The 72,089-nt window shown below is 38.3% G+C and overlaps 1 long non-coding RNA gene across 1 annotated transcript; it reads left to right on the top strand.

Moving 5' to 3' along the window:
• The first annotated feature begins 25,426 nt into the window (after positions 1-25,426).
• On the top strand, positions 25,427-39,479 carry LOC126644556 (uncharacterized). The gene is made up of 3 exons (XR_007629951.1): positions 25,427-25,486; positions 38,545-38,675; positions 39,418-39,479. It is a non-coding gene; the product is annotated as an uncharacterized LOC126644556 (long non-coding RNA).
• Positions 39,480-72,089: the final 32,610 nt, after the last annotated feature.

Here is a 72,089-nt window from a genome sequence, read left to right as displayed (position 1 = left end):
AACAACAATAATAAAATTATCATTTTCAAAGCTGCATAGAGGGTACAAGTTGTTAAATTCCACTTCCTGAATAAAAATTTCAGGTCTCCAGTAAAAGACAGTAAACTGGAAAAAATAAGAATGCTTGACATTTTGGAATAGGTGACATCCTCTGACTTTCCCTTCTCAGCCTGTTGCCTTTGTCTTGTATTACACTTTGCCAATATTTATGGTTTATCTGTGTAGACATCTATCAGATACCTAATTGAAGATATGTATGAAGTATGAAACATCGTCCTATCCATTGGTTTAATTTACAGAAGACTCACATTTTGGTTAATATTGTTAATATCTGACAGTCTAGAATAACATTATTAGTTTGGAATAAAATATCGAGAAAATGTTGGTATTATTTAATTGGTTATACCATCGATAAATTCATACCATAAATTATACCATGGATAAATTTATTATACATATGCAATTGCTTGACCTAAACAATAAACAACTGGAAGGAAGGAGTTTTAAATTGTCCAGGCTCTGAAAAAATATATAGGCATTTTACTGTAATTGACTGTGCTATTGAGATTAGGATTGTTGAAATCATAATTTAAGCCTTCATTTATCAGACAAAAAGCTAGTGAGATGGAAAGGAACCAAGTAATTACCTCAACAACTCATCTGTCAATCCTTTCACTATTCTTCAACAAAGGTTTACTGAATGGAGACTCCAATGCCCAACAAGGAGTAATTGCAATATGAAAAAGTGATGCTCATTTTGGTGGACCTGCATTTAACAGGACTGTGTTTTTTTAACTGTCATTCCATATTAAGGTTTTTCCTTTATCCTGTATTGTCCTAAAACATCTAATCAAAACAGACTTAGATATTGCATGAACTAAAAGTCACTTTAAACCCAGAGAGATTATCACTAGCAATCAACTGCTGAAATATAATGACAGTTTAGCAAATTTCTGACCTGTGTTTATTTTAAGCAATTTGAAACTCTAATTGGGAAGCAAAAATCAAAGGAAACTGGGGTAAAAGAACGTCTTAGAGACAATTCTTCAAATGAATCTGAAATTTAACTAAGTTTTTTAAAAAATTTTTAGTATTTGTTTAGATGTAATCAGAATTTATGTTAATCACAAAGTTTCCTCTGAATTAGAAAGACTAGTTGAGCAGAAGATGTTGAAAAATTCATTTTACAGAATACAGACTAAAGATTTAGTGAAGAACTTGGTCCTTCAGATGAGAAGTCAGATCATATCAAAACACCAAAGTCCCAAATTGATATTTATAAATCCAGTCATTGTTACTAAACTTCACTGGGCCTCCCTCAATCCCCAAGACCTGAGTTCTTATCAGTATTACTGGAACATGCTTGTTAAACACTTAGAGATAAGGCTTGATGTAAAGCAAACATTTAGTTCCATTCCTTTAAAAATATCTCTAAACCCTTCTAAGCAAGATGGTAATGTCTCCTACTTCAAAACACTAGAGATAGAAATTCCCTTTGAACTAAGGATAGTGACCCCTTCTTCAGAAAAAGGATGCTCAAAGTCCACATGTGGACACAGATCATTAGATGCCAGAAGAAAGACAGTTGTAGTCATTTCCCTGGTGCTTTGTGTCTTCTAATACCAAGATCCTAGATATATGTGGTCTTTTGGGTTGGGTAACAAAGCTCCTTCTTGTCTGTGTCCCCACTGGAGGGAACATATCTCAGGTTTCTGCTCCATGTGGTAGAATTTAAACAGTAGGCACTTAAACTTCAAATGTGTTAGTTTTGAAGTTGTTTGCTGGATTAAGCTACAAGCAGGTAAGCATTAATGTAGAACTATTTAAATATTGCCATAAAACTATTATAGTTATAGGAAGTGAGCTGATGTACTGTATCAATTGGCCTTTTGAACCTAGCATCATCTTATGAACTGCTATAAAAAAATTCTTCTGGGTGATACCCTAATCTATAGTAACAATTACATGTGAAGTTACAATGCATGAGTGCTTTGTTATTCTCCTGAACTAATATCAGGTAGGTCAAAGCATTTGCTGGCAATTAAATTCAAATATTAGTGGCTTTGAAACTAAAAATTTTGACAGTGACTCAGGGATGTCCAAAACAATGCAGTGCATCAGAGAAAGAAGGCACAAATTTGGCCAGAACTGATTTTTACCAATCAGCTATTTAAGTGTAGCTCACTGTCAAAGTACTGGATACTCCCTATGTCTCGTTACTATACAATGCCTCAGCACTTGGTCATTACTTACTATCAACTGACTTTTCAACTATGGAAAATAAAACTGATTTTTAATATCCATCTTTACAAGGATACCTGAAAAATTCAGGACTCTGAAATATTTTTTTCCTTTTCTTTCTTTCTTTCTTTCTTTCTTTTTTTTTTTTAATATAATGCAATGAAAGTGATAGATGTAAGGCTCCCAGCAAATTACCTGGATCATGACTATACTACCAAAGATCAGAATATTTCTGTGCTCAGGAACTGACAATCCTTCTGGCAGGTCTTTTGGAGGAGACAAAAAATCATTGAGAAAAGCATTTACATAGTATACTTCATATAAAGTACTTCTATCAAGAGGGTTTTCTTTGAAAGTAAAGTAGACCCTGAGATTAACTCAGTTGGTTAGGGCCTGCTGCTAATAATTCCAAGGTTGTGGATTCAATTCCTGTATGGACCATTTACTTGAGAGTTGCATTTGAAGATCCTTGTAGGTCCCTTCTGACTCATAATATTCTGTGATTCTGTAATATCAAGATTAATCCTCAAGGAAATGTAATTCTATTATGGAGAAAACATTTTATTTAGTTCTTAATTTTTGAAATAATTATAGTAGTAATTAGGGTAACAATTCCATGCAATTTATTTTCAAGTAATATTATGATGTTTACTCTCCCAGCTAATTTTTCTTTTGAGAGAGAAATGGTGTTGAGTGTTTCTTCCTACAGAACATCAGGTTAATATGAGTTGGATCTAATAGAAGACCTGGGCACATGGAGTTTTCAACATCTAAAAGGTTGCAGAGATAATTATTTCCTCTAAAGAATGCAACAAATCCTGATGCTGCTGAATCATTTAGAGCCCTATCTCACATATTCTCTGCAGTGGGATTCACAGACAATGTATTTCCCAGTAGACTTACCCACAGGCCCCACTACATGATTTGTTTTCCCAGAATTCAAAGTGTAAATACAGGGGAAGGACAAAGGATCTTCTGGTCATGACAGCAACCATTATGAAAGTTACTGCAACAATCAGCCTATAGGAAACATACATTTACCCTTTTCATATAAAAATTCATCTATTTTTTTTCAGAATATTGAGGAGCAAGAAGAAATTTCAGAAAATGTAATTTGTGACAAATTGTTCCTTTTTCTGAAGACCTAGAGTAAACAATATGTAATTGAAACTGATGGAGGTACTGAAGTTAAAGTTTAACCATGGTGTAATTAATGGCAAAACATGGGTCATCACAATTAAGAAAGGTCCACCTTTTTATCTGAGATATCTGCAGAAAACACTGACATCAGTTCTCTGCAGACTGAACTGAAATGTGATAAATTACTATTATAGCTTAGCCTATTTCACTATTTTCTTCTCTTGGGCTTAGTTTTCTCCATATTATGGGTTATTCCTTGAACATATCTGTAATATCAATGATGTGGATACCTCTATATACCAAATATCTACCATATAGCTAATTTCTTGTATGCATGCACAGATAGTAATTTATACAATGCTACATTTAATTAATAGGAACTAGTGAAACCTAAAGTATATATATAGCATATATATTTAGAAATATTATTTTTATTTTAAAATAAGTACTGCTGGATAGTTATTGCTGAGGAACAATTAGTCAGCCACAGATAGTTACTCTCTACAATTTGTGCCTACCTATACCAAACAAACACATTTAGAAACGAATGCAATTTTTTTTTAGAGGTTAGAACTCCTTTCATGTTTCTTATGTTGAAATTCAGCTCTTTTCCTACTAACTTTGACTTTCAGACATGTCCTTTCTCACAACATTTTAAGAATCTTTTATCTGCAGAGCCCAAAGATTTGAATGGAGAACAATATTTCCCCAACTGGACCAAATCTTTGGAGAAATGCTAGGTGAATAAAACTCTGCAGGCAATGACAGGAGAGGACAATTCCAACAAGAGGCAAGGCATGTCTCAGACACATAAGGAAAGGGAATTTCACAATCTGTATCATACCTCTGTTGTGATGTACAAACTCCATCTTCAGGGAACTGATCAAACTTACTCTGCTTGCATCAGATAAATTACCAAATAATTGATCTTGCTATAGTTTAGAGTATTAACAGAACATGAGTTGTAGCGACCTAGAAGATATTGTTGAGCTGAAGCCCCACAAGTTGCAGAGTAGCTATTTGTTTACAATTAACTAATCAAAGAAGATGCTTATATTGAAGATCATTTTTATACAGCATGTTAAATCAGGGACCCCAGAATGAACTAGCATAGTATGGTAGCATTGGATGAATCTACTGTATCCTCACTGTCTCCTTCTGTGTAGCCAAGCTGTGTGGATGGAAGGGAGTCCACTGTGGAGATGGGAGTGGGCTGCAACTGGGAGTAACAGGAGCAGGGATGGGCTTCAGCAGGGCAAGCAGCACCAAACTCAGGGGAAAATGGCATAATCCTCCCTCACTGGGTGCTTCTATCAGCCCCTTTTTTACTTTCTGCAAGGAGACCTTTAAAGCAGAATATAGCCAATTTAAGAGTACACTGCAATTATTTTTTGGCTAATACACATGATATATATCTAGGATTAATGAGTTACTGCACTAGGTATTAATATTCTCACCAACCTTAATGAGACATTCAATGCATCTTCACTGGCCCAGCAGTCATCAGTCATGTCACACAGAGCTGGTCTCTGTCCTTCAGATGGGCTGATCATAAAGGTAGCTGAGTTTTTGACTATTTTCTACTTTATTCTTGGGATTTTATACGATTTAAGGAAGTGTTTTCCCCATTTAATCCCTTCCTGCCAACTACAGCAGTATCAAAAACTTTAGTTCTATGTGTTTCTTTTCTTATCTTGCAAAGTTTTAGATCACACCTTCAAGACAATTTTCTCAGTGAAACCAAGTCAAGGTTACAGAGCTCTGCTGTGTTAAGCTAGGCCTTGAAACACAGACAGCTGAAACACTCCACTGTCAAACTATCCTATTTCCAAGTCGTCCCTGCACTTTGCCCATACATTTTGACTAGTTAATGTTCCTACTGGGCTAGTGAACTTTGTTTCTCATCCTATATTCAATCCCTGTTGACTCAAAGGCAAAATTATCTGTGTCTGAGGAAGGGGAGAAGGGTGTCTTTGAAAGGTCACTGTTGACAAGATTTCTTCTTATTTTGCACATAGGTTGTGAAGTCGGCATCTCAGGGCCCAGGTAATGAATCTGATTCCCTACAAATGACTGGTTTCAGCATATTCTGAAGTAGGTCAGGAAGAAAAATTGGTTGGTCAAGTGACCTGGACAGCTTTGTCCTACTTCAATATGAGGACAGCTGCTTCTAATCCAGAGTGGTTAGGTTCTTGGTTTTGCCCAATTAAAGGAGGTTCTGCCTCCCTCACAGGGCTTGTAAACCCTTTTAGAAGTGACCTGGGGTAGCCAACTCCTGCCAGGGAAACCCAACACTCTCTCAGAGAAAGACAACAGTATCTGGAACAGAAAGCTGTGCAGAATAAAAGGGGATAAAACAAGTAGAAGGTCATCTTTCATATTCAGTCACTAGATACTGTTCTCCCATGCCTCTATCTGGCTAGAGGCAGGGCCCATCTAACACTGATATTGGTTGGGGCCATCACAGCTCTTTCCCCGTGAATACATTTGGGAGGTACCTTCTAGTGGGTCAGATCCTTGCCTATGGGATACCAGTACTGCACTTACTCTCATGGACTTCCCTTTTTCTCTCTCCTTCAACTCTTGTACTAGGGCTGCTAGGGCACGGGTAGGTTTCCTGTCCCACCCTCTCATGTCTTCTCCAGGATCGGCTAGGAAATACCACAGCTCGGTTCATGGGGTCTGTCTGCTCTCTCTAACTGGGGAACATCTGGCTCTGACTTCAGAGGCTCTGGTTCACACTGGTGCCACAAGGAAGCTGTTTTCCTTCATCTTCTCTCTGAGTTTCTTCTGTTCATCTTTTACTTCTGTAATCAGTGCCTTGAGGCCCTCAACCAATGTTTATATAGCGGAGATATGGGCCCGTAACAGGGTGTGGACCATGCTGTCGTACATCCTGAGTTTATTTCTTACAGAGCCCACTGTCTCTCTGTTTCCTTTAACATGCAGTGATGTCAAGAAATTGGTGTATATGGATGGCCCTTGCTGTGAAAGACTCCACCACATCTGTGATGTACACCTGACACTGTCAGGGTTGTTGCTGGGTTGCCCATCCTTGTCAAAAAGTATCTCTAACAGTACCATTTCTCTCAGGCATTGGATACCTTCCTCCATGGTCTTCCAGGTTGTATCATAATAGTGCTGCTGCAGGAAGTCTCTGTAAACAAACTTCTCTCAGACACCTGTTAGAAGTTGCTCCCAGAGAGAAAGGGGCTTTAACTCCCTCATGAATGCTTGCTCAATACCCACATCCTGGGCCAGGGATCCCAAATACCTTGCTTTGTAATTATCAAGTGGCAAGCCTTCACCCATAAGGTTCCACACTCACATCAGCCAGGTCAAAATGGACTCGTCTTCACGTCGAGTAACATCGTTCCACATATTGTGGAGCTGGTCATATGACAGGGATTAGGTAATGATCTCAGGCTCTGGGTCCTCCACTGGTTGTGAAGGCCCTGGTTCCCTGTCCTCATTAACTGGACGTATTGACTTGGCTTTATACTTCTTCCTCTGCACTGGAGCTACTTCTGCTGGTTGTGACTTCCCTTCTGGTGTGACTTGGAGACTGAGCACTTGTGATGTCTATTCGTTTCTCTGCTCCACTATCTTTCCCTTCTGACTGTAGGTGGTGTTGCACAGTCCATACCATGGTGCGGTAAGCATGAGCTAAGGTCCAGCACATTGCTGTAAACTGTCCATCTCTGGAATTTATGGATCCATGTTCTTTCAGGCACTCAGCAACCTTACAGGGGGTCTGTGTTTGGTAAGGGAAGAGCTTCCAAACAATTGGGGAGAGTATTCCTTCAGCACCTGGCCTATCTCCTCCCATGTTCCCATCCAGTCAGAGTGATTTATGCCTATGTAGGCTGTTGGACAGTGCTAGGTGGTTGGACGATGGCAGGCTGTTGCATGGTGGCAGGCTGTTCCCAGGGTGGTCCCTAGTGTCTGGGGTAGGTCTTGGGGCAGTTACCAAAGACAACCTCACCCTGTCTCTAAATGCTGGGTAGGCTTCGCTGTACAAACACAGCAAAAACATCATCATGAATAGAATATCTTTAATGTCCAGGGGAAATTCAAACCTTTACAAGCTACTGAAGGACCAGATAAGAAGTGAGTGAAGGGTTGGGAAAAAGCATTTGCCTGCGTTTCTTCCCCAAAATAGGTACTATTATCAGTAAAACCCCAAGAATAAGACCCTGGGTGGTGATAGTATTGCAGCCATGTATATATATTTCAAAAAGGAACTACGGGTCCAGATTTTTCAGACACTGGTACCAATTTACAAACTTAATAGCAGCCACAGCTATTGCAGCCATGGTGTCCATCTTTAAGTAGTGATCTATAAATGGAAAAACCATATACATGGCCAAATACCAAAAGAAGTTGAATCACATGATGCCTAATGTGTCTCTATATACAGTACACAGGTAATTAGACAAGAGGCTTTATTCCTTTTTCACCTTTCCTCGAGTCAAGTCTCACGTTGGGTGCCAATGATAATGTCTAAGTTTAACAAGATTACAACTTTGAAATTAGGAGGCTTCCAAGCAAAAACTGAGGAAAAGAAAAAAAATCTCACACCAGTTCTTTATTAACAAACTTTTCAAAAGAAACAAAACAAAGTCCCAATTACCCAGGTGGGGGGAGAAACCCATGGTAACCAGGGCGCAGAGGGCAAATGGTCCTCAGCAGCTCAACAGCTACTTGCAGCCATGCGAACGACCAGCGATGGGTCCCCCTTCTCATAGGCACAGTCTGAGGTCAGGCAGCTCTGCTATTGCAGTCTCATGCCCCAAAGGGCAGACTACATCGCTCTGAGATGGGTTGGTTTCTCTCTCGCTTTCTCAGTCTCTCTTCAGGTGGTATGTGGCAGGGAAAAGAAAAAGACTTCCCCTCAGGAAAAAAAAAGCGGAGGTGGCTGAAAAGAATCCTGTGGCTGAAAAGAATCCCGAAAGCAGCTTCATCTCTGTCCAATCCTCTGGACAAAGGGCTTCTGAGGCGTGGCCCTGGCCTGTTCTTTAGAGGGAATCCCCCTCCTCCCCTCCCCTGGTCCCGTGCTGTACAGTGGGTGGCTCTGCTCTGTCTCCCCATCCTGACTTCCCCCACTGGGGGGAGGGGGGGGGCACAAGGATGCTGGGGAAAAAAATTACAGTATTTGTTTTCAAACCTATGACAAAACCAAAAGCTACTATATACTCTGTCAATTTTATATTGTTATGTTTCTTTCTTTCATACACAGTAGGCATTTTTGTGTTTTGCTTTTGATACAATCTCAGCCTTCTTTTTCAGGCTGACAAGTTTTTGATGACAGAAAGGAAGAGTGGGAAGTATTTTATAAGGTCACTCTTGTACCTATTTCACTCTTTATTCACAAAGAAAAACAAATATTGAAAACTGAATTTTGCTTCTAGTGCAGTTTTAACATTGATAATTTCAAAGAAACAAAAATTCAGTTCCCAAAAATCTTATCTAGAACCTTTTGTTTTGAAGGACCTGCAGCATTTTCTTGTAAAGAAGTAATCTTCTGTTTTAAATTAATGTGTAGTTTTTCTTGAGATCTTTAAGTTGTTTTTCTTTGAGCTATATATATATGGATGGGGAAAATTAAAAAAAATGTGGCAGCTTCAATGTTTAAAACATGTATTTTCTAATAATTTTTTCATAGATTATTAAAGAAATACAGCCTTTATCACCACCAATTTTTTAATGATTTCTGCTATGATAGTTTCTGCAATATAAAGTGGGAATAATTTCAGTTATTCTCTTCAAATACTATTCCCAAACATGTACCTTCCAATAAGGTACAGAAATCAGATTATGTTTAACCTTAAAGAGATGTTATAATAATTCAGAATCTGTCAGTCTTTGTTCTGTGAGTGCTAGACTGAGTTCTAGTGTTGTTCCCTTAAGTCATATAATGGATCAGATAAAACAGAGCTACAGATTTTTGTAGCAAAAGGCCCCCTCTAATTGAGGAACAATAGAAATCTGGGTAGTTTCAAAGTACGTCTATTCCAAAATGCCCTACAGCAGCTGGAGATGTTACTTAGGTGAAACATTGAAAGAGAGTAGCCATGTGATGGTGATGCTTTCGTAGAATATTTTCACAGATTGAATAATCTTTGGTTTGGGGACTTTCTAGAGAAATAAGCAAAGTGATGGAACAGTTTGAGGGCAAGAAAAGGAAAGAGAAATGGAGAAAGACACAGGAGAGATTGTATATATACATGAACTTTTGTAAAAGGGACAGGTCTCTGGAGAAGGTTCAGGCAAGAAGAGCGGCATGTTGTGAGAACAAGTTTGACCTTTTGCTGTTCCTGAGCAAGGACCCAGTCATGCATCTGTAGAGTGTTTTGGCCTGTGTATTAAGTTTACATGGCAGAGTTTTGGTGCCCTGCAGGCACTCAGGTCAGTGAAGAAGCAACGAGGGAGGTGCTCCAGGTGCAAGAGCCGATGTTGTGCTGCAGCCTGTGGAGAAGACCATGTTGAAGTTGGTTGTCTCTCTGCATCCCACAGAGAAACATGATGAAGCAGATATCCAGAACTGCATGCTGGAGCAGGAGGGCATGCCCTGAAGGAAGCTGCAGCCTGTGGATAGGAGCTGGAGCATTGTCCTTGCAGGAGTTGGAGTCCAAGGGTGACCTGCTGGAGCAGGTTGATCCTGAAGTATCCTGCGTAGAAGACCTGTACTGGAGCAGTTCTTGAAGTGTGGCCTGTGGGAAGGATCTATGCTGAAGAAATTTTTCAAGGACTTTATCCCATTGGTGAGACCCCAGACTGGAGCAAGAGAATTGTGTGAAGAGTAAGGAGCAGAAGAGCTAAAGTGTTATGAACTAACAACAATGTTTTTTCCTGTGCCACTCAGGGGTGAGAAAGTAGAAGATTTGGGAAGGAAGTTGAATTTCGGAATAAGAGGATGAGGGGGAAGTATTTTTAGTCTTTTTTTGTTTGTTTCTCTTTTTCAATATCCTAGTCTGTTACTAATTGGCAATATATTAAATTAATGTTCCCCAGGCTGAGACGTTTTTGGCCATGGTGGCAATTGGTGAGTGACCTCCCTGTCCTTATCTTGACCCACGAGCTACCTTATTTGTCTCATTTTCTTCCCCAGCTTGCTGAGGAGGAGTGAGAGTGGCTGTGTGGATGTCTGGCAGCCGGACAAGATTAACCCAGCACAACAATTAATTTTCCAAACCAGAAATTCATCACCTCAGAAGCAATGGTACGCAACCAATCTGATTTCATGGCATTAGGGTTCTTACTGGAAAGGCCCAAACATTGTTTGTCACAAAAGCAGATGAAATACAAGCAGACTGGATTGGACGGCCTTTGAATGGGCTCCTGTAGTCATGAGCATCCTGCAGGTGACATTGCAGAGGGTGGGCCACTGAACAAACGGGGCATCATATAGTACCAGAGATCAACATAGACAACTCCATAGACAACTTCTGAGAATCTAACAACAGATAAGAAATAGGTACATACAAGATTATGTCACAGAATAGGCAGCCTCCTACCCTCTGCTGTCACCTTTGGTGTTCTGTCAGAAAATCTGATTTTCAGTTTCTTTGCATGTCTGCAGATCCATATCTACAAAGAAACAACTCTTACTCACTCGTTCACAGAGACATTTGAAGGCACAGTAAGGTGCTGTTAGCTCTACCTCTTGACACTGTTTCACAGTGCATGAAAACAAACCAGGCTTCCAATCTTCAAACATCAGGTGTTTTGTCCAGTCCTTAGAATATGAAACATAAGAGTTTCAAATGTCCTAAGTCATCAGGCAATTCTATTTTCCATTTCCAACCTAATGAATACAGAATCCTTTCCTGCCTGACAGCAAGATCTCATATGGAAGAGAGGAAATTACCTTCTCCCTCAACAAAACACAGAAAAAGCTGGCAGCGGATGCACACCCCAGAGCACTGTGAGTCCAATATCTTCAGCGAGGGTGGAAGTTGCACAAACATATCTGATTGGAGCTGATGTTGTTTGTGGAAACGAAAGACTCCTCCAAGTCTAGCCGTGTGATAAAAAAGCCTTCTGCTGCTCTGTTTCCCAATTTGGTAAAGTTCCGGTGGGAACTGCACAACACATCCAAAGGGACACAGTAAAACCCCTAACTGTTCCAAGACAGTGCAAACCTGGCACCGCATTGCTGTATGTTGGAGAAACTAACCTGAAACCTCTTATCAGTCCTGGCTTTATTGGTGGAAAGAAACCAGGAGCTGCAGTAGTGTCCACAGAATTACAGTGTAGTAGCACCTCAGGACCACTAAAATGGTACCCCTGTAGTGGTACCACACACCACTGCTCCTTGCAACAAAGCAAAGTTGCTAGTCTAGAAACAACTGTGTTAGATAAATAATGTAAGGTAAACAAATTAATTGGATAAATTTCTGGAAAATCTGAGATGTTTTTGAATTTTTATCTTAAATTTATGTCTGCACTAATGACATCCTGTATTTATGACACAGGCAAGCATAGCATATATTCCCATATAGCTATTCTAGTGTTTGTTCTCAATTTAATATTGATAGTATAGTATGAAACACATGATTACATGCACATGTGGAAATTTCCTCTCACATTCTGACACCTAGGTAATATATTTCACTATTTCTGAAGTCATATAGAACAAAACATAACCTAAAACTATGCAAATTAAATTGATAGTATTTTCATTAAACTTTGTGGCTTCCCATTTTACTAATACCAAACTTTTTCTGTAACTTAATTTTTATCACAAGAATCAACACCTAACTTTCCTATGAACCACCATTACACCACATTTTTTAAGACATATCCATTTGCAAGCATAATGGCAGTTGCTGAATGGTTTGAATTCCAGATGATGCTTGATATAGCAGCTTTGCATGTGTAAGTGCAGTCACTAAATCTACTTTACAGTTAGAGCAGTAGAGAAAGATGATAGCTGAGAGAAGAATTAAGTGCTCTACCATAGGCATGTCCTCAATACATGTTCACAATATTTGACCCACGGCAGCCTAAACTGTTGATAACTGTTGAAACTTCCAAAATTTTATTCTGAAAAACACCACACCAAAATATGATCTTAATAGTTACGATGATACCTTGCAATGGCTAAGCTGATCCATATTTCACACACAGGTTTGTGCTATTCCATAACATGCCAGTGTAGGGCAAGTCCTATGTGGAGCAAAGAAAACTGACTTTTGGGAAAGATCACAGTAAATCCACTGGAAAAAAGATAGGGAGGTCCTGAACTGTCACGTTTACCACCTAGGAATCACCTTATATGCTTATTTTCTATCATTCTGTAATATTATACCTGCTATATAACTTGAATTACTGATTTTTGTATTTGTCTGGCAAATTATGAAATTATATGTGAGCTTCCAAATGCCATGCACCAAGATCCTTATTGACTTATTAACAATTGTCCACTGTTTTTCCATTGAGGGGCATCTGGATGAGGAGAGAGATATTTTGTATAGTCTCTGTGCATAGATAGTAGGATTGTGTCATGGTGGCTAGACTTTTAATGCAGTGATTTAGTATTATTTAGCAGGTTGCCATTCCTTGGTGAATGCTGTAATAAACCCAGACTGACAAAGGGTAGAAAGAGAAGTTAATTTTCACAAAATTATTTCTTTTAATGCTTATATTTGTTGCCACTGGAAGCCTTAGCATCCTGTTGCTGGTCCAATCCCTATGAGGTCAGTAATTTGAGCTCTTGGGATAATTTTTTGTGATGCCAGGCTTATATTTGCTCCAGAGGTGATTTCATCAGCAATGTCATGATGCAAAACATTTAAGACTGCTGCAATTAATTAAATATGTCATAGGTGGATGCTCTGAGATAAACCTGGAGGCTGACCCAAAGCACCAGAGCTCACACACACATTTTCTACAGATATCTGTTAGGTTTCTAATATCCAGGCAGGAAGAGAGAAAGTCCCGTTATTTATTAAATCAAAAGGCTAATATAATTTTCACTAAATGTCAGATATACCTCAGGAAACAATCCTCTTATGCAGTCTGTCCTTTTTGGGGGAATGTTTATACACCTCTCCATTTACTAATGTGATTCGATTTTCATTAGATCTTCTCAATCTAACCTTGTTGATTGATATTAGAGCTGATTCAAGAAATTTAAAAATGAGAGTAAACATAAAAAATTTAAAACTATCAACTGCATCACTTTTCTTGGTTAGTTAATTTAGAAACAATATTTTGATTCTATCAAGTTTTATTGATCCAGAATAATTCTTTGTAGCATAACACAAAATGATCAACACAAACATTTGATAAAACTATTAATCACAACATAAGGCTTCCACATAGTAACAAAAAAATCTCATTTACTTGTTCCTTGTTGTTTCTACCGAGACTAAATTCTATATCCAGGTAAACTGAAACTAGCCACTGGAGAGGGATTTTATTTTTCTAGCAGAAACAATTACCATTCATATTTCTAGACAGGAAAATGGAATTCATCGGATTTTGGTTAATATGCAATTACAGTGCCACAGAATAAGAAGATAAAGGAAGATGGATCGATCTCACGTGGTACATTGCTCTTTTCATCCTGTTGAACCCAAAGTTTCTCTCCATGTACATTTCATACTTTCTCTATCTCCAACTGAAAAATCTGCTGGGTGGCTTAAGCAGCTGGTAACTTTTCATACCTGTTGGCAGCTCCACAGTGACATTTAAAAATAAGTAGTGACACTGAAAGCCCCAGAACTTGCCTTTACTTGAAATGCATCTGACTTTGTCTGCTATCTGAAATCAGTTTCTGAGAGCATCCTGAAGCACTTAAAGATGAAGTCTCTTGCTATTCACTAATGAACACTGTAAGTTTTTTTAAAATCCAGCTTAAGACCAATTATTTTGACAATTATTCATTTCTTTAGCATGAAAACTAAATAATATTTGAAATAGAGCTGGGTGTTATATTTTTAATCATGTCTAATTTTAAAATATTTTTTTCTAGCTGTCTTTACTGACATGTCATGTTACCAATTTTTTCCTCTCACAAATGTCACTGTAGCAAATGAATTGTCAGCTTGTCACAGTGAATTAGAAAGTTCCTTCCTGTGTCCCTCACCTCGGACATAGTATCATGATAGCAACATGCATACTTCAAATATTTTGTAGTCCTTTGTAGAAGGGGGAATCCCACCACCATGGCCCAAGCCAAGGGTTATGTCATGCTAAAGAACTTGCTCTTCACTCTTTTGGGTGCTTCAATTCGTTCATTTTGTTCCTGCTCATTTGCAGAAATATTACTCTTCACCTAATGTCTGACCCTTCCCACACTCCTTCTCCTGCCTCAGGGAAAGCCCCATCAATACCTAACTGATGGCACCGGACAACTCTGGCTCCTTCTGTGGTCGGATTTCATGTCAGCTGCAGCTGTCTGCTCCTACTTCTGGACGTGGTCCCTGCTGAGCCTGGTCCCGGCTGTCATTCCCAACGCCCTCCTGCGTGACAGGGCGGCGAGGCTCCGGGTGTTGGCTGTGCATGACAGGCGCCTCTGCAGGGCCGTGAGTGGGTGGGTGGGTAAAGGCTGCCAGGAGCCTTTGACAGCAGAGGCCTCGAGGACTGAGATCAAAGGTTAAACGGCTTTTTGCTGCCATCTCTTGATAAACCAGAGGAAAAGGTAGCAGAAGCTGATACAGTGTCTGAGCAACACCCACCGGGCTGGGGCAGCATTTAGCGCTGGCTGATGAGGATGGATTTACCTTCTGGGTGGACAGAGCGCTAAAGACTTGTCACGGGTGATGATGGATGAGCATCAGAGCTGCCCGGAGAGAGAGGTTCATTATAAATACACTTCATCCTCACTATCCTGACTTGGGGCCGAGGGAGGTTGTGAGGGAAAAGTGGTTTCTGCCTTTGAGGGAATGAGTAATCTCTAATGGCACAGTCTCTGTATACTATACAGGTTTTTGTTGTTGTTTGTTTGTTTTTATAGTTGAAAGAGAGCTTTCAACTGTAAAAACAGGCTTGAAATTCAGGCTCTACCTGTCATTATAAGAGATGCTAGGTGTGGACCCTGGTGTGGTTGCAGAGCTCACAACGACATGAGTCCCTCACAAATTTCAATGATGGGGATATTCTGTGGCTAGATTATTCACCTAGCTCTCCAAAATCTCCCATAGTTGATACCTACACAACTCCCATTTTGTTGGCTAGCTAAAACTTGTTTGAAGTACAGATCATCCACCGCTGCAGATCAAGCAAATTACAGATCAGCAATGACATCTAAATAAGAACACTTTCCTTTTTGGACTTGGTTGTGAGAAAAAAATAAAAATGAAGATTTAAAAAATAAAAAATGTGCTAATTCTCCATTAAATTCTCAGTCTTTCAAGTAGGTCCTCTTGGCCTACAAATACTCTTTTTATGAGCTCCAAGGCTGCTATCATTTCTGCTTAGCCAATGTTAAGACCATGCTTGCCTAGGGTATAGAAAAATGAAAGCAGAATAAATTCAAATCAGCAGAGAATTTACTGAGTAATTCCTTTAAACAGGCATTGCATAAAATGCATCTGTGGTCCCTGAATAGAACACAGGATCCCTGCAGAAAGCTCAGTCCCCTGAGAGACAAAGTCACATTCCTCCTTGCTTCCTATACCACCAAGTTAACTGGTGTGGCCTCACCTTGAATACTTTGTTTGTTTTGGGCACCACAGTATAGGAAAAATATTAAGCTATTAGAGAGTGTCCAAAAGAGGGCAGCAAAGATGGTGAAGGGCCTTGAGGGGAAGACATATCAGGAGCAGCTGAGGTCACTGTTCAGCCTGGAGGAGACTGAGGGGAGACCTTATTGCAGTCTACAGCTTCCTCATGAGGGGAAGAGGAGGGCCAGGCACTGATCTCTTCTCTGTGATGAGAAGTAGCCACAGCACCAAGCATGCCAGAGTTCAAGTACTTGTACAATACTCCCAGGCACATGGTGCAACTCTTGAGGATGGTCCTGTGCAGGGCTGAGAGTTGGATTCGATCCTTGTCCGTTCCAACTCAGCATTTTCTGTGATTCTGTGAAATGGAGAAGCAATGCAACACTATTGTGTCTATTCCAAATCCATTAATAAAAGAAACACAGTCACAGTTTTAAAAATGAGAACCAAAACATTAAAATACTTGTGACATCTCTGGTGGTGGTCTAGGTATATTTCTGACTGTTAACTGAACAAGATTTACAACTAAACATGGAAATTACCTTGTTAAGCCTATGAATGTCTATGAGGTATGAGGATCTCTTTTTTAATGAAACTCTGTACCCTATCCAGGGTAATAATAATGTTTATTTTAATTGATAAGAGAAACTTTGTCTCCTTCTTTCCAAAAATGATAATGCAAATACAGTAAAGAGTAGTGCACAGTTACTAAAAAAAAAAGGTTGGAAAAGCCAAGAGGTTCCCCTCTCTTCCCTTAGTCATGCGTTTTACATGAAGTAGAGTCAGTTTTAATTGTGTTAGAAAATGATCTCTCTTTCTCAGTTTTACGTTTTAAATGTCAGGTCTATAATATCTCAATGTTGTAGCCTCAACCATAGTGACTCTGAGTCGTCCTCGACCACCTAATAACAATCCTAGTTCCACAGGGCGTTAGACCAAAGGCTTTTTGGTATGGATGGCATAATCCCTGCAAGATGTTTGGAGAAAAGAATCCTTTCAAACAGGGACATGTTTCCTGTACGTGTATTTGGAGCCATACTCCAATACATTCCTGTATCCTCTAGGAAATTCTAATTATGTTTAGCTGTCATCTTAAGTTCTTATGTGATTTAATGATACGGGATAAGAAGATTATTCTGATAGGATACTAAGGGGAAATATAAATTTGATTTAATCCCATGTTTCTGCATCAGCATCCTCAAATGACCTGTGCTGCTGAGAAACTGTAATTTCTAATGAGAACTAAGCTTTCTGTTGTCATGGTTCCTGTAAAACTTCCAACTGGAAACACCAGTTCAAGAGCTGTATTTCAACTTAACTGTGGCCTGAGACAGGCAGGAAGATAAATGTACAAATATAAGAACAAATATTAAGAATAAAACAAAAATCACACTAAGAGATTAAAGATAAAATTATTTTTGATAGTGTGCTTCCAACTGCCCAACTTCATGACCAACAAGTAATCACAACTGAAGTTCTCATACCGATAATCAGAAAACATGCTTTCCTAGGTATGAATTATGTTGCCTCCCTATCACTGCATACATTGGAAAATGATACTAAATTACTATATAGCTGTTCCCCATTTTCTTCAAGAGCCATCTAGAAAATGAGAGTCCCTTTGAATCTTGTTAAGTTGTACACTGTTAAAAGGAAGTCTAGTATCATAGAATCATAGAATCATAGAATAGATTGGGTTGGAAAAGACCTCCAAGATCATCAAGTCCAACCCCTGATCCAACTCTAATTACTATATCATGGCACTAAGGGCCATGTCCAATCTCTTTTTAAAAACTTCCAGGGATGGTGAATCCACCACCTCTCTGGGCAGGCCGTTCCAATGCCTGATCACCCTCTCTGTAAAGAATTTCTTCCTAACATCTAACCTAAACTTCCCCTGGCAGAGCTTGAGCCCATGTCCCCTTGTCCTGTTGTTGGTTGCCTGGGAGAAGAGACCAACCCCCACCTGGCTATAACTTCCCTTCAGGTAGTTGAAGAGAGTGATGAGGCCACCTCTAAGCCTTCTCTTCTCTAGACTAAACAATCCCAGCTCTCTCAGCCTCTCCTCATAGGACTTGTGCTCAAGTCCCTTCACCAGCCTGGTTGCTCTTCTCTGGACCCGCTCCAGCACCTCAATGTCCTTCCTGAACTGAGGGGCCCAGAGCTGAACACAATACTCAAGGTGCGGCCTCACCAACGCAGAGTACAGGGGAAGGATCACTTCCCTGCTCCTGCTGGCCACACTGTTCTTGATGCAGGCCAGGATGCCATTGGCCTTCTTGGCCACCTGGGCACACTGCTGGCTCATGTTCAGCTTCCTGTCAATCAGCACCCCCAGGTCCCTCTCCACCTGGCTGCTCTCCAACCACTCTGTCCCCAGCCTGTAGCGCTGCAGGGGGTTGTTGTGGCCAAAGTGCAGGACCCGGCACTTGGCCTTGTTGAACTTCATCCCATTGGAGTCAGTCCATCTCTCCAGTCTATCCAGATCCCTCTGCAGAACCCTCCTGCCTTCTGGTAGGTTGACACTCCCTACCAACTTGGTGTCATCAGCAAATTTGCTGATGATGGACTCAATCCCCTCATCTAGGTCATCGATAAAGATGTTAAACAGGACTGGGCCCAGCACTGATCCCTGGGGGACACCACTGGTGACCGGCCGCCAGCTGGATGCAGCCCCGTTCACCAGCACTCTCTGGGCCCGGCCCTCCAGCCAGTTCCTAACCCAGCACAGAGTGCCCCTGTCCAAGCCATGAGCTGCCAGCTTTTCCAGGAGTATATTATGGGAGACAGTGTCAAAGGCTTTGCTGAAGTCCAGATAGACCACATCCACAGCCTTCCCCTTGTCCACCAGGTGAGTGACCTGATCGTAAAAGGAGATCAGGTTGGTCAAGCAGGATCTGCCTCTCCTAAACCCGTGCTGGCTGGGTCTGATTCCTTGTCCATCTTGTAGGTGCTGTGTGATTGCACACAGGATGATCTGTTCCATAACTCTGCCAGGCACCGAGGTAATCGAAGAACAAACTAGAACTCCTACCTCCTGCTCCTGATTGTCTAGATGACCTCAGTCAAATTACTTTATTATAGGCCAAAATAATCTGTGTGTCAAAAACGAAAACTCTCATTTTCTTTAGTCACATCATGCTATTAGATAATACAGTATAATTTCATAGGTTTATAAACATAGGCTTACTAGATCAGATTAAAGCACAGGCCAGGGCTCTGATTCTGACAGTAGTTTGTCCTCCTCATGTGCCTTCCCAAAGAACAGCTTTGGTATAGGATAGACTGTAAAAAGAACTGATAATTTCCTTCATAGTACATATAGTTTCCTACAAATCTACAGATTAAGGTATTACTTTCCTAACATTTAAAGTGACAATTAGCTGTGAATATAAAAATATCTTATCAGGTTCCATCAATTAAGATCAATATGTGAAGTGGTTGGTGGTTTAGATGCAAATTTGTACACACTGTTGACCATTTTTGCTCTTACGTGCTAGATTATGCCAATGCTGTCAAGTTGAATGATAGCATATTGCAGTGCAAAACGGACATAAATTTTGTCAGGAGCCCTGTAAAAAGGTTGATGAGAGAGAGGAAAGGTGGACTTTTATTCCAGGGTGCATCCAACATAGACTGGGTTTTCTGCAGCAGTTATAGCCAGACCAGGTAGATCCTTTTTGAGGACTTTTTCATCACAATGCTGATATTCTCATATTTAAAGATGTATTAGAGAATGCTAATATGGACATTACTTTACTGTAATATAGGATTTTAAAAGATAAGCTATTTTTAAAGAGGTTTTCCTCTGTTGAGTCTGATACTTTACCAGCTAGTAGACTGTATGATCAGAGTGGGAACTAGAAGTCACTGAGACACAAAGCCTCTGCTGAATATGTGTCCATCAGGAGCTTATGGAACTCACTTGGGATACAGGCTAACTTTTCCTATATAAAAATATACATTAAAAAAAAGTATATAGCCTTCAGGACTGTAACTCTGTGGATTAAAAGAAGCATTCCTTTAAAAAAATCAAACTTTTCAGTAAATGGAACAAATTAATGTCCAATATCTCATGAAATTTTAAATCTTTGGGATAAAAATAAATCAAAAAGCCATCAAACATTTTGTCATCAAACCAAATAGACCAAAAAACCATCAAACGTGTTTTGGAAGAAGGGACAATTACATAATGATGAATAATTCATTAACACTTAAAAGATAAATTCTGTAAATACAGGTCTGACTGCAATTATTCTACTACCCTAAATAATTCCAACATAGAGAATTGTGGAATTCTTTAGTCAGAAAGCAATTCTTCCTTTCTAATTTTGCTGATTTTAAGAACTTTTCACCAATTCCTTATTTATTATATGACTATAAATGTATCCCATTAAAGATTAGCCTGATGTACAAACCATCCTAACCTTAATATTGCCAACTTATGGTACATGTTGAACTTCTTCACTGTCCTATAGTTTCTCTCTTTCTTATCCAGACCTTTTATTTTGTGTATGTGTAGTCCTCTGGTAAACCTCTATTAATTCCAGTGAAACATTTCCACTCCATCCCAGAACAGATCCCAGTATAACATAATAGCCAAAGCAAAGAAACCTGTTATGGATGCCCATGCCTAATTCATTACAAACAACACAAGGTCTGCTACTAAGATTTGATTCATTGCAATGTTAAACTGGAATCCAAATTGTGTTTCCACAGAAAATTCAGAAAATTTCATTCTTTAAATTTAAAAAAAAAGTATCAGAAATTTGTAAGTTAGTGCCTACAGATGCAAGATAATGCACAATTAAGTAATGTGTTGCAGCATATGTCCTACATACTTAGGTACAGTGGGGGGCAGCCATAGTATTAGAGCACCAATCTATGTATTGCAGACCATATGGCACATTTGTAGACCACTTGGAAGCTGCAGCTGGTGCAAAATGAAGTTCCTATTTGCTTAGCAGATCTGGCAGGAGGAAAATACCTTATGCCAGTGTTATTTTTACTATGTGTTCCCACAGTACAAATTCACACTGTTGACGCTGATGGCTAAACCTGTGTATGCTTTTGATGTTTGTTACCAGAAAAGCTCCTTTTCTTCATGGCAACTCTCTTTTGATTTACCATGAAGCAAATCAGTATTTACTAAGTAATTGTCTTTGGTTTTCTTTATATCTTACCTCTCTTAATTTTAGGACAATTATGCTGCTAAAATCTTTCTTCACCTTGTTGCTATTCACTTTCATTCTTCATAGTAATTTTTCAAATTTCTTTTCTCATCCCACCAAATATTTAATTAGGAAAAAACACTACATTTTTCTAGGAAATGTTTCTCCAAGACCTGCCTTCTAGAATGCCATTAATTATTGGAAGATTAGGAAATACTGATGATTCATGTTTCTCAGTTACAAAGAGCTAGGTCTGAAAAAGTGTCACACCTTACTTAAACAAATTGCTACATCCTACATCCCTCTCTAAAGCCAAAAAAAAAAGTCTTATTTTAGATCTTGATCCTCTCTATAATCCAATTTTTTTTTTCTGTGGAGGTATTTTTTTCATTTTTCACTAGACGATGTGAGACAAAAGCTTCCCCAACACACCACCAAACACAGTATGCCAAAACTTCCTAATATACCCAGGTCAGTAATTAATTTCTTCTTCCTGTCTCCATAAGAGTATGCCTTATGATCAATCAATCTTATTATGATACAGTATCACAGCTATACAGGTTTGATTAATTACTCAGTTTTTCAGGGGTATCATTTGCTACTAGAGAAAAAAAAATGTTTTCTCCCCCAGCAAATCCCTCTAGCATACACAAAGTATTTAATTATTTCAATTTTACAGGAAGAATGATGAGCTGGGGTGGTGCCTGTGGTACAACTGACAGTACTGGTCTATTTTCCTGAAGCTCCATTTTTAGCCTGTGTAAGTCCACTGAATGTATCTATCTGTTGACCCACATCAAATGAATGTCTGGTTCATTATCTAGTCGTCCTCCCCTAATTCTGATGCATGTATTTTAAAACAGAGAATTCTTTTTCTGTTTTCAGAAAAATGATATTATCCTGAACACCTGTCAGAACTGCATCTAACAAAAATTTTTCACAGAAAATTCATTTAAGAAAACTGCCAGTTTTTCATCCTGCTTCTATAATAACCAACTTAATCACATAAGGATCAACACTAAAGCATATTAAAGGCATATTACTTGTCGTTCTGAGATGAAGTAAGGAATCTCAGGTTCTCCTGGTTTTGTTCTTTCTCACATTCAATACCATCCCATTAACATTTTGAATACAGGGAAGAAAACTTCTCTTTTACTTGTGGCATTACTGTCATACCTCCATAAAGAAACATACAGGATGTGCATTTATGCAAGCAATGTTCAGTGTTCCTATCACATTGGTGTGTTAAGTACTGAATTTGGTAATGCTCTGCTCAGGACCAAAACACTCTTGTTCAGATGGAGGTGCAAGCCCAGGGCCGACATTTCTGTGCATCCCTGGTCTCAAATGCAGCAAAGCCCATACAGATATATTTAACTTTAAACATTTACTTAAGCCCCTCTTGTTTCTGGAAAGCATTTTGCTTTAACATTTTGCTGAATCAGACTGCTGGTTAGGTGCCAGCTTTTGGCTGAGATGTCAGTTTTAAACCCCTTCTACTCAGCTCCTTTGACGAGCAGCTGGGAAAGAAGAACAGTCCATGTAATTAAAAAAAACAAGAGGGGAAAAAAAAAAGAGAAATAATAATAAGATTTGAGAGGCATGTGCTTGCTATGGAGACCTTTTTTCATTGGTGTTGTAGTTTTCCAGGTAATAGTTCTGACATGGAATTATATGAAGTGATCTTCGTTGAGTGTATCTAGTTACTGTGGGTGTCGTTGCAGGAAGTAATCAGTTGTGGAGGTTTATAGAAGGTTAAAATAAAACAAACAAACACACATTTAACATTACATGGTGTTCTATCACATCATTTTATAAGTGCATCACCCCTTGTTTAACATGCGTAACTTCCGGGAAAAACACTCCCGATGCTAACACCCCAGTTCTATGTCTGCCCTTTTACCTCGAGAGGGATGCAGCTGTGTGCGGGATGACTTTCGCCACCCATTTAACACATTCTTACACTTTTTTTTTTTTTTTTTTAAGTATAGAAAACAGGGAAGCCTCATATTAGTCCTCGCTGGAATTTTACTCAAGGTGTTCACGGCTGCCGCTACACCCATCCCGATGGGCTGCACCAGCGTGTTCGGTGTCGCACAGCAATCGCGTAACCGACAGGTGCGAGCATCCGCGGCCCCGGGCGGCCGGGAGAGGGAGCCGCCGGGGGATGGAGATGCTTGGGGCGAGGGAGCTGCCTGGGGATACGGGAGGAGCCGCCGGGGGTGGGAAGGAGCCGCCCAGGATTAGAGGAAGCCGCCGGGGATAGGAGGGATCCGCCGGGGTGGGAGGGATCCGCCGGGATGGGAGGGATCCGCCGGGATGGGAGGGATCCGCCGGGATGGGAGGGATCCGCCGGGATGGGAGGGATCCGCCGGGATGGGAGGGATCCGCCGGGATGGGAGGGCGCCGCTGCCGGCGCGGCTGAGCCGGTGTTGCGGCGCCCTCTGGTGGGGGCGCGGCGGGGCCGCAGCCGCCGCTGCGGGCGGTGTTGGCAGGCGGGGTCCGCGGGGTGAGACCGCCAGGAACTGCCGGCGCTTGGGAACTCCGCGCTCCTTCCCAGCGACACGTGGTGTTATGGGAAAGGCTCTACCTCTCTGCTTTCTTACAAATAATCAAGCGCGACTCTTACATAAAGCACAACAGCTTCAAAAGGAACAGGTCATGTGCAGAGCGTGACTCTATGGACGTGGATGTCACTCAGCTTAGTATTGCAAAACTGTTTTGTTGCCCTGTTTGTACTAATGACATGCAATATACCATTATTATGATATTACTGCGACTCTGAGAGTGACAGTGACAATCTTGAAATTAAAGGTGCCAATAGCACCACCATGTCTGCAACACTGCTGCATATATTTATCCTACAATTTCATTTTATTTCATGAAATGAATTTTCATTAAATGAAATCGAATCAGATTTCTTGAAATGAAATTAAATTTAACAAAATGAAATGAAAATTCCACACTTTATTTTATTCTATGTAATGAAAATTCATTTCATTTTATTACATGAAATAATGAAATGGAAATTTGGCGTTTCATTTTTTGTTGAATTTCACTTTATTTCAAAAAAAATGGTTTTATTCCATTTCATGAAATTTCATGAAATTTTATTTCAAGAAATCTGATTTTATGCCACTTTATTTCATGAAATTTAATTTCATTTTACAAAAAGAATTTTCATTTAATGAAATGAAATGTCAAATTTTCATTTAATTGTCTAAATTTAATTTTAAGAAATTTTATTTTATTTCATTTTATTTAATTTCATTTTATTTCAAGAAGTCTCATTTTATTTAATTTAATGAAATTTCGTTTAATTTTACTTCATGAGGCTTCTGTAGCCCTCTTCACCTAGCCCTTTCATGCTCTGTATTTTTTACTCCCTATTTCATTCTTTTAGACTGAGGTGGTGATATTTAGAGGGTATCTCTAATAATGGAAAAAGGTAGAGAGGAAGGAAGATAAGGTTTCATCTCTGGTAAAACTTTTCTGTAATAGGTGCTGGATCAGGTATGGGGTAAAGGGGCATCATGGAGTTCCAAAGGGAAAAGAATGAGGCAGGTAGGTATGAATCTCCATGGGGACATTGTCAGTAAGAGGAGAGATCCCCACATTAGCCCCCTTGAAATCCCTTTGGCCTGTGGTTAGACCCAGGAGTCAATCAAGGCAATGTCAGTGAAGCTTTTTCCTCTGACTTCTTCATCAGTAGATCTGCTTAACTGCTTTATCTGAGTTAGTGAAAGCCTACAATCATAACTATCACTCCTCTCAAGCTAGAATAGAGAAATGTTAACCCAGAGTGCAGTACATAAGGCAGACCTGTTTATCACAGATGAAAGACTGAATTCAGACAATTCTGCTTTTGTGAGCACTAGAGACACAGTTTTCCAATAGACAGCAGGCTGCTTCTTGCTTAGAACATTCATCACATAGATGTACAAAACAAAAGCACAGTTGGTTGTGAAGCTTTGCCTTAGAGAAGTATTAGATTGTTCAACATCCACCATTTGTCAGGCCAGTTGTGTTTATTGAATGCATTTGAATTGCTCTGGTTTGCTCTGGCACATCCACTTTGTAGAGCTTGAACAGGCAGGAGAGAAGGCTTTGGGGGAGGGAGGGAGGGAGGGAGGGAGAAACTAAAGACAGCAAGGCAGCAACCTGACCTTCCTGTATGCTTGTTTCTTCTGCTTTCCTGCACTCCACTGACAGCCAGTCCCACATGATGCATGGTGATTGCTGAAACCTGCTACCTGCTGTGTGAGTCTGATACTTTCCAAAGGCTGATTGTAGCTGAGAAATGGATGACCCTTGCTCTCACACATCCACACACAATACAAATAATATTTCTTGGGCAGGAACAAGATGGGGCTTTTTTTCCCCCTCTTCTTCTTCACTCTACATGGGAAAGGCACTGCCTGTTATTGACTAATGTCACTTAGGGACTCAGGGCTAGTTTTTCTACAGCATATAACATTTTGTAGTCTGTCATATCTGGTTTTATGCTGCTTGATTTTTCCTTGATGTGATTGCCTGATGTGGAAATGCCTGCAAACACAATGAATTAAACAGTTCTTTAGTCATAGTAGCATCCCAAGTGGTACTTTCATTGGCTTCGCATTTACCTCCCGTAATATGATTTATTTTGTTGGCAGCTGGAATGGTTCCTGCCGTGAAGCTCATGTGCCCTTTTCCGGGGCTCATGTTCCCTTTCTGTTATATGCCCTCAACAGATGTGAGAAAGAATAAGGAGACATATGATGAAAATATCTCACAGAGGCCATGAACTCAACATGTTTCACAGGCTGCTCGGGTAAAATATGACCTGTCATTAGGTGTTACTAATCATGCTGTGGGACAAGAGATTTAATAAGTTATGAAAGATAAACTTTTATGAACTGCAAACTGGGACTAATGAATGAGAGCTCACTTTCAGCAGCAGATGTTATTTAAGAGTTTCCCCCTCACCTTGGAGGTGCTCATTCCTCGTCTATTGCAAGAGATCACTGGTCTTTGGTTGTACCCTTTGATGGCATGACTGCACCATCTATTAGATCTTTGCATGGAGCTTTCTCAAGAAATAACAAGAGGCTATATTCTTTTAAAAACATAATTTCCCAGATAACATAAATTGTGCAATTGCCACAAAGAAGTGGTGTGTGTGATAGTCTCTTGGAGAAGAACCAAAAATACTTATCAGTTAGTGGTAAATTGGTAAAGATACATCTTAAATTGGATATGCTGCAACCGGAGTAATAATATGGAAACATGTCCTTATATGGTGGTAATACCCAAAACATGTTGTGTGCTAAGAAAGCATAACCCTGTAAGAGACATGCAAAATCCCATCCAGAACACACCATCTAAGGAGAACAAAAGAAGATGAGAAAAGATATTCTGTTTGCAGTTAATCAAGCCATTGATGAAATCTTGTCCTTTATTACATGAAAAATGACTTTACTGCTGTCTTAATTATATTTAAAGGACACATTACATATAATCTTCTCACCTACCCTCTTTTCTTCAGCACCATTCACAGAAATTCTTAAACACTATTCAAAAAATTGCAAAGATTTACAGTTTTCCTTTAAATCTAAAAGTATCTAAGTTTAAGGGAATTTTGTAACATTATCAACACAGAGTTGGGAAAATAAAGAAATTATGCAATTGCACCATGTTCCTCAGTTTCTAATAATATTTGATTACATAGTTGAGTGGAGAAGAAATCTATCAAAAAGTTATAAAAGCTTAAACTCTGGTGGTCTTATTTACCATTTTGAGGCAAGTCAAATGTGGGTTTTATAAATTTATGATCATGTCAACAAGAAATTATATATTTGTTTAAAGGAAATAATATATTAATTAAAAGTTCATAAAATACTACTTGTAGTGTTTCCAAACACACAAGGAGCAAAGCACAGCTCTCTGATCTTGGCATTAGTCCTGATGTTTTCACAAATTGAAAGTTAAGAGTTATTTTTACCTTGCTGTAAAGAGAAGGAGCCATCTAATTCAGGCCACAGGAGGCCCCCACAGAGCAGGCGAAACAGCAAACTTTCACAGCCTCCCTGGATTTCATATTCATAGATGTGCAGAATGTCTGCTCTATGGTCTTAGCATGCAGAGGAGACTCACAGCTGACAAGATGAATAGAGCATTAGCAGTTCTGTCAAGGAGTAGACACAGAGTCTATACTTTCGACACTGGTGGACAACAAAGCTCAGTGAAATAGAGGCACTTTGGATTAATTATTAGAACACCAAGTATAGTACCTTTCACAATTCAAAATAATTTCTATAGTAATAAAAGTCACTGTGACAATATAGTACTGTTGCTGCAAATTTTGTCTATTCCCTTCTTGTTTATAAGCTCCTCATAATAATACTTTATCCATCAGAATTCATTGAAATGCATTTCATTATCCCAATCAGCCCCCTGAGTCACTACTTTATTGTATTGCATTTCCTTCCTACTGTATTTGAAATTTCTTCTAATACTAAAGCTGATTCCAAGCCCATTACAACCAGTTGTGAATTAGCTTTTATTCTGCTCTGACTTCTAAATGCATTTTAATAAATTCATGCTAAAAAATTTATAACATAATATTAATGCACTTTATCTTTTAATTATTCTATCCCAAATTCATGTAGTTATTTCTGATTCATTTCATGCTTTTTCTTGGTCCCAGGATGACCTAGCATCTTACCCATGAGCATGAGCAATTGTAGTACTATATTTCTCTTGATTTTAGGATTAGAAATTAGCATCACACCAATGCTTTATAAAGGGATAGGAATACACCATATTTATGTATTTATGTGCATGTTTTCTTCTGAACACACTTTTGGAGTAACCTGAAAAAGCTCTGCAAGTGTAATGTACATACACAAGTAAAAAACATAGTCATAAACAACTTGTTGAGAGCAAGAAGGAAGTTCTCACTCCCTGATTAGCACCAGCTAATGTGATAGATGCATTTGTGGAATTTAACTCTCTAGTTCGTCTTCTTCATTGTTCAGCTCTTCTCTTATGCAGTGAATACCAGCATACAGACACTCACTGAATCTCCACAGCTCAGGATTATGTTTTCAGTGTCTATATACATTTCACAGATTTGAGGCAAACTCATGAAAGAACTATGCCTTTAAACCAGTGTGTGGCAGAACTGCTTTAGCTGTTAGAATATTAGTATAATTCAAGTTTTACACTTTTCAGTAACACTTTTTTTCTTCCAGAAAAATTTATCCAGACGGATATTATTTGTTGGTTAAAACCCTGTCTTGGATCAGAAGGCTATGAAATGTAGTGCTAGGTTGTTCTGCAAGTGTTTGTTTGATGGTAGTGTATGAAGACATATAGGTATGACTTCATCTAGTCAGAGATCCATTAAGAGAGAAACAAGAGAAGGGGAGTCAGCAACTCCTGTCTTTCAGCTGACTGACACTTCCCACCATGAGATATTTTGGGGAATATTTTCTTTGGAAAGTTCCCACACCTCTGATGCTGTCAGCAATGATGAGGCTTGCTTGACAGGATTATACTGTTAGACTGAGGAGTACACATTCTTTTTCTCACAAAATTCTCAATATATTTGATGAGATGGAAGTTGATAGTCATTGCTTTTTCCTGTCTTTAACTGAATTTTCCAGGTCAACTTCTACACCATGTTAAAAGTAGTGAAACTGACCTAGCTACTGAAGTTGCAGCAGCCACACATATAATGAATACACATGGGTGTTTAAAGTGGGAACAACCAGGGCCCACATTTGGTTTCTCAACCCCTTTTCTTTTCTTTTCTTTTCTTTTCTTTTCTTTTCTTTTCTTTTCTTTTCTTTTCTTTTCTTTTCTTTTCTTTCCTTTCCTTTCCTTTCCTTTCCTTTCCTTTCCTTTCCTTTCCTTTCCTTTCCTTTCCTTTCCTTTCCTTTCCTTTCCTTTCTTTTCTTTTCTTTTCTTTTCTTTTCTTTTCTTTTCTTTTCTTTTCTTTTCTTTTCTTTTCTTTTCTTTTTCTTTTCCTTGTCTTTTTTTTTTCTTTTCTCTGAATCATTGAAAAGTCTTGAGATTGTTAAATAGAAGGGGGGAAAATGTGTATTGTTTATGGGGCTAGTTTCACTACATTCCAAAAATATATTCCCCATGCCAATGGCTTATATCTAAGACTCAAGCATGCAAGGGCATAGAGAATGTGTTGAACTTTGACATACTAGTATCTTGCCCAAAATTTCATTTGCTGGGGATCTTAGTTCACTCTGTTTTAAGCAGCAACAAATTTTTCTTGCCTGGTTTCAGAACAAAAGCTTTAGCTGCAGGTAAAACTTTCCTCCAAGCACATGATGGTAAGTGCAATGCTGCCATGCCTAGCTCCATGGCAGGGACTTCACTGGACTTACTAATATCCCATGTGTTTCTAATACAGTATGAACTGCTGCTATGACTTAAGTGTTAAGAGAAAGTTAGTTCATAAAAGTATCTGTGAAGATGATTTCTGTAGAATTTATTTTGTAGGTGATGCAGTTAAACAAGTTCTGCAGTCAAGATCTTAATATAAAGTATAAGAAAATGAGACTAGAACAGGGAGAATGGATTGGCAAAACCAGCTGTAACTCCAGGAGAGAGGAAAGATTCTGAATAAAGATGGAAGTTGTTGCAGATGTATTCTACAATAAGATAAAGAAAGAAAATAGATCTCTAGAGCAGATTAATTGGAAAGAGACAACAAAATGAAAGGGAAAAAAAAGAAAAACATGAAACCTAATTTTTTTAAATCGTGAAATAATTGTTAGCATAATTGGCTATATCTACATTTCACTGCTTTCTTCTATGTTTGCATTTCCCAGAGCAGGGAAGTTGACGTTGATTCTAGGAACTACTTTTACCACTTCCTTCAAATTCTGAGTTCCACGTGCACTTTTCTATTTTTATCTTTTATCTTTGCATTCCCATCCTTCTCCAGATTACCTTCGTGAAATCAAGACTGATCACTAGAGATAGTAAAATAAGTTCTTCTGTCCCTCAGATAATACTGATTTCTGTGCAGTTAATGATTCAGAAGTATTTATTTATACTGGAAATAATTTTCACACTAATCCCAAATTTCAAATATTATCCTTCTCTACCTGCCTATCATATATCTGCACTTGATCATGTGTTGTTCTTCAGAATAAAAGACTCCCTTTTTCCTTAGGTTTTTTATTATTATTATTTTATTTAATTTTATTGTATTTTCCACTGTAAACCCTTGTAGTTCAGGTTGACAGTATTTTTAAGGTTGACCTTTTTCACTAGATGGCACATTGGGCCATATGAGTGGCAGAAGAGACAGATTGCTAGACTGTGATGTAAAAATGCATGTAATGCTTAAAAAAAATATTCAATTTAAGACCAACAAATTTCTTAACTACTGCTACCTGGAGGAGTTCAATTGCCTTCACTGGGATATGCTGGTCTATAATAGCCAGAACTTAATGTGTACTGCAAATAAATTTTTTTCTAAATTGTGTTATTACCCATCTTGGAAGTGGAGAATTTCTACATTTATTATAAAAAATGTCCCATATATTATATCCTAATATCTCATTGGTATGAAGATTTGAGCATCCAATGGAGTCGTACCTGGTTACCATATCAAAATGTTACTAAAGGAGTGTACAGGCACAGTACTATGGATAGAAAAATGCAGATGTTTTCAGTGAAAAGGACTAAAAATGAAACACTTCATTAATTCTTCAAAGATCTGATATCTCTTTAAGATTTGCCTGAATTATGATCTTTGCTTTTAGTTCCTACAACATCTTCAGTGATAATTTCTGATGTCTATACTTTACCTAAGAACTTCTGAGTCAGAATTTGTGTATCCCTCTTTGCTGCCAGAGAACTGGTTGCCCAACAGCCCTTGAGTTCCCATCTGCTGTCGGAAGAGACAGTTATTCAATCCTATTTGTCAGATCAATTTAAAAAATCTTAGCAGACTTGGAAGGGCATAACCTTGGAGGTAAAAATTTTGGGTAGATCCTAAGCCCTTTGTATGTCTAGGAGCTACAGAAATTGCAGCTGTAAAGATGCCCTTGTTGCTCTAATGGCTCAGATCAAATTTGGCTTATACCAAATATAGCAGCTTCTATCTTTCGTTTCTTGTCTCAGGGCACAGTGGAATTGCTGATATCTGGGAATTCATCCAGGCCACCAAATGAAATCCATGACTACATTCCACAGGGTCCATGACACTTAACCAGGTCCTCCCAGCTGACATTTTCCCTGCATGGAAGGTCTTTAAAGAGATTTACACTTAAAAGCTTTTATGCAACTGGTGCAATCACATAACATTTGTCACTGTAGAATGATCTCCAACTCTTTTTTGTCCTGAGGTGAACTCTAAGCAGTCTCTAAAAATAGGTTTTCAATTTTTTTTTTTTTTTTTTTTTTTTTGGTATCACACTGACTGTTGCACTGTTTATGACTTTTGCATTTATCAAGACTGTAGAATAACCACTATCAAAAACTGGCACAAACCAAATCACTCTAGTGCTATCTTTCTTTCTTTGGCTGTTTTCCCAGGCTAACTCCAAGGAAAACCTAGAGTAGGTGTCACTTTTATCTAAGCTACAAGTCTGAGCTACAGAGGAGATGGCAATTCCCATGGCAAGGACTTTCCATGAGAAATGTTCAGTTATTTCTTCCCCAAAAGAAAAGACCTGACAGAAATGGTCAATAAGGTATTCAATTTCAAATACTATGCAGAAACAAAGATGTGTGGCTCAGAGACGGAGTGATCATGCCAACCATTCCCACATAAAAAGCAAGAGCTGTTTTAGATAAGTTGGATCTTTTCAGTGGTCTCTAGAATTCACCTAGAGGACAGACCAGCAACTGCTCACCTTTGTGACATGAAGGCAAATCAGCAGTTCTGCCCTAGGAACACAACACGAAACACATGAACATGGTATAGTCATCTCCTGAACACAGTGCATATAGAATCTCTTCAGTAATCTCCACCATGCCACCAGTGCCTTCTGTGCCTCATCTGACTTTCAGTCTTATGTCCCTTAAGTTGGCCACACCAACCATATCTTAACTTGTCTTCCCTATGGACTCTAGATGGACATCTGGGACTGAACATTGGCAATACTCTTCTTCATTATGAAGAAGCCTGGAAAGTGCCTGAACAAAAGTGAAAATATTTGCTGGTTAGAAGAGGTGAAACACGCTGAGCTGTACATGTCTTATGAACCACCATCCATTTTTGTGTTCACAATAGTGTGACATGGGTTTACCTGTTCTGAAAAAAATTTTGAGCTATGAGACATTATGTAAGCCAAAGCTGTGAATATATGTGAAAGATAAGAGAGAATGGGAGTAATCAGACTCAGAGGCTCAGTGTTCTCTAGCGCACGTCACTACAGGAGTGACGAATGCTGAGTGGATAGGGAGAGGGAACCCCGGAGCAGGAAGCCTTTCCTTTTACCCCTTGCTCCGAGGGGGAGCGTGCCCTCCCCCTGGTCCCCCCACCCCGTGGCACCTCATGGCCCCCCAGAGAGACCACCGGGCCAGCAGCCAGGCAGGAGAGAAATGCAAGCAGAGAGAGAGCATTTATTGATCTGGCAACAGCTTAAAGAGCTTTCGGAGGGATCGCAATGTGACCATTGGGAGTTCAGGAGGTGTTACAAACCAACCAATTCCAAGAAAGGGTTAACAGCCAATAGGTGAGTTTCCAGGTATCTCTTAGACATTCCAAGGTACAGTGAGGGATTTTGGGAACAAGAAGGGTTACACAAAGGCTTACAATCACCATCTTGGAAGCGTGGTCACTTTAACCACATTACAATTTCTACATCCTTTTAATTATAGCAGAGTTACCCCAACACAGGAGCACCTCAAACCCACTTTCCATAGCTCTGGGTGTTAACTACTGCTCCACTGGCTTAGTCAGAGCTTGAAGTTAAAATTGCCATTTGCCTAGAGAGAAACATATCTCTTCATCATTGCTAACATGGACACCCAAAACCTAGTCATGGCTACACATAGTGATCACCAATTCACAATGCTCATGAATTTTACCTGCAAACCAAATATGTTGAGAAAGAGACAAAAGCAAAAAGTCACCCTAAAGGACTGCCAGAACATCCTTGGACTGTGCGAGCCATGGTGTACCACTGTTTGCTGTCCCTCCAGCAGGAGTAAAATAAGCCCCTAAAAATCAATTCCTAACACTGCTGCTAGACCCTGCAAATGAATTGGCTGCAGTTTATACTTGTCTATGTAAACAACTGCCAAAAAAGCTAATGAAATGGGCATGAGCACCTGATCACAGCCCAGCAGTAAAGTAAATCAACAAAACAAGCACACTTAGTCCCTACATTAGGTATGGTAGAACAGCTTGTTAAAAATGATCCTGGGAATCATATAAAATTAAATATTATTGGAACTGGACCACCTCTTCCTGTTTCCTAGAGGTTAAAAGGAACAAAAAGCTTGATAGGCACAAAGCAGTGATAACTTAGGACTATTAACCTAGACCTAAAAAACTACAACTTCTGACATTCATTTAATAGTCATATTGATTATCAATGGAGTAGTTCATAAAAAAATAACAGGAAAGAGTCACTTTAATTGATCAAACACTGCTTAGTCAGCATATCCTGAATCTTTATTTGTGAGCATGAATGAAATGTAAACCAGGGTTTTATTCTTATCCCTGACTGCTCAGTCACTCTTTCAGTGGAGTCCAGTTAACTGATATGCCATAGGTCTTAAGGGAGCTATTTAGAACTTTGAGAATTTTCTTCTTCCTGGAAAATTGTTTTTAAATAAAAAAAAAATATTTATGTATATTTGGCAACTTTTCTATCTAAAACTGCCTTGTTTCCTAGAGGTTTGTTTTGGAGCTCACTAAGCACCAGAGAAAGCTAGTGAGCCTTTGGCCTAAGGAGACAAAAGATTGCAACAGCTACAGAGATAGCAACAACATTCCTGCTTGTCCAAGGAACCTCATTTACCACCTCTACAACTGGACCCCAGCACTTCTCAAGTCCTTACTGTACAGCAAAAGCCAAAAAACCCAGGGAGACAGACAAGCAGCTCAAATGCTCAGAAATTGCAGGCATCTCTTTCAACACCGTCTTCTTTCTCTGTTTTTTTCACAGTTTACGTATCCTGACAGATCTGTAACTTGTGGCAGCCAGCTGCTGTATTTTCTTCAAGTGAGGGAAAAATCAGTGTCATCAAAGACACATGGTTTGGGTTTTTTTTTTTTTTGGGGTAGTTCCAGTAGGTCAGGCTTTGCAAGAAAGCTTTCAAAATTTCCTTCAAAACAGCCATGCAAAATTCCATCTGGAAGAATTCAGAATTCTGAAAGATTTTTTAATTTCCTTTAAAGCAGATGGCAAATGTGATAAAAAGGGTCATTTGTTACATTTTTAATTGGTTTCAAATATACCTTATTTGACTCATAACCCTGTTAAAACTGCAACAGTGTTGTTCTATGCTTGAAATTCCTTTGTTACGCTATAAGTATACTATAAATGTTGAAAGTGTGTTACGATTCTTTGTAAAGGTCATTTACATAACTGTGAAATCCTAAATATTCCTGGGCTAAGGAAGTTCTCATTTATTAATCTTTTTGTTGCTATTCACCTACCAGTGAATGTTTGCCTCTAATTTTCTCTCAGTTCAAGGAGCAGTGATGAGTCCTGAGAGGTTCCCCTGGAAATAATGTCCTCAGATACTTGGAGTGAGAACTCTCCCTTCAGTTGCATAGCAGTTGCTGCCTACCATACATGGAGGTGCAAATTTATGTTACTTCTCTGCTCCAATAGTCTCATATTAGTAAGAACAGCAAACTAAAACCACAGGATATGTGGACAGCAGTAGGGTAAATGCAAAGCCATATTCTTCTATTTGACTTCCCTGAAATATGAGGACATTTTTACTTGCTTGCTTGTTAGGTTTCCCACGTGCTTTTTCATGTTTTTGACCTTGAAAGTTTGCAAGGACTTTACTTGACACATTTCCTCAGTATTAGCTTGATTTCCATTACTATCTTTCCCTCTCCCTCTCCATATGTCTTTTATTCAGTGAATGGTGTGTAAATTGTAAAAATAGAATGACAATGGTGGATATGATTTTTATGCATTTTGGTAGAAATTTCATCTCAAAGTATACAGCAAATGAGCATGAATTTTATAATTATTTATACTGGTGTATCAGAGAGAACCAATTAAGCTATCTCCCTGAGTTCCCAGCAGAGTTACTGGAAAGAAATTGAAAGCAGAAGCCTACTTTAACTGCTCTCCATTTCCCCTGAAGGAAACTATTTCTCTCCACTGCATGGGACCTAAAGATAGGCCTCTTCCTTAGCCTATTTGTTGCAGTTTCACTGTGCTGGAACTGGTTCAGCCCAGTGGGCAACCCCTGGGCTCCTCCAAATATCGCCCACTTCCAAGCAGAAGAGCAAAGAACAGAGCAACCCTTCCACTTGTTACAGCATATGGACAGTATAGCAGGGATTCCCAACTGGCCAAATCTGACCATTTCTAAGCTTCTTAGTACAAGCCGACCAATCTGGTGGCCTCAGAGTATACTAGAAATGGAGAGTTATTCCTTTACTCTTTCTTTCATTTTCCATGGTTCCTGGAATTCCACAACCCAGGATCTATGATACCTAATCGTGGTTTTCAGGTTTACTTATTTCTGAGGATAAGTAATGTTATGATAAACAGGGTTTGTGATGTTATAAATTGTTCATGTATTTTCACATATATTTCCTTATGTATTTCCTTATGTTATAAAACATATTGCTACCTCAGAAAAGAATGTTCAGTGGCCCTGAAGAACAGCTGATCATATGGGTTTCGTAACCTAACTTGAAAATAGTACATTTGAAGGTCCGTTTTCAGTTTGTTTAATAAAGCGTTGTGTATAGTATTAGAAAACTTCCCCTGCAGCAGCAGATGATGTCAGGAAACAGTTGGATAGCTTGATCCAAAGGAGCAGTAGTAGCTGTATGGCAATGGCAATACATATGGTAATAGTAATATGCCATAATATCACTCTGTGGACATTCTACTTGCTTATCTGCAATACCGCTGTCAGCAAACTTACAGCACCAAAGAGCACAGACTCCAGTGATATGCAGGCAAGGCAGTTTTTCTCACATGGTCAGCAACAAAGTGCCTAAAGAAAAAATTCCCACCTAAGAGAAGATATGCCACTGCCAGAGCTGGAGATCTGATAACTGTGAGATGTGATGAATTATATTCACATCCTCAGTAAGAGGGCCGTAATTGTCTCTACTCTCTAATAACTTATCTAAATACTTACAAACTGCAAGTGGACAACTTAACTTGCAAATAACTTCACAATCCTGTCTGTATTTATTAATAACATCCTATCTGTATTTATATATATATATGTAATATATATACATATAATCATCTAGAATTTAGAGTGAATTCTTCTCAGGAATAAGGAAAAGGACCTAATGAGTCACCATTTTGAGTCACATCTTCTATGAGATAATGCCATCCTGCAGAAAAGTCAGGGCAGCTCTCAAATCTAGGGTAAAATTCTTGATAAGACATCAATTTTAGATTCAAAACTGGGCAATTACCTTGGGCCCCACAGGCACTCTGTGGGTTTACACACTGGCTTATAGGGATGAATCAGATCACTGTGTATCTTCCGTGCCACTGGCAGAGTACAAGTCCTAACCCCTAATTTCAACCTACAACCTCCAAAAGCCTAAAACTTCAGACTTCTTGCTTAACTTTGTCAGAAAGATACTGTCACTTCCTTTGTCATATAAATCTAACTGAGGTCGTCGATGTTTACATACTGCTAGGCAAGCAAAGAAATCTGAACATACATCTTCAAACAATCTGATAATATGAAATCTGATGGATTATGGAAAATAGTATTTGTGAAAGATACAGGAAGATAAGGAAGATTTCTTTAGAAAAAAAAAAGGAAGACAAGAACAGTGAATTATATCTTTGTCAACAGTTACTGGGTACATAAAAGTCAAGTGAGTCTGCTTGCAGTTTAAGATCAACCCTGAGAATTTAAATGAGTTTTGCTCAGAAAACATGAACCTGTCTGAAAAGGTTTTCAATTTTTAAATTTGCAGATCAAAAATTTGCACTGCACAAAGTGTTTGCCCACTCTGGAGTTACAGGCATTTGGGTGTCTGTAACATGCTATGGCTTCCAAGGTCTGGGATATGGTTACACCTATCTTAGAACAGCAAAAAGGGCAGAGGGTTTATAACCTTCCTCTGTGCGTCTTTTCAAATGTACCTGCTGCATATTGAACTGTAATCCAATCAACCCTCTCTTGAATCTCAGAGCTGAAGGATTCAACAAGTTCAAGGGGAATTCAAGGAGAGAGGAGAAAAAAAGCTGGGCTGAGTGTGATGTCAAACTGCAAAAGTTCTGCCTTCAGCTGCATATGAGGGGGTGGTGGTGACAGAGGTAACTGGCTCCCGCTGGCTCAGTGTGGGTCCCACTGCCCTCTGCTGCACCCCTGCTTTCCTTGCACACACATCCTGGACTGAAGCCCAACTGTGGGATGCCACCACCCCAAGCCAATGCTAAGTGGATGGTTGAGCAGGTTTATTTAGTTCATTAAAACTGAAAAAAAAAAAAATCTTGCAAAAAACCACATGAAAGATAGCAATTTTTTTACAAGGTTAGCAGATTGACACAGTTTTTTGTGTGATCAGATGAGTGTCAGAGTGACGCAAAGGAGGAAAAGATCAAGCAGCTGGGAAGCAGACTCAGGAGAGGAAGGAACGGAGCACGCAGGAAAGAGACTGACATCTCCTGCTTTTACTGGAAGCAAGCCCTTAGTTTAGTTTAGTTGTAATATGAAACCATACCTTGGGTGTACATATACACTCAATAAGTGCACTGCTATGTGAGGAAGATGCTCAAGGCACCTCTTGTAAAGAATGAACAATCTGCTTCTCATAGGACCAATTGGGCATCACTGCACCAAATTCTGCTTGTAGGTGATTTATAAAGCCATGTTTTTGAAGTCATACCCAGCACAGTGAGAACTGAAAAGGGCTACCAAAAAGGAGGGTACAGAAGGAGAAGATCACTGTCATTCTTTGCATACCTAGACAGGAGTCATGACCCTGTGTTGGAAAAACACCGTTCTAGAAAAAATATGTGTATTTAGGAATAATGTTTTGCTGATAGATATACTGTGGGGAGGCCCCTGTTGCATGCCCTATTGGAGTTCAAGAGAAATTGGCAAAATCTGAGCACTGTGCCTAAGGATAATGATGTCAGATCATGACGACCCTTTTTGTTTTTCCCTTTCAGATCAGTAGATGAAGTAAAGGCTGTAGCCTGCAAACAGTGAAGTCAACATGAGGTCTATCCCTGCCAGGTTTGCAGGAACAGCCCATACGTCTCACAGGAAGGAAAATGGTAACATCGTGCCTATGCCACAGGTGAGAAATCTGAAGTGTAAATCTAGTGGCTTTTGACACAACTCACAGGATCTCTGTAGACGGTGACACTAAATGTATTTCCTCTTCATAACACATTTTAAAACTTCATTTTCTTTCAGAAGCAAGAGTACAGCAGGATGAGGGAAGGGTCAAGTTATATAACTAAAATATACTTATTAAAAAATGAAGGGTTTTGTATATTTTTACGTAGCTCTATGATCAAGAAAAGTAAATTATTATACCAGTGACTTCTACTCACGCAAAATATTTGTTTAAAACTTAAAATTTTGTATAAAAATATTTATACCAAATATTTCTGAATAAAAAACAGCATGACATTTTCCACACCTAACTTGACAAACCTTGGACTGAACACAGCCTATGCTGATTGAAAATCTGGATACGTATAGTAACAAAATAAACCTCTGACTTGTCCTTTTCTTTATATAATGTAAAGGTACTGAGAGTTAGATTCTCAAGAGAACAAAGGGGCCACAGCACCAAGTGTTACAATGCTCAGCCTGCATTGTAGTGATCAATTTGGCTCCAAGCTTGTATGGCACATGGGAAAGGTAATCTGGGAAAAATTAATAACCCACTGCCAATAAGCAAGGCAGGAGCCATGTAAACTGCCCAGCAATAAATACTGTTTTTAATCAATATTCATTGACCCACAGGAATAGCAGTAGCTTGGTAATACAGTGGCTGGGAACTCATTTGATGTCTGTGTGCTAATTAACAGCTATTTTATACGGACACTTATAACCCTGGTATGTATTGGAGGTCTCCGCTCCAGGATACACAACAGCCTGGGAGCCTGAGAAGCAGAAGTGCAGCCTGCAATCTGTCCCAGGTAGGGTGCGGGAGGATCTTCTGCCCCTGACCTTCAAGTAAATGACCTCATATCTTGTATTATTTCCTTTGAAAACATTGGGTAGTTTCATTTTTTTTTAATGCATGTTGGTCTTTTTTCCTATATTGAAGACCACTCCGAACTTGTTAATGTGACCTGGAGGAACTCAAAAGCAGCATCTTGCAAACTCACTTTTCATGACTGTGTCGATGACCCAAGAACATCCCATCCATTTTCCTATCTTCTTTACTGCTTTGCTGCTAGTGCCCACCTTCTGTATCTTATCTAATGACTTCTCCATGACACAGTGCTTAATTTATGACCTTTTAGATGAGATTCATCACATTTCCTTTGTTTATAAAATCTATTTTCTTACAAAAGTAAAATACCAGACATTGCTACAGTGATGACCCTAGGAAGTCTATATTGCATCATATTACATTTGCTGTTTAATTATGAGTCTTTATTTAGTAACATCTGTCCATTTATTCTAATACTCTTGTATAACCTTAAGATCAGGTTACAGTTTCTTCAGGTATTTAATTTTGTTTTGTTTTGTTTCTGAAATCATAGAGTCATAGAATGGTTTGGGTTGTAGAGGACCATAATGTTGACCTAGACCTCTACCATGGGCAGGGATGCCACCCATTATATCAGGTGCTCAGGGCCCATCCAACTTGGCCTTGAGCACTTTCAGGGATGAGGCAGTTCATCTGCACTATGTGTGCTGCTTCCCAAGTAAGTTTATGTAGAATACCTGCTGTTTCATTTATCATTTCTAAAGGACTATAAGGTTAAAATTAAAGGATTCCTTCGCCAGCAGAGTGTTAACTATTTGCTTAAATACTGTCATCATGTTTTGGGCAGTCTCCAAATCCTCATCCTCATTACCACTCTTGTCTTTACCCTCTCCTGCTGCACTGTTTTCTACTATGCTGGCTGGCATAGTAGAATATACTGAAGCACTGCCTCTACTAGCAGGATTTTTTTCTCCATTCAGTCTGGGAATTGCAAAGTGCCAAATAGTGACATGGGGCTTCTCATGGGAATTCTGGTAGCATATTTCTCTAATAATATTTTTAATATCTCCACCCATATTCAAACTCAACCATGGATATTTATAGCAGATTCAGATTCCCACTGCTATGCAGGAGAAGGGTTTTTTCATCTTAATGTTTTCCTCACTCTCACTTATAAATATTTAGACTCAGTAGAATTCTGTATTACACTTTATCTGTCTTTGTTTCTTTACCAGCTTTTACATAGAAAGTTTAACCAAAAATCACAAAAAATGGTGTTATATTAACAAATAAAGATCAAACTATCACAGGTACAAACTAGCACTGCACAATGCATTTACTACACCTTAACTGAAGTAGCTGGATAAAGGGTGTGCCAGTTTTTCTGTCATCTCCATGAGTTTGTCAGTGAAAGACAGGAAGATCCATGAGTACTCTACTCTTAAAATTGGGCTTTGAATCTCCTTGTTTCTCCACTGCTGAATCACTGTCCTGTTAGCACCGTGTCTTGAGACAAAATTCGGTCAGTGCCATCATGAACTCATTTTGATTCTCAAATTAACTGATAAATTGGGTTCTTTCTGGAATACTTGTGCATGGCCTTCGCTTTGTTTCTGAAGTGCAAGAACAATTTTTCCATCTCATTATCTCAGAAAGTGAATGGAAGTGGAGATGCCTGGTAGGACTGCTCATCTTTGGAATGTATTCATTGTTTCTCTGGGGAAAATCAGCAACAAATCTAGATTGGTCTTTCTCAACCATTCATTCAGTATTAAAACCATGTTCCAATCCTAAATGTCAGAGACAGAAGCTAACGAACCCATGAATAAATTTCAAAAATTCACACTTTATTTTATGCTCTCCTACAACACCATTTTGAATTAAAAACAGAGTTTAAACCATTAACCTCTTTCATTTTGTAAAGATAGTTCCATAACACACAGAAAACATTAAGAAAATAATAAATTTTTAAAACTAATTTCCAAGCTAATATGAAAGTTATTACTTGAAGCTTAATATTATCATATGTACCTGTAAAGGTTGGTCAATTACAAGTTACCCATAAACCCTTTTTTGTTATTTTAACATCATAAATAGTAATCTGGCATTAAATATTTGTGCTCTGGGCCAGTAACCTTTTTCAGTCTCACAGGACTTTTTTTAATTAAACTATATCTTTGTCCCATGTCTATAATCCTCTCTTTGACATTTTATATACAAGACACCTTGCTGCAAAAAGGTCAAGCAGTACAGTTATAAATGGAAAAGAGATTAAAAGTATTCTCAAGCCACAGTGATCTAAAAGAGAGTTAAATATGGAGTGTTCTTCACAGGCTTCCTTAGATAAGTTAAGAGGAAACCCTGTTGGCAGATTTTTATTATAAGAGCACCAAAGCAAATGAAAATTATTTGACAAAAATGAATAATGCACAAATTTAATTTGCATATTGGAATAATTATCTCTAAAAGAACACTATAGGGTTTTGTCTCCATAACACTTTCATGTAGACTGTTGCCAAACACAGCTTATGTGTTTATATAATTTTTCCTTTTAACATAGTTTTATTGTAAAAATAAAACCCCAAAACAACTCAGTAACATCTTGTTACAGTTAATTAAAACTTTTTTTTTTTTTCTTTCCTCTGCAAGAGAAACGTGAGGGAACTAAAATGCTTCTTGCTGGAAAGTCTATGAGAAATTCAAGAATGGAAAATGGCAAGAGATATTGCAGGAGCTAGTGTAAGTCAGAGAAGGGTAGTTATAAAGTAGTGTAAGTAAACGTAGCCACAGTACAAGTGAGTGACTTTATTTTCATCAGAACATTAAGCAGAAATTGAAGAAACATTTTTACCCAGTATTCTCCAGCTGGCATCTTGTGACCTCAACTTGCTCACTCTATGCCACACTGGAATAGTTTTAATGGTGTACATGGGTACAACTAAACAATACATTAGTTGTAATGTCTTAAGTAACCTACCAAAGCATAGTACCCAATTGCTGAAATGCTGTTGTGTATCTTTCAGAATCTACTTTGTTACCCCCAAGAGGCCAAACCCTGATCTGGAAACTCTTTACTGCTAATTTCTTTCTATCAATTTTACGTAGTCCAGTGAAATAAGAGTATTTCTTCTAACTGTGTCATCAGACCACCCGTTGTTTAGATGCAAATGCTGAAGAAAGCATTGTTTGCAATGACCCCAAGTTCTCTGTTGCACTTTTGCATAGTCTGTTAATATGTGTGTTTTCAAGTGGCCCATTGTCTGACTTATATAGAGAAGAGAGTTTTTACACCATCCATTTAAAACTATTTCAGGCATTTAACTGAGGTGTGATGCAAAGGATCTAAGTTTAGGGGCTGAGTTTCCGGAAGTCTCTCTTCCCAGACTGCTAATCAATGTGCCTAAATTAGCAGAGTTAGTGGAGATACCCAAAAGATCCCAGTGCAGCCATAGGATTTGTGGGAACAGCAAAGACAGGGTTAGTATATTTTCATTACAGATCTAAATTTACGTCAGAGTGCTGCTATTCAAATTCTTAGGTGTAATATGAGCTTCAGTCCTGTTCTTTCTGTCTTCCTTTCTGCCACTTTAATCTTTGTATGCCCTAAATTAAAGGTTACTTAGTTTCCAATTTCTTTCAGCTGTTAGGAGATTGCATAAAGTAACCAAACTGTTGGTATCCAACAAATCCAGTTCCTGTCCAAAGAAATTAGACACCCTGTTTGTAGAACGTCATATCTGACTGGGCTAGATTAGCAGCTCTGAGCCTGTTGACTCAGTCCTGTTAGATCTGTGTGCTAATGAAATAAATATGCAAAAGAGAATCCATAGCAATTTATAAGGTAAAAACTTACCAGTAGTGCAAAGTATAACAAATGTGAAGCCAACTACACATTAGTGTGAGGGTTCAGCGTCATAAACTGGACACCATCCTCACATGCACACAGACTCATGCATATGAAGTCCTATCTACTTACTTGTGTACAGGGTTTGCTGTTTTCAGCTGTTCAAAATGAAAGCAAGCTTGTGACAGTCACACGCTGCATACCTCTAAGGCAACTCTTGGAAGACGAGGGAGCTCCATTACAGAGGGTGCACTGCAGAGCTTGGGCTTGGGCTTGGCACACGGTGAGACTTCCCATCTCTATCACTTACATGCACTGGCACTCCTGTGAATCAGGTATTTCATCAGCTTTCGTAAGAGGAAAACAAATAGCTTTTTTGTTGTTGTTGTTGTTGTTACTCAAAGTATGTTTCCACTGGAAAAGATAACTTTGAATATATTTTAGGCATATTGTGGACATTGTTTTAAAACTTGTTTTAAAACCTACAGGTTCATCCACCTGAGGCTAGGGTTATATATGACACTTTGGTCGACCTAAAAGCAAGCTGCCATGAAAGTGTCTCATTTTTACCATTTTGCCAGTCTTCTCCATTTGTACTGGCTTTGGCACTTGCCTTTCCCTGGATTGAAGTGGTTAACTCACTAAACTGGTAGAAAAATGTCTGATTATCTTTCTGCAAATGTTAATTGTCTTCTAATTTAAATCCCTAAATCTATTTTCTATGGGATCAGAGAAGTCCCAAAGACAGTGCCGGGAAGTAGCAGAAGCATTTGGGTAGACGAGGAACGAAGGGGACAGCAGTCTGCTACTGTAGTGGCTCAATAGTGACACAAAACTTTTCACTCAGTCTCTCTTCTGCACAAGTTGCTTCTCATGAGACGTGGTTTGCCTTGACACTCCTAGGCTGCACTCTTGTTGCCCTTGCAGATGATATAGTTAAAGAACAAGCAACAAAATCAAGTTTTGATTGCTTTCTGGTTTTCTGGGTATTCATGGGATCAGCGGGCCTGAAATTTGCTCCAACCACCTATGGCATTGCACTTATGTTTCAGTTTCCATAACCATGCCAGATATGTCTTGGTTTCTTTCTGAACATGTCTTTGACAGCACTGTGAACAGCAACACTGCATTGATGAGAAGTGAGAGAACATAAAACATAAAAATTATATAAAGTGTCATTTGTTAGTTCCTGTGAAAATACTGAAAAGATGTTTTAGGAAAACTGTATTATTGCTCTATTCACTGAATACCAAATAGCAATCAGTATTAGTTGACTAAATAAAGTTGTACGTTGGCATTTTCAATGCATAAGGAGTCCCACCTGGCTGCCATCTTCCACTCCTGAGGGTCTCAGGACTGTGTCACATCTGCCAGACCTGCATGGATGCCCAAAAGTATCTGAAATCGCACTACGTTTTAGCAAATTATTTTAATCCCATGATCCATTACTCAGATTTAAGTACTCAGATCATGTGCCAATAGTTACATGTAGATGTCTTCATACAGGTGTCTTAATCTCAAACCTAATCCCATCCTGAAAGCTTTGTTTATTTCTTAAACACAGGTGCCTGGTGCCATCCAGAGTATCTCATATATCTACATGGGGCTGCCAAATATAATGCAGAAAATATGAAAGACATCTGTGCCCTCTTACAATGACAGCTGGAGTCAAAGGATATCTAAGATGGCAGTCAATCTTATGTTTAGTCAAGTGAATTAAGTCCTGAGCTACCCAGAGTCATAAATAGGCTCTCTGAAAGGAACTGTCTCAGAGTGTAACAGCTTGAATACTTTTCACAAGTGTTTTTTTCTTTTTTTTTTTTTTTTTTTTTTGTCTGGACCTCTTCAGTTAAATAATTTGCTCATTTATCTCCTAGCTCCATGCCCACAAATAGGTGAATATCCACACTTTTCCCATCTGCTGCAAATTCATGCAGTTCCAGCCTATGGTTCCCTCATATTGCTTTGTAGGTGTATCTTTGTAGGCATATCTACCTCTTGGTTGTGGCCAAAGAGCTGTCAGGAAAATAACCTCACACCTCCAGAAATTCTGTCACTTGCTTATGGTCCCTTAAAGAAACTGTTCTGTTTTCAACTCACATGATTTCAGAAAAAAAAAAAAAAAGAAAAAGAAAAAGAAAAAAGACATGCAGGACATGCAACGGAAAAGGAAAGACAGCCAAACTGACGTATTCATAGAGGCTTCAAGGATATACTGCACACATCCCTGATGTTCTCCAGTGTGACAGCTGAGAATCAGCAATTTGGAACCAGAAATATAGAAACTACAGGATGCACAATAGGGGAAACAAAGAGTATATTAGTTTCTTAATCACTGCTGTCACTTACTTGAAATTAAGGCACAGATGAAACTGTGTATATGTTTTTCCCTCCATGGAATTCAAAATATATTGCGTTATGTGATAATAATTTTTTACCTATAATACTTTACTGTTCCATTCACATCAATATTCATACCCTAGTGTACAGCTTTAAAAAGATTTTTTTCATTGTATCTGAGAGCAAACAAATCTTTATGCATGTTCTTCAGTTAACTTTCTGAAGCAGACTCCATTGACATGTAGATGAAAAAGTCACTCCAGCCTGGTTTACAGTGCCCTAGAAAGTTTCGCTGGCCAATTGGTTACAATATGAAGAAATGACAACTTTAATAAACACAGTTAAACAGAAAAAAAAAAGCCTTAAGATGGTGTGGTTACATTAAGAACTAATTTAATTTACTATTGTCTCCCCTCTTGGAAAGTAGGAACATCTCCTCAGTTATACAACTACAAAAAACTTTAAAGCATAGTTATTTATACTTTGATAACTTAGCAAAAGAAAGAATAGTCTATAATGTAACAAAGCTGCAATTCTTCTTTCTAAATGTGACCAAAAGCTATAAATGTTCATTTTAAGTTAGCATTTAAGTTGTTATGATGTCAAAAGTTATGTTATTCTACCCCCACTGTTGTCAACAATCAGCAGGAACTATAGCTACTGTTTTGCTAAACGCTATTCAGACCTTAACTGTGATTAGAGTAGGCAAGTTACCACCTGTCAAAACTTATTCTTCTGATAATGAAAAAAAATCATGCAAAATGCTGGATTTAGCTGCAAATCACTTTCCAGCATCAATCTACTCCTTTCACAGGTGACCATAGATTATGACAGAACTCCGGATGCAAAATTATTTTTGAAACATTTTCTATCTAGTAATTCACTGTGCATAGCTTTGCATATTATCCCTAATGATTTAATGTGCCACAGAATAAACCTGTCTCCATTATTCATCATGATTTTCACATTCTATCTTTCTGCAATATTCTCCAACAATATAGTATCACTAGCAAAGTAAATATCCTCTCCAAAAGAATTATTATTTTCATGAAAGAAAGAGCAGAGTCAAAGTCTATTTAGCTAACTGCAATAATAAGGTAAAGCTTAAGAACATTCTGGATGTTTATCTTGAAGATGTTTGCTGGTATTTTTTTCCTTCTTTTTTGGGACAAACCTATTTCCACTGAAATTTTTCAGAAAGCTGGCTTATGCCTTCCTTCAGTGGTTTTGTTCCTGCAGGTTGCAATTTACAAGTTTACAGCTGCTCTGTGGCAGCTGTGCTGCCATACTTTGCAGTACATCCCACTGGATGTGCTGAGGGGGGAGTATTCATTTTATGTTCTCCAGACATGCATGCACTCCACAGCTCAAGGGTGCCCCTGTGAAGTACTGGGCTCTCCCAAAGATTGCTGCAGGTGTTACAGGTGGTTCAGGTTTTTGTTAAGTGATACAGGTCTCCTGGCAAAATAAGAATTTGCCTGGGAAAATTGACCATCCTTCCTGAAGACTATTTGTGAATTTAAAGCATGTTAAGCCTTGAATCACTTAGGATGGCTGATGACTACTCACAGACCTTATCCCATCCACCAAGCTGTTTTTGACACATGACAGTTTTTTGTTCTCACTGTGCTGTCGTTAGTATTTGCCAACAGGCTTTAGCAAGGTACATTGTCAGAAGATTTTGGAAGGCAAGGTAAATTGTATCCACTTGTTTTCCTCACCAAACTTCTCCTGTTTCCTTCCTGAATTTCTGTGAGGTTGAAAAAATAAAAATTACACTCAGACAAGCTGTAAAGATCAACTAAAAAATGTACCATATATTGACAGCAATAATAGATAGGCAGCTTTGAAAAGGTTCTTTATGGGTGGTTATGAAAATGGTTTTGGACAATTTCAGTGGTTATAAAGCACTATTCCCTTTCTATAATTCCCAAGGTCATTCTTTGTTCTTTCTTTCTTTAGATAAAAATCAATCCTCAGGAATGGTTTCTGCTATTAGAGGTATATTACATATTTCAGTTAGTAGTTCAGCTACTTTTTGATTTTCCCTTTTAAAACTCTCAAATGAATATTATTCTACCCCAGGGATTTTCTACCATTAACTTTATCTAGTCGCTAAAATGCCTCATATTCAGAGGCCACTCTCTCTGACAATACCTCATCTGTAAAAATTAACCTTGAGTTAGAAATGTCTGCCTCATCCTCATTAGTGAAGACTGATTACAAAGAATTCATGTAATTTCTCCACAATCTCTTCATCCTTTTTAATTACAACTTTAGTGGTCCAGTTGACCTAGGCACTTATTTAGTGTATTCTTCCTGATACAGTTAAAGAATGTCTCACTGTTGGTTTTAATGCATTTGACTGTTAGACTTTTTAAAAAACTTGTCATTGAAAATTATAATTCACTATATCAAAAAATTATTTTTTTCCTCATGAGAAATCTGTTTATAAGAAGATTGATATCTGGTTTTCCTTTTGCATAATTGTCTTAATAGGAGTGTTAAGCAGGCAACCAGCAGATACTAAGGGACACGGCCCTACCATGACATTCATTGTTCAAGTCACTATTAGCAGGAATTCTAGGGACTGAAAACACAGTCATCACTTGGAGGAAAGGGATCCTTTCTGTCCACACCATCCAGCAAGATGCATAAGCATTAGGAAATGTACTGGATCCTGGCTGGACCCAGGCAATATCTGCAGGGTATTCTGTGAAAGTTGGTTTTTGTCTAAGCACACAAGTCTCATCTACATTTGGTTAACCTTCCTGTTTTCCCTTTCCTGATAAATTTTTTGTACAGCTTAAGAATCACCACTTTTCTCTTGAGTTTGTGTATTATGAGTGAAGAGACAAACCTTTTATTTCATTTGATCATTGTATATTCCCTGGTAACTTCTAAATCCTTTACCAAAAGAGGTAGTCTGAGTGGTGTCTGTAAAGACCTAGTAGCATCTTCAGGTCTGATAGTTTTTTAGAGAGAAATTCTGCATTGCTAACAAAGATTGCATAAGAAGAGAGAAAAAAAAAAAACACATCTTTCTTCTACACTTAAATATTGCAGGATACCCTTAGTAAAGTTGTCTTTTTTCTTTTTTCATTTTATTTTCTTCATGAAATTGTATCTTAGTCAGCATTTCTTAGAAATATACTTTCACAAGCGATTCCTACTTTGTCGTATTTGTACACCACTGAATTAGGTTATATAATAGATTATAGCTCTTCTTAACTGAGCAAAATAAATATATAGTTTCAGGTATTCCAATATTTTTTCTTTTAGAAATTAGAATGCTGAGACATTCACCTTTGCTCATAATTCCAGAACTGCTTGTCATGTTTCTAAACACAGACACATAACATGCACACGTAACAGAACAAAGCCTCCACTACCCATTGAAGAAAATTTCATCCCTACATACTCTGCAAGGATTGTTTTTATTTAAAAATAGTTGCCCTGCAGCTCTTGACCTGGCGTTTTTCTGCATGCAACACACGTAACTTCCTTATGTTAATGTTTTAGCTATATGTCAAGGTTGTTGTCAGGTTTAAGAAGAAATTTTTGAGATACTCAAGGTCAATGCTTTTCATTTTAGTCTTATTCAGTTAATTTGGTCTCCATTGTGTCACAACAGGAGACACCTCTGTGTTTAGGGTTTGAGTATTCATGCTCTCTTATGTGTGAAGACGTTTTACCTGTTAAAAGAAAACAGCTTAATGAAATAATTTAAGTTTTATTTAAAAAAATATCTTATTGATAGCTACTTGGGTGCCAAGAAACTAGAGGCTAGAGTGAAGTCACAGAGACTTGCAAGGGGCCTTGACTTAGCTGATAACTGTGTGACCACAGACACTTTCCACTGCTAATAGCACAGTAGCCCATTTTGAGAACTATTATCAAAATTTAGAATACTCTTCTGTAACATGGGGAAATGCTTTATTCTTCACCTGAAGGTGAGGACAGTACTGAATTTGGGTCTTCCACAGCCTCAATCAGTGCTCCATCGACCAGACTGTTGCATAAAACCCAGTAATTTAAAACTCAAGAGTGAGTCTGGCTCAGCTGTTTAAAGGAAAGCGTATGGGACCCATACTTCAGCAGGGATCTGAAGACTGTGGTGCCTGAGCTGACTTTCCATGTCTCCAGGTGCAAGAACAGGCACCAAGCATTTAAATGAGCCTCAGAGGAACCCAAAGCCTTCATGGGTCTAGCTCTTTTCTTGACTGGTTTCTCACCGAGAAGATGAAAATGTGAATTGGTATCTTAGCCTTCTTTTTAGACCATCAGTCCCAAATCTTTTGTTAGTTGGGGTCCTGTTCTGCCACCCCTTTGAGCAGCACCTTAATGCACATGTAGAACCACTGCATTCAATGTGACAAATTGTGCAGTAAAGTACTAATCAGGTTGAATAATGGCAGCAGAATAGGGCCCTCGGTAATAAGAATTAATCATACCAGATCTTTGAAACTGATTTTTTCATTGTACAGCTGAGCTGAGAGAACAGATGAAAGCAAAAGAGACAATACTCAGGAGCATAGTTACTGATAAATAATTACAACAAGGACATTATAATTATTTAATTAAAATTTGTGCATGGGGAGAGATTATGAGTCTTTCAGCTTGCTGCCTCATTTAGATGATACTAGTCATTAAGCAATTTTGCTGTAGTCAGCTACTAAATGTCCATACAGCCTGCCTTATTTTAAACCTCTTCAATCAGCAAAACTGGCTGCATGCACTGTGTAATGCTACTGAAGAACAAAGTGACACACTCAGTAATATAAATAAAGGCAGTCTAGACTTTTTAAAGGAAACTTGCACTTTAATTAATCAAGATCATCAAATAAACAGGAACAGTAGAGTGTTTGTCTCCACTTCTGAAGTTATTCATTAGCAAACCACACAGAGACCACTATGGAGTTGACAATGCCCCTCTAATTTTTCCTACTGAAGTTATTTTTTTCTTTCCCTTAATATGATTTTCTACTGGCTTTTGTTTGGAATTATAAACATCACTGACATAATGCGTCACAACAGTGGTACACCACAATAAAAAAGATGTTTTCAAAATCATCTTCTCCAGCAATTTCTTAAGATCTACTAATTTTCTACTTCAAGGCTGTCTTTAGGAATGATTTCCCAGTGCATCTTTCTGTAGCTTGCTGCCTGAATTTGCACCCTTAAAGTAGGCACTTTGTAACCAGCTGTATCTTTCTTCTAACTGGCAGATATTTTATTTCTTCTTCTGTTTTCCCTCAGTTTCCAGCTGGTAGGTATTCTAGCATCTCTTATGTTTTCCCTCAGTTTTCAGCTTCCCATTGCCAAACAGATGGCATGTTCTCACATTTATACAGCAAATTCTAATGTAGTTTCAGTTATACTGAGACACAATAGGAGTGACACTTCTGCAACTGAGAGATTCAGGCTGTGTAAAATAAGTATTTACAATGGAAAAAATGAGGCCAAGAAACATGAGAAGATATGAAAATACAAAAACCCACAAAATTTGCTGGGATTCACAGAATTTGACCAAAAAAAACCAAACAAACAAACAAAACAAACAAACAAAAAAACCAAAACAAAACAAGAACTTCAGAAATTAATATATAACTATTGTAGAATATTATCATCTTTTTGTGAGCTTTTTGAAACACCCAGCTGTGGTTTTAGCATTACTTTGACACTTTCTGTTTGCCTTAAGTTCTAGAAGACTTTCCAGTATGCACTTATAACTCTGATAATCCAGTAATACTGAAATTAAACCTTTTAAGTCTCTGATGCAAAAGACTACTCAAGCTTGATGTGTAAAACTATTTTGGGTTTTCACGGGGAGCAGCACACCCAGAACAAAATCAACAGTTGCTGTTAACCACCTGACTGAGAAATTTTAGATGGGATCATCCTACATGGGCAACTTCAGATTCCTGGGATGAAAGCCTAAGATGCTAATGCAAAAAAAAAGAAAAAATGAGAATGTGGACAACAGAAAAATCCATTTAAATCTCATGGATCAGGTTCCTCTTGAAAATGTTTAACCAATAAGCATGAAATATAGTATTTTGACTCTGAAATGAGCAGGATGAGAAATAAAGCAAAAGAGCTCCTAGGAACTCCAATGTCTGGGTATTTAGCATGAAAACAGAAAAAACCCCAGACTTTCAAACTGTTCTGTATTTCAATAATAATTGCACCATGACAGTCAAATATCAGAACACTTGATTGATAGCAATCAAGAATAATTGTACTTATTCAGTTGAGATTACAGAGACAAAATCTCTCCAGGTTTTTGCTGTTTTCTCAATGTATTTGTTGGTTGGGTTGCCTGCAACATTGACTCATCACCTGAAGCCCCATTTCCTGTTTCTATCCATGGAGAAATTATCAAGTCAAACCATTAATCCAGCACCACCAAGTGCACCACTAAACCATGTCCCTAAGTGTCACATCCACATGCCTTTGAAATACCAGTGCCCGAATTTTTCCTTACCCTCCTTTAAAATTAGAGGGTTTTGTACTCAGCAGTTCTCTATAATAATGAGTGAACCATATCCTCTAACAATTTCAGTATTAACTGCAAGTGTTGAAGACAACCCTCATTTACTCTGAGATGACTGTTTCTTCTTAAGAACTGACTCACTTCAATACTTTCTGAACCAACCAAAAAGTTAATGTCTTGTTTCCCCAGAAACATTTTTTTAAGTTAATTATTAATTCTTCTAAATTAGTACTTATAATTTCCATTTTTGCATTTCTAACACAAGTGACCAAACTTGAGAATTTCCTCTGTAAATAAGACCAATTCTATTTGGAAGACCAGGCTGCTAAGGGAGGAGGGAACTCTGCAGTTGTACAGTCTGGCACATCTAAACTCAAGTTCATTCCATAACAACTTGACTTAATTTCTTGAACATCTTGTTTCATAACAGTAGAGGATGAAATGCCAATAAATTATACAGTGAATTTTTTCCCCTGAAAAATTTTACTACTTCCTTTGTATATAAACTTTCCCACATAGAGGTCATTTGAAGGTGAAAATGAAAATCTCTGATTTGTCCTGTCTGAACAATACAATTCATTTTCTGCTGAAATTTGTCATTTTTATTTGCTAAGAATGAAGAATTGTCAGCTATTTATAAAGGGAATTGATATATACTTCAGAGTACAGCTTTGGTTACCTGAAATAAATGCACTCAATTCCAATGTTGTTATCACACTACATCCAGTCCATTCATGAGTGATTTGTAATGCAGCTAGAACTCTTGTGAGAGCAGAGAAGGCACCAGTGTATAAAGTTGCATGAGCAATTTTTGCCTGTGAGATCTAGACTCTTCTTGGACATGGGGTTGTTTTGAAAGATACTGTGGGCCAATTGCAAAATCTTCAAGATTCCCATAGGGAAATGCTGAAGGATTGGCAGTGTTTCAAACTTTGCATTGATCATGTACTGAGCACTATTGATGGAAGGTGCTCTTCTTCTTAGTAAATAAAATTTTCTGAGCCTTTTTCAAGGTATATAGCACTTAAAAACTGAGATAAGTCTCACTTCCAAAGCACCATAGGAAACAGTAGTGACACAAGCCCTTTCTTTAAACTCAGGCATTCATAGTTTAAAATCACATCATGTACACATGTTATTCAAGTTATGACAGAGGGCAGTGGAATATTTTGATTCCATCTGCAAAGACTGGTTATATATTCATGGGGCCAGAAAAAGTGTGATTTCGTGTACATGTGACTTAGTAGTTAGGACACTAAGTGCCCAAGGACATTAGAAGCTGACATTAGGGGTGGAGAAAACTGTTCTGATGAGTATTTCATCTAAAGATATCTGACAATCCAGTAGTTATGGAAGTGTCTTGGGAAACAAGTTCATATACCCTTAGACAAATGTGAGTGCATGTTTCTCACATGGTAAATGACTACAGAAACCACTGAGCTTTTGGGAGGACCACTTCAAGCAGGAATTTTTTCAGAATCTGATTCATTAGATTTGATCTAACAGTGTCTAATAAATCATGCTCTGAAGAGCAGCTGAATGGACAATCATTCATGGGCCAGGCATGAAAGAGATGTCAGGCTGCTCTGCACCCAGCTGCAGTGGCCATGGTCAAAAGCAGAACAGCAAACATACAGCAAATTCTCCTGGACAAACTGCCAGTGCTTGTGATTCTCATACTGCCCAGCTTATTGAGCAGGCTGGAGAATAAAGAGAAAAGGGACTTAGAGCTTCATTTTGGCTTTATGTTTTTAACCCTACCCAAAATTCTTGTTTTGATCTGGCCATTAAAACTTTACCTTAAAGAAATGAATGTATGTAATAACACTGGTGAGTAACTTGAACAGAAAACAAACAAAACAACCTTTTGTGGGAAAATTGTCACTCTTTCACGAGAAGCTAATAACCACAGAAGTAATCAGCCAGTGCTTCTGTCAGTAGGTTAATTGGCAAGGAAGTGTTTCATTGAGTTTATTTTTATTTAGAAATATATCACATTTAATTCACACTGACAAAGGCCATGAGTTATTTCTTTTTATAATAGACTAGCTGCTAGCATATTGCTGATGATGACACACTAATGACACACTGATGACATCCTACCATACCTACCAGTTTCCCAGCTATTTCAAACCTCTAAGACTTACTTGTCTAGAAGTCCTCTTTATTTTAGTGTAGTGAAATCACTCTTGCACATTCTGTTTTTCTCAAGGCACATGTCTTAGTTCTCATGATTTCTAGTTTTTCTTGTATCTAGATGAGTTTCAAATTTCTTTCCCAGCTTTCTCTTATGACATTGTATTTCTGAGCCATTTCCTGCTCTTAATGGGAAGAATCTATTGGAATGCCTGAGAAATATGCGAAGATAAATAAAAATTATATTTTTAGCATTGGATGTTACTCAGAAGTCTTTTTCTTTGAGGTGAACTCCTGATTTATTTCCCCTTTTCCCAGCTGGCAGTCTAGAAAACATGCCCATCCAAGCCAATCACATGACAATAAGCTACCACTACTTTGTGAACTAGTTCATCTCTTTTGGAACTGCAGTCATACAGCTGTATGTTGGAGACATGGTGTTGATAGCCAGAGAATTACTTTGCTCTAATAAGGATACAACATCCCATGGCCAGGGGCACATAGGAGGTGAGTGAGCAAAAGCTGGACTGTGTAACACCATGAACTTGGCATGACCAAGTAGAGTCAGCTCCTGGACCACTGAATTTGTCCCACTTCATCTGACCAACGTTCACCACTTATAGCACAGACAAAGTTTCTCATCCTGCCTGCACCTTGTGTGAGAAAAACTTGAGACACTCTTCCCCTCCAGTTTATTGCATTCCTGAGATGGGTTTGCTTAACAATATTACTAATGTTCTTTTTTCTTATTTGAAAATACACAAGTGGCCAATGACAGTGCAGCCCTTTTGGGCATCAATCCAAAGCAATATCAAGCCTCCCATTCACTCCTCAGATGGGAATGCCACAGTAATTAAAATTAGTCACACATACAAGATGAATGGATAAGAGTGAGAAATAAGCTAAATAAAATGAATTAGTGGAAAAAGTGCAGCTACACAGTGAAAATTAGACACAGAATAAAATGATCATTGTTATGCAGCTTTGGCAGCAACACAGTGATCAGAAAAAAGACCATTATATGAGTAGCATTCAAGCACTGCAACTAGAGGCTGATAGTGCTAGTGGTCAACTGGATGCACTTGACCAACTGGCTTCAAGAGCCTCTGAACTCCAGGCAGAGAACTTTTCCAGGGCTATGTAAATTCAGAGAAAGTTGAAGGAACATTATTGAAAATACATTCTCAGATTTCATTGCCTATGCCTTAATACCTGAATGGTCAAACTTCAAGAAAAATGAAGGGTCCTTGACATAGGATTCTTTTACTACTGATTACTGATATTAGAGTTAATAGTATGGTCTTTCTTCACTGTGCTAGAGTATATCACCATTTACATCTAGCTTTATCAGTCCCACTTTTCTTAACAATTTGTGAAAGAGACAAATATATGTGAGATAATAGATATCAGGGAATATTTCTTCTTGGCAGTCTAGGAAGAGACCAATTGAAGTTTTGCAAGTATGGTTTTTGCAGATATGTGAAGAAGTCTGTGACATAGAAGTGCTCAATATGCTGCTGATGGGAACTGGATAAGCCATTTTTAAATATAATTTAATGAGCTCTTCCCAGTGGAGGGCTGGGTTTATGCTGGAATAGGCCTCTTCCATTGCTACCTTTGTTTTCATAATGGGCCGTTTTTGGCCACTATTTCATTTGTGGTTTGCTTTCGACCTCTTTGTATTCACTAAGTCTTTGTCTTGCTCTTATTGAATAATCCATTATTGATGGCCAAATCTGAAATTTTCCTAGGTATTCCCAGTGTGTCCTCTCTACATTACACTGCAGACAGCCTCTTGTTTCCACACACTTATAGAAAAAGAAGGAGTTGACTGCTTTTTTTGTTCTGTATAAAGCAGAAAACCTCAGATGGATAAAAGTTCACCAGAAGAAGAAACTTTTTGTCACTCCCCAATGCCTTTCTTACAGAGAGAATATTTGTATTATGTCAGTAAACTTTCTAGTCAGAAACCCCCCATTGATTTCTTTCCAAATGACCTAAATTGTGCACAAGATTTGAATTAGTTGGTTGATGGGACTGAACTTCAGATGTCAGCTTCTTCACAGTAATAATCCGTACGTGGGCACTTCAGGCATCAGCAAACGGGGACACATTAACCTGTGAGGTACATGACAGTTATATCAGTTAAACTCCTAGTAGCTTCATACTCAACAGTTGTGTTCCTTCTAATAAAATTTTGCTGGTGTCACACAGTGACAGGCCTCAAAAGAAGCTACAGCCTGCTAAGGACAAAGAGCATCAGTGATTCTAGAAATGCTTTTTATTTTCTTTTATATTTTCTTTTTTTCGTTTCTTTCTTTTCTTTTTTCTCCTCTCCTCTCCTCTCCTCTCCTCTCCCTCTCCCTCTCCCTCTCCCTCTCCCTCTCCCTCTCCCCCTTTTTATTTTTTACCTTACTGTATATGTTAATTTTAGCAAGTATCCATATTTATTTAAATCTTCATTTCCTTGAGGTAAACTGACAAAAGCTACATAGATAGTGTAAAGCACCCCAGGAAATATGGAAGCAATCATGAAAGCAAAGCAAAGCAGCAAAGCAATTGGTGTGAGCAGCTGGGTATCCCGGGCAGGAAGTACATGCCACTGAGAGGGAGTATGTCAGGGACCTTCACCTGAGTCATCCCCAGCATGAAGTTCTCGTCATTCAGCAGTGGAAACTACACTTTGTTCACAGACTGGCAAGTTTCTAGGTGATAACTGTATTACACATTATACTTGGAGCCTAGATTTAAAGTCTTTGAGAATGCACAGAAGCTTATTAGAATTAATTTTTTTCCCTAAGGATTTCTTCATTCTGCTTTTTCACACACACTCTTCATGAGAGAAAAGGCTCTTCAGAACTTCTGCATTTTGTCATAATAATCGCTTTACACCTCTTGGCAACTTTTCACACAGTGTGCAAAGTACTGTTTCATTAAGGTTCATTAACAGACAATATTTTTAGAAAACTGTAAAAAACACAAAAATGCTTGTAAATTGTTTTTAATGTTAATAATATTGTTTCATTTACAGAGAAGCATAACTGTATATACAATCATACACACAGGAACAGAAACAACTTTTAAAAAGCACTCTTGGAACTTAAATAAGGTAAATAATTATAGAATTAAATATTTTATTCTGATTAACAGTAAGGCACAATAAAATAACTTATATTGCACAGTTAGAAAATAAAATTAGTTTTTAAGGAAACCTTAATTTGCCATTAGAACATCACCATAAAGTGGAATAAAATTATACATTACAATTTGTTGGACTTGCACGTTCCCAAATTGTTTTTAAGATACAACACTCATTTCTCTTTAAATGAATATTTCATCTCTTCTTTTAAGGGAAGAGAGAACTCAAGGGTTAAATTACTAACATAAAGCTCTTGTATTGGTTACACAGGATGTATTTATAGCCTGCTAAATAAAACAGTAACCAAAAGATCTGCTGGGCACTTCCTGCTCTTTTCAGCTGGGGGAGCTTGTGCTGTGATCAAGCCTCATCTAAAAATAGTGACAAGTGTCTAGAGTTTACCTCCAGAACAGCCTAATCACCAATTTACCTCCAAATATTTCCACTTCATTGTGACCAAGTGTTAGGCAAAGGAGGCTTATGCCTGCTTATGTTTTAGTTAAGAGATGATATGCCAAAACATGGTGCTCAAAACTGTGCTATCCACCAGAGAAAGTTGTACACAGCAAAGGGATTCCCATGTGCAGCTCTGTATATATGACCATTATCATGAGGAGCTGTTACCTAGGAAACAAAATGTGCTTACGGACTATGTATGAGTTGCTTCAGAGTTACCTTTTCCACCAATACTCTCAGACAGTTAAACAGTTTGATCCAATACTTACTATACCCTTGGCTGAATATCACCAAAACCAGTCACACAATTGGCCAGATTGTCTATCCTGGTCTTATTCAGACAAAAAAGAATTTTTTTAAGATGAACCATTTTTCATCCACCTTTTATTCTTGAGAGGGTGAGTGTGATGCTTATATACTTGAAGGAAGCAGTTAGGAGTAAAGATGTGACATGGAAAAGATTAAATTATCTAGCCATTTTTAAACTCAACACTTTTTTGCCTAACATTCACATCAAAATCTGAGGTGGATTATAAATTAAAAAAAAAAAAAAAAAGAAAGAAAAAAAGAAAGAATATTGAATCACACAGTGGATTTTCTTGTTCCAGTCCTGAGATTATGGACTTTTTGGACAAGTATCCCAAGATTTTAGCTGTCATGCAAGTCTTCTTGCCTTTGTATATATAGGTAATTCAACTGCAATTTGTTGTTGAGATAGTGGTCCTTAAATGCTTGTTTTCCCTTGCACATTACATGATGGTGGCAAAGACAACATTGAGTTTTCAGAATTTTTTATTCTGGAAAGACAAATATTGTAGATTGTATCCAAGGTTAGCGGGAAAGTTTGCTTGGGACTGGAGATATACAGTAACTTGGGATATACAGATACAAAAACTGTCTGTAAATATGTAAAGCCACATGTGAAATTAAGTTGCTAAAAATGGCTGTATTTCATGGTCACTAACTCTGAGACTTCTATTGGGAGTGACAGGGGAGTTGGAAATAAATAATTTTTAAGGTCACTTGTGGAAGGCACCAAACAGAAACAGAGACTATACCACAAGTGGAGACAGATCTACAAAGAACATAATGAAGATGAGGTTTAAAACTATGGACTTACACACTGGAATGGACATCTGTGAACAGACCTTTGAACCTGCTTGACATGGACAATGTTGTTTCACCCCCATTAGTAATGTTAATGCATGTTAAAACCATTGTACCCCAGTTGTAAATTCATATTTTATTCCCTTACAAGTTTTCCCTCATGAACCCTTTCCCCTGATTGGCTGTTGAATCCCCAGTTATGATTGGTGAGATTTTGCCGCAGTAAGGCGGTCTCACCACACCCCCCAGATCATCCTATAGGTTAAAAGTTAATGTATTCCCTCTGTTACTCCCTTATTGGTTCTCCCCTTATGTCAATCACATACTCCTCCCAGTTTCTAGACCCTTCCTTCCCTAACCCTATATAAGTCCTGTTCGCCCTTTGTTCTGGGCAGCACCCTCGCAGCTCAGCGCCAGGAAGCGCCCTCACGCCTCCTGCACCATCAATAAACCTGCTGCAGACTGCGAACCCCCTGAGTGCTGTCAGTCCTTTCCCACACGGGCTGCGGCAGTCACTTCCAACACTAAACATTCTATGATTCTCTGATACTTTACCTGATGGATATGAAGTTGTTAACAAATGATCATTGAAAGGCTATGACCAAATGATTCAGATAAATTCATACCTAATCACTGTCTATTCTGAGCCTTTCATAAATCAGTAATGCAGTAAACTGGCTGGGTTTTAACAGAAGACAGTTTCTGAGAAGGAAGGAAGATATTAGATATCCATCATTGCAACAAAAGAACAAAGGAATATCTGAAACAAAAATACAAGATGAGGCTGAGAGCATATATCAGTGATGAATGTGTATGTCAATAACCTAAGGTTTAGAAATCCTCAAAAGAGCTATTTGTATTAAAAATAGGAAAAATGTCAAAAAATTTAGCCTACACATAAAAACCATTACAACAATGCCCAGAGTGAGACATTCTACTCACATTAGTCTCCTTGAAGAAGTTTTATATTTTTAGCTAAAGAAGCAGCTCTTCAGAGTACGTTTGTTGTGTAAATTGGCATATTTTTCTTCGTGGTCATTCCATACAAGGTGAAACACCACATTTTTTCAACTTTCTTTAGTCGATTAAGCATTCTTTTTCTCCTTTCATCTGTAATGAACCAATTCTGCAACGAAGCATTACAATTCTGAAAAAAAGTCAATCACCTTGTTGTCATTAGGCAAGTCTCAAATACACATGTCTTTGGACTAGAGTCATTTTGTTTATGTGGAAAGGGGCTGGACAACTTGGCAGGAAGATACATTTCTTATATGACTCTGTACAGGGAGGCTCTGTGAGAGCAATGTTCTGGAGCATACCTATTGTGGAAAAATGGAAGAGGTAAAGATCTGAATGCAGTAGGGTTAGGAAAGTTTGTATACCTTTAGCAAATCCATGGTCAGAGACCTACAATTAACCTATTGGCAGAAATGTTTGAGGTTTAATGCCTAGAAAATTTGCTAATTGACATGACTTTTTCATAAGAAATGACCAGTCATTAATTTACTGAATTGAACTTTCCATTTTTTTGTACTTTTTGAAATATTTTTTTGTTGGAAAACAACGCACAGAAATTAATCTAGTGGCTTCCAAAGCATCTAAGTACTCCAGACTCTGGGGGTTACGATCCCTGCAGCAGAAGGAACCTTGTTTTGCTTTGTCTTGTTTTGTTTTAACTGCTCACCTCTGGTAGAACTGTAAGTATTTATTTTCTGTCTTCACACTGTGAGTTCAGCAGGAGCTTAATTACTAGCCAGAATATTGTGATTGTCCAAGGAGTATCAGAAATGAGCAAATATATCAAGGTTTACACCACAGCTCAGGAGTAACAGCTACAGTCACTCACCAGCCTCAACTGTCAGCTCCATCTTCCTCCTGCATAAAAATAAACATTTCCCCCACAATAAAGTCTTTTTATAAAAGCAATAAAACAACTCAAGGGAGCATTGTTATCATGAGCTAATCACCCCCTTAGGGAATTAGAGGCACTTAGCTGCATCTAGAGCTTCAACACCTGAGGGGCTGTGATTATTTCATGATAACCAACAAGGCATGACAGACTGGGAGGTTAATTAGATAATATTCAAACTTGGTAATATTGAGTTTGAAGATTTCTTTTGAAGTTGTACAAGCAAAGATCTGCTTATAAAACAGCAGTGGGACACCAGCACAGAAAGGATAATTAACATTTCCTACAAACCAACCAAGGTTTTGAATAGCTAAAGGAAAAAATAATAAAGTCAAAGTACTAAACCCTGAGGCACTCCTTTAACAATGAGTAATCCTGATGAGTTCACTCCCTGAAATCTTGGGCAGAAATTGAATCAAATTATATAATGCCGTTTAGTTGCTAACCCCTAAATGTTGGAGGCACTTCAGTCAGCCTCATACTACTTAATGGTCCATTCTCTCAAAGAATTTAGTGAGATAGTAAATGCAGTATTAGTAATAAATATTAATCTAAACTGCAATCATAGCCACTGGTTTGAGAAACTGCAAGAAACTGTGCCACTGCACTGCAAGAGATTAAAAACAAAAGACATTGCAAACACTTAAAATTATATAAGCAGTCTGTTTTGTGGAAGAACATTTTATTTTTTGTGGACAATGGCAGTGAAGTTTCAGAAGTAACTGCACTTGTATGCAGGAATGGAGCTGTGCTGCACACGTGTTAGTGGCTAGTTGCCTTGCAAGGATCTGGCCCACTAGTCCTCAGCCTCCTGCTCTTTCCCACCCTCCTGATCTGCAAGACCATGGGGTGAAGTGGCCCATCTGGCTGAAATTACACTACCAAATCAAACAACTGGATTCTGCATCAGCTTCCTGATCTGAATCATGCTGAGGCCACATGAGTTATAGATCCCACACGAGGTATATTGAGTAGCTACAGATTACTGAGAAGAGGAGGATATTCCCTCTTGGTGGACAGCTGGCTGTAGCGTCAGTTTGTAACTCTCAGCTGTAATGAAGCTCCTAGAAACAACATGTAACTTTTAAAGATAATTACTTGTATTGACCATTAGTTTAAAAAAAACCCCAAACTTGACTATCTCTGACTTGTTTACTTTTAAAATGGAAGATGAAGATGACTGTTGGTGTACCAAATAATCTCTGATTTGAATAGCTTCCTCTTTAAACTAACTTCTGTTGAGTTATCAGAGCTGGCATTGAGTTAGAGAATTCAGTCAAGCACTTATGGACCTAAACAGTATATATTCTATGGGACACATCACTGCAATGAAGTTGAGATTGTCAGTCAGTCAGAAGTTTGCCAGTAAAATGGTTCTCAGTCATTAAATTCTGATTTAATAGAATCAAAACATTTCACTGGAACCTGTCAATTCTGTCAAAATCTTTGACAGGGAATCAAGTAATCTTGTGTCCTTTATCACCAGCTTTCCAGTTTGCCAGTCAGGGTCTGGCAGCTCGCCTGGCTCCACAGGTTGGTTTCTTCCCCAGCTCCCCACTGCCTATGCCATGGGCTGCCAGGCTGCCTACCTCCCTGGGCACTCACAGCCATACACTCTGCTACTCCTTCAACAGTGTCAGTGCCCTGGCATGCCTAGTGCACTGCTCATTATTAAAAAAAGATGAAACACCACCACCAACAACAACACCCCCCCCCAAATAATTTGACATGAATTATAGGTTACTTACATTATGCTCTTTTTCAAAACAATTCATAAATCTTTACTTTCCATTTCCACACTAAAAAAGAATATTTCAAAATTAGACCTCTGGAATCCTGCACAGAACTTAAAATTAAGTAGAAAAAAAAAATACGAATTTCAGATACGAATAAAAATTACATATTTAGATACCAATGAGACAAAGTTAGAGAAAAGGTACTAGAAAAATATTAGGAAGAGGAACATACACGATGGACTCACATAATTTTTCACAGAAGCTTAAAAATTTGTAAGTAATGCTTCTTTTTATATTTGAAACAACATGAAATTATAAGGATGCCCCAACACTTCTTTTGTACCTCTGAAAAGTGTATCAGAGTGGGATGAGCCAACTTCTGCAGGTGCCTGTTGCAGTGGCTAAAGAGGGAAGTCTGATGGACATCTTGTACTAGATTTCTGAGAATAGGTTGGTCAACTTATAGGTTGGTCAACTTGGTGGAGAATTATTCCTTGCAAAAGATGAAAAAAGGAAATGAAGAGCAAAGGATAAAGGCTACATGAAATACTTAAACTACATCTTCCTTCATGGCACATGTGCTAATCATTATCTAGAGATCAGACTACTCTTTTCAAAGTTCTCTTCCTCATATAATTTACCTCCTTCATGAACATCCTCTTCAAATGCTTTCTTTAGTATTTACTGAATTATTTATTCCTTTATGTGTGTACATGTTTTTATTACTAAGACATCAGATATTTAAATCACTAGGAACACATCCTACTCTTAAACTAATTCAGATCATTTGTCCTTTATCTTATACTTACAAAATACTTACTGACATTTGTGGAATAAAGCACATGAATGTTCAATCAAGTGAATACTCTTAAAGTGCCAGTGCACTCGCATCTTAGAAAAAAAAAAAAATTGAAAACTTCTCCCACTGGATGTAATCCAACATCCTCTAAAACCACAGGAAAGAGCCTCTGGAGTCATTGGAATGCTTCAGACTTTTTTTGAGAAAATGTATGTTCAAGACTAAAGCTCTGTAAAAAGATACACCATGGTGTCGTATGGGTTCGTTAGTGGTCTCTGGGGCTGCTGATGAATATAGCTTTTGTTGTTTCTGCTGTTCTTATCCAATACATCTTTGAGTTCAATAGATAAGTGTCAAGGTTTCAAGAAACTGAGTGCCACAGATAACAGGGAAAAAGTCTTAGCACTGGGCTCATCTGAAAGAGTGATCAGAGACTCAGTTCTGTGGCAAAGATTTGGTCAAGTCTACTGAAAAAATACGGCACTAACACAGTTTGAACATGGACAATCCAAGCAAGGACTCAAATCTAACATGCCCATGTCAAGGTACATGGTACTACCCCAGAAGCCTTACCTTGGAGTGCATGCTCATTTCTCTCTTTCTACTCTCACCTCTGTCATGCTACTTCCATATTCGCATTGCATCAAGTTTTCGTTGCCTGTTCAACAGTGCTAGAACTTTTCATTTCAAAAGCTTCTCTTCTGTCTTGAATCCAGGACAACTTTTGATTCCTTGATCCTGGTAAGGTTGCACACCTGGCGTCCTTATCATAGTTTTACAGCTTTCTGTTAGGTAATGAGTTCACATATTGGATTTACCAGATACACCTTCTAAGCCCTTTTATAAGCAATTTACATGGACCATGATTTCAGTGAGACTGACATAGACTGTACCTGTGCACATGGGTAGGCTAGTAAAAATCTTTTTTTCAGCAGGTGCACCAGCAAAAAAAAAAATCTAACAGTGAACTGCTTCCACTAGTATTAAGCTCATTTGCTATTCATGAAAACCATAAGAATAAAGCTTATAATGGCATAAACAGTTAGCCACAGTGTTTCTTAACAATGACTCTCATGGGGTTGCCAGAAGGGAAAAGAATATATGTGACTATACAATAACTAATTTATATCCTTGTCTATAGTCTTCCAGTGTTATCTATACTGTATACATAATCTTTCTGATCAGACCAGTGAATCATGATCTATGTGTGAATACAGATATTTATGTACATTACATGTTAACAGCTTATTGATATGCAGTAAAATTCTGCTACTTTTACTCACGACACGTAGCAATTTACTCCAGAGAGAAACACGCTGCTCCTTCCTATGTTTGCATTGCAACTCCCTGGAAATCTCACTTTTCTTCACTTTGGTGAAGAATCTCAGAAAAGAAAATAATTTGGTTTGGATATTTCACTTAGCATCTTCTTTTTGCCTTGTTGAAATTTTTTTGGGAAAAAAAAAGATAGTCACAAAGTATGCTGTTTAAAAACAGTAAGAAATTGATTAGCCATCAACTCCTCAGCCACAAATGGATGCTTTGGGTCAGGTTCTGATCTTTCTGTCAAACAACTAGTGCTGAAGGTAAACCCATCAGAAATACTGTCTAAGCACTGAAAGTAGATGGGAGGTACAAGAGGAAAACAAGTAAGTGAGAGTCATCTCAAAGAAGTTAAGTTCTTCTCATGTGAGTAAAGTTATTCACAAATATCAAGTGTTTCTAATCAGCCTTTTGTGCTGTAATTCAATTTAACTTTAGAGAAAAATATTAACACACATTCTGCTTTTCTTTGTTCATGGATACTTTAGGTAAAACTTTCTCCTTTTTTGCTTTTTCTTTTGATAATTACGGCACAAACCAAACCCCATAGGTGAGAAGTTTTCAAATGCTTTCATAGACGACCACAACTTAACAGATCGAGCCTTTCTTCCCACTTGACATTTTGTGGGCAAGCTCTCTTCCCTTTAATGAGTGAGTAACATTCCATGTGGCTCACATGGAAAAGTAATACAAGGAAAGTATTTAACATATGTGCAGCTGTCTGTGGTGTCACTCTAGATGGTGGAAATAAACTAGAGAGATCAACTAATTATTTAGGAAACACCACTGGTTGATAGGCCACAGTTAGTTGTTTTCTATGTGTTTATATGGCTTACTAAGAACGTAAACGTCAGAAAGAAATCTCTTGATAGGGTCCTCCCAGCTCCCAAGTATACATCCTCACCCACAAAAATCCTATATAGTCAGTTCATGTTTTGATTTAAGGATATTTTAACTAGCTTTTAGCTAAAATTCCCATCAAACACTTGTGAGTTTTAGAACAATTTTTTTTATTCTTTTGGCATTTTTGTGTATTCTTGTAAGACTCTGAATTTCCTCTTCCCTACTAGCAGAAGAATTCGAGGTAGCTCTCTCGATGTTCATTAAAAGGCTGAAAAAATTGTTGCAAAACTTCCAATCTAATTGATAAAGCAGATTATAATACAAAGGAAAATGGGTAAAGTATAAATCAGAAGTCAGGAACTTATCTGAAGAGGGACATTGCAGGTACTAGCAAAAAATAATAAGTACAAGCTATTTAGATCAATAAATGAGGAATAACATGAACTACTAAAAAATCATTGATACATACTTCTCTGTTTTAAAGGAAGCAGACTAATGAAATAATATTTTATTTGATTTTTTTGTACCATGCATTTTATTCTCTCAATCACTGGGGAGATTTAAACAACACAAAGTCTCAGTATCTTTGGGGCCAGAAAACTATTCTCAGAAATGTTAAAAGAAATGGCTGAAGAAAGAAGCGTAAACTGAAGTTTTCCATAAACTATGTAGAAAAATACTGGCATGTTCAAGTTAGCTGAGGTACCAAAATCCCTGCAACAACCTTCTGGTAGACCTGTTAAACCATCTGAGAAACAGCTGAATATTGTGCCATAAACAATCAACATCAACATTACACAGATGAAATCCCAGAAGACTCATGACATTAATGACACATTGATATTTTGAGAATGGATGATTGAAGTAGCTATACCATTAGCACAGGTAAGATTGTACATAGAGTCCGGATGCAACTGAGGATTACTTAAGTACAGTATCAAAATCTCCATTTGTTTATAACAGAAAAGTCCATTGGCTATTAAATTCTTCAGACACATCTATACTCAGCAGTGGTGGATAATCACTTGTTTTCTCTTTAGTAGTAAAGTTTACCTTTCTTCAGGTCATGATAATCCATGTGATGTGAATCTATGTCTGGATCACTGGGTGAAGAGTAAACCTGTGGTAGCTCATATGGACGGCAAGGGTTTTGAGGGGGATGTGGAACACAAGTTTTGGCTTGGAGCTGGGTATCATTTCTTTACATAGGCTTATCTGAGACATCAGTTGATCTGAAGATGTATAGTCCTTGGCTTTCACATAACACCATGGTCAGTTCCCAGCATTATGATCTCAGCATTACATGTGGGCATCTGTCTTAGAGAAGATAATCTGAAGTAGAGGTGATTCTCTGCTTCGGACATGGGAGTTAACTGGGCAAAAAGGATGGTTGCAGAAACAATCGAGACCATTAAAGCAAGCCATGAACTCACCAGCACAGCTATTTCCTTGCATTTTACTAAATGTTACTAAAAAGCTGCATTTTACCAAAACAAACACTTAAGATAGTTTTAATTATTAGTGTACTTGTGGACCAAATAGACATCTTAGTCACATTAGCCTCTTACCAGATTAGGCAAACATTCTCATTAGAATCAGAATACAAGTATTTTTTATCAACAAAACCTCAGGTTTATCTGTACACTTCCGACTAACTAAAAGGTTGTAAGAGCAGTTTTTTAACCTTGAGAACATGTGCATGTATTCACACTCTGACCCCAAAATATGGTGTATATTTTATCATAAATACTTGATAAGGTCTCACAGACTGTTCCTTGTAAAGGAGAAAATATCACTTGTCGGTACAATATTTGTGTCTCCCAAGTTCCTTTTTCAGGTTAATATTTATGTCATGAGACAAAGCCAGTTTTTCTAGCCTTTGCTAGGCTAGAAGACTGCATGTCTTTGGTACAAACATAGGCAGGCCCAAGGTTCCCTCCCTGAAGGAACATTTCTGATATCACTGCATATCTCACCCTCAACGCTGCCCTTGGACAGGGAGCTGCCACCAAGGAAAGAGCCGCGGGCTCCATCCCACAGCCAGCAGAGTACAAGCAACCCCAGGAAGCAGGGACCCTTGGGGTAAGCGAGGATTTGGATGACCTTGTGGGCAAGTGGAAAGGCAGTTTCCCTGCATGTGCCTTGGAGTTGCACGAGCAGCGAAAACAGCAAAGCAAGCTCCCCGCCGGTGCCGGGGCGCGCAGCGACAGTTCCGGCGTCATCCACTAGATGGTGCCTCGTATTTGGCAACCGCGGCCCTTCTCGGGCGCTTTCCTTCCCCTTCGAGTTGAAGCTGTTTCAGGGGAGGGAATCTCTGGCAGAACAAAAGTAAAATCGACTCCTCATCCGTGAGATTTTCACTGCCGCGGGCGTGCAGTTAAAATTAGTGACTGTCCCTTTTGCAAAATATTCCCCCAAACCTCCATAATCTCTCTGGTGCTCCAGCTGCTGCCCTAGCTCTGCTCTGCTTTGCTTTGTTTTACTGCCCCTTTGCCTAGATCACTGCTCCTGTGGGCAGAGACACCAGCTGGGAACACCGTGTTATGAACTACACGGAGGTAGAATTTTGTTAGGCACCTCTGTCCAGTGCAACAGTGCTTGGTTCGGATGCTTAGTTTCAACATCGAGCTCATTTCCAGGAGAATTCCCCACAGAGTTAATGTGAAGAATACAGAGGAGAGGTGTGTGTAGGTATACACATATTTAAATATATTAATACATGTGAATTCTCAAATTTTGTGTTACTTGGAGTGTTATTTTTTTCTTATCCTAATTTTTTTTTCCAAACTTTGTTTCCCCAAATTTCTCTTTAGTGTACTGGCTCACTGTCTTTTCACAGTGATATCTGAGTTTTTTGCAACCTTGAACCTATGCTCATTTTTGTGGATAAATTTCTGGGTTCATTATGAGCCTTTCCCTTATATTCCATGGAGAGGCACTGGAAAAAAAAAATGCAGGTTTTTTGATTGCAAAGGGTCACAGTGTTGGAATTTACCTCTCTTCTGCTTTTGGAAACAACAACCTCTGTGTAAATCTGATAATATGGCTGGCAAACACATGTTAGGTTAGAAAACAGTACAGCAGCTGCTGTGCTACTGGTAGTAACTTAGTCAAATAGATTCAGTAATGTCCAATATTTAGACATGTACTCTTGCAAATACAATGGGCCTTCGAGGTTCAGGAAAACCTGATAAAGCAGCTCCCTGATTCTGGCCACAAAATGTGATAAGACTAATCATTATAATCCTTTAAAAATGAAATTCCCAGCCCTTCCTATTATATTAGGCCTAGAAGGTGAAAAATAATATTTAAGGCTAAAAGCTTATCAAAACTGGGTTTTAGGTATTTTGAAGTTTTGGGGGTTTTTTCTCCTGGGGAGGGGGAAGTGCGTTGGTTTTTTCACTGAAAATTAAAATTCTGCAGGGCATTTTTCTCCTTTGAAACATCTGGGAGGTGTCCAGCTGCTTCAGTGATGGAGAACACTGAAGTACCTTCATAATAGCATTAGGAGAGCAGTGCTCTGGATTAGATGCTCTGTTGGAATTAGAATCAAATGTAAGTGCAGGGAAACCTCTGTTGCATTCCAATTTGATTTTTGTTCTGATTAAATCACTTATTACAGTTGTTAGTAATTTGTTACAGTGATGTCTATACACCAAATATTGCAAGAGACCTCATTGTGTTAGGCACCATGAAAGCAGAGAGCAAACAGCGTGCTCTCAGCTGTTTCTCCATCTGTCAACTGAGGACAATGTGCTTGCTTTCTACAAGTACAGGAGCACTAATTAATTAATATTTGTAAAAGGATATGTAAATGCTAAGTATTATTTATGAATTATATTATAAATGAAGATTAGTGAAGAGGACATAGGGAGAAGACACAGATGGCATTATGAGGGCAGGGAGAGCAGCACAGAGTGCCAACATTAGCCTGGAAGCAGAAGAAAGGAAGCAAAGCAAAGGAAATGGTTAACAAAAGAAGATGAGATGGTTTTGCTTAAGAAAAATAAAGGGAGAGTACAAGGGACTGCACTCTTATGAGCAGTAAACAAATTAGTTTAAAAAAAAAAAACCAAAGCACAGCACAGTAGTGGTCTGGAACTGGTGGATGAAACATGTTGGAAATGGAAATGGTAACTAAAAAAAATTTGAAAGAAATAGGTAAGAAGAGCCTTAGTATTGTACATAACACAGTGATTTATATATGCTCTCTTTTTTTAATGTAGCTCCTCTAACCTTAGAGTGTTAAAGCCTTGCTCATCATAACAGAACATAGATGCTTCAGTGATCAGAGATCCTGCTCTACCAAGGTGAGTGAGCATGTAGGTGGTCATAAGACTGTGGCCTCACCATTGACCACAGGGCAAGTGATGAAAATGTTCTAGACTCATAATAATGTATGATACTGTGTTCCATAAGCTGTTCTGATCTTGTGAATAGCTCCAACAGCGGACATTCAACAAATTAGAGAAAAGTCATTCTTGACAGAGCAATCACCTCTTCTTTCAATCACATTCCACATCTGTGTGGGCATCTCAGTTTTCTTCTATATGGTATAGCGCAGGAACTCACTTAACTTTCTGAGTTAGAAAAGTGCATTTTGGCAAACCAGAAGAATACAGCGGCAGCACATTTTTTTCCCAAATACTGGGAAAAAATATTTATAAGTATTCATATTAGAGTTCTAAACTAAATTTTAGTTTAATTTCATTCTCATCAAACTTTTACTTCCTTTCCAGGAATGTTCAAGTACAGAGCTCTTACTTCTATGAATATTCATGAAGTGCAGGCTTTGGAGGTGAACTGCTGCACTAATTCTACAAAGTCAGCCTCAAAATTGCACTGTGAGTTGTAACTCTTGCAATTTTTTATTTGAGTTGTAGCTGAAAAAAACCCCAGTACAAGGTTACCTATGCAGAAAACCAAAACGATGCACAGGGCTTGTTTCAAAAACATGCAGTAAAGTATTTGTGAATGGTCCCACACCAAGATTTACTCAATGAGGAAGTAGCCAAATATTCAAAAGGAATGGAGAAATCTAAGAATTTTATGATCTGTATAGACAATTCACAAACAGACCCAACAGGCAACATTTTCCCAAGAGATTGCTCATGGAAATTATTTGCTTCATTTCAGTTGTTAACAAGCATGAGCAGCTGAGCTCCGCCTCCTCTGTGGCAACAGAGCGATCTCCAAGGTTTTTTCCTAGCAGCATTACTAGTAAATGAATGAATTAGGTTTGGACAGGTCTCTCTCTGTTATTTCATTGACCCTCAAATCCATCTGTCTGCTTTGAGTAAATGTGGAGAAAAAACATGAAAAATATATAACCTAGGTTTACTTTGATCTCTAAAAATGAGGAGGGTTTTATTTTAGGTATATAATAATATTGCTAACCACTGTTCACTAAGCAATCCTTCCTTTTCCCTCAGCTCTCAGTTTGACACATCTCCAGCATGAAATGGACTTAGATTGCCGTGAAACTGAAAGCTGTGAGTGTGAAAATTGAGAAATGCATAGACAAATTCTCTTTCCTTTTTAAACATACGCTAGTGAATGAGTTGTCTTTTTTTTTTTTTTTTTTTTTCCTCATCAGCTTTCTAAATTTCTTGGTAAATATTACTACAAACCTGAACTAGAAAGCCCAAAGCAAATTCCTTTAGAGGATTTGTGATAGAGTCACAGAATAACAGAGGTCAAAAAAACAGGGATGAACTCTGGAATGGTACACTGGGCCTTGTGAAAACTGACATGAAGATTAGGTTGTTTTTCGACTTGAGTTTTGCCAGTGGGAAAGCAAGAGAAGAAAGGGAGATCATACGGAGCACTAAAAAGAGCCAGGAAGCAGCTGGAAATGTTCTGATACTGACATACCTGTTTGGCCACCATGAGGGGTTGAAAAGTGCAAACACTGATGTACGAGTAAATCTAGGAAAGAATGGGCACGTTAAACTATAGTTGTTAGATGCATTGTCTGGTTAAAGTTGTTAAGACAGCTTTCCCACCTATTAAACATTATTCAGAAAATGAAAAAAACCTGAATACTGAGAATAAAATACCAGCACAAAACACTTTGATTCACAACGTTTCTAGTTTCTTTAAGGCACAATAAACTTCTTTAACATTGTTCCCTGAGACATATATGGTGTAAAGATGCTTTCTAGGAAGAGCCAATTGTTTAAACATTGGCAGATTATTCTTTGCAATCTTTATGGCATATTGGTTGTATCAATCTTCTGCATATGACATCTGGATAGAGCATCATTTAAGATGGATATGAAGAATTCCTGGATAATTGTGCTGAGCTAAACTATTTCTTACTTGAGCAAGCCATCACAAGTAAGATGAGCAGGTTTTATGGGAAAAGCACAGAGCATTTAGTTATCAGTTCCCACACATATGCGGAGGGGTAG

This window comes from Myiozetetes cayanensis, unplaced genomic scaffold (assembly GCF_022539395.1).
Source record: "Myiozetetes cayanensis isolate MyiCay16 unplaced genomic scaffold, myiCay2020 scf3, whole genome shotgun sequence".
Taxonomy (NCBI): domain Eukaryota; kingdom Metazoa; phylum Chordata; class Aves; order Passeriformes; family Tyrannidae; genus Myiozetetes; species Myiozetetes cayanensis.
This window is presented reverse-complemented; position numbering and strand designations above follow the sequence as displayed.